A 72,089-nucleotide genomic window follows, 5' to 3' on the forward strand; every position below is an offset into this window, starting at 1 on the left:
ATGAATACGCATGTTTGATTGCCTCTTGGCTATGCTTGTTGTCACCTAATCAGTGTTGGAATATTCAAATGTGGAAAGAGTACTTATGAGAGGGGGGGGAGGGGGGGGGGGGGGGGGGGGGGTGAATCAAAAGTACTAAAATTTGTCCTATAAAACTTTTATGTTGAAATTAATTGCATGCATGTAAATACATTAAGTAAACATGAAACTAACACATGCATCAATAACACATAACACCTGAAATTGGTAACCCAGAAACCCTCCAGGAATAAGAAGGTAAAACTGGGGTGGGGATGATACCCACAAAAATTATTGCAGAAATATTGTTTAACCACTTCTAATTGTTTGCCCTGTTAAAGGTCTGCCCTGTTAAAGACTTTACACTGTGTCAATAGTGACCTGGTTAGAGGATTTACAAACACTTAACATGAAGTGTCACCCTGTTAAAGGATTTAATCACCTATCTCTAGGATCAATGAAATAGTTGTTAAGCTAACCTATCACCATAGGATTTCCATGCTAATACAATGGCTAGAAAGTATTAGGTAAAATGAACCTGATAGTTTACAATCCTTGATTGCTGAATGCTGGCTCTGTTCTGCTTCGTCTGATCTTGATCCTTTTTGATCTGATATCTTTCGCTTCTAAAAATGGTATATCAACCACTCTATATCTTCTCCTCTATATCATCATCTTCATGATCTCCTTCTCTATCATATCTTCTCTATGAGATACTGTCTTCCTTATAAAGACATTCGAGGATTTAGGGTTAGGTCTGGATCTATGATCCATATTCAATCTTCATTTCTACTTAATACTTATCTTTTGGTGATTGGTTGCATGCCTTTATCATTTTTCTTATTGGCTGCATGCAAATTACATAGGAAATATAAAAGATTCGACCTGATCATTAAATCCTTCAAGATTTCCTTATGTCAGCTGTAAAGACTATTTTTATCATAGTTTGTGCGATTCCAAACTCTTATGCTGATATCCTAGATTAGTCGGCTCCTGAAATATTTCTATTGCTCAGCACATACTATTCTACTTAGTTACTCGGCACTTACACAAAACTGTGTTACTCGGCATCTAAACTTTACTCGGCACCTAATCTTCACTCGGCATTTACACTTTACTCGGCACCTACACTTTACTCGGCATTTACACTTTACTCGGTACCTACACTTTACTCAGCACCTAAAGATTACCTGGCATCTATTACACTCGGCACCTATTCTTGATCTTGGTTAAGTGTATTGACACTCAGTTGTCAAATTTATTCTTTAAGCTAACAATCTCCCCCTTTGACATGAGTGGAAAAAACACTTAACCCATGTGACTCAGTAATTAATCCTTCATTCAAACTTTGCTTCCCAAAATTTTCTTTCTCCCCCAAAATTCCAAAATTTTCTTATCTCTGCTATTCAAAATTGGCTATCTCTGCTATCTCCCCCTTTTATTATACTTACTTCCCCTTTTATTATACTTATCATTTCATTCATGTACTCAACTTCTTTCTTTAATTACTTATTCTCCCCCTTTTTTGACACTTATGTCAAGGGTCTTTACAATGAAATGCCATATTTGGCCAAAAATGTGCTATTTACTTCAAGGAGTATCTTCAGAGCTGCATCCCAATTTGCTAATGTGACATCTAATGTCTTATGCTGGATGTCAATCTCTGCTGCTAGGTGTACAAGTCCATCAAATGAAGAAAGATTGGGGTCTTTCCTGAGGACTGTCTCTGCATTTATTTGCTCCTTATGAAGTAATCCCAAATGAGGAATAATTGATGATTGCATTTGTATCAATTTGGCTTTTGTAGTCACATCCTCTGCTGCCAAAATGGCTAGCTCTCTTTGTGTGTGAAGCGATTGGACAAAATGCTTCTCACTCTGAGCTGGATCTATAGGAAGTTGCATACTAGAAGTTTTCAGATTGCTTTCCAAACACAGTATTTTCTGGCTAGTGTCTTGTGTGAATGTTGAAAAATCACACAACTTGTTGTATAGGGAAAAGATGTTTCCTAGTACAATTTTAACTGTTGTAACTTTCTTTGCCAGTTCTTCTTGTGCTAGTGCTATATCACTGGATATTTTACTGTTTACTTTTCCTTGGAACTTCTTTTCTGACCATTCAAGTAATTTTACATTTGTTTCCTGGTCTTCATTAGTCACCTGGTCAACTATATCATAAAGTTGTTCCATGATTGATCTTGACTCATCTGGAGATTGTAAGCAAAAAGCTTCCGTGAATATGTCCTTAATTTCATTCAATGTATGCTTATGCTTGTATTCCTTTCTTAGTGCTTCTTGTCTCCTTCTTTTCTCTTGTGCACTCTGAATTTCATTAATCCTTTCTTCTGTAAGAGTGCTAGATTCATAATATGGGATTTTAATTTCTTCATCAAGCTCAGGAACTCCATAGTGAAGTCTCCTGACTGCTTTTGATGAACTCGAGGCTGGTGTTCTAATTTTTAGCTGTAATCCATCTATGCTCGGCTGCTGAAGAGTTTGTGTTGGAGTCCCAGATTTGGGTAATGCAACCAGTGTTTGTATTGCAGTCTCCTCCTTTTTCTGTGTCTCTTTTTCTTCAGCTTGAGTATCCCCTTTTTGAATGCTAGATGGGGTTGAACTTGGTGGCTGTACAAATTTTTCTTTTGTTTCCCCTGCTGCTGTACTTGGCACTTGGAGTGTATCAGTACTTATACTTGGTGAAGGTGGTGGTGGAAGGAATAGAATACCAGTAGTTTGTGTGATCAAAGGTGGCATTTGTTCTTTTACCCTTGCTTTTGCTTTGACTTCTGGATTCTGTAATTCATCAACACTGACCAATATAGGATTTGAACTTAATTTTGCTACTAAAGATGATTGGTCAAGGATTTCCAAATCCTCTGCAGTTAATGGATTGATGTTTTGAACTAAAATTTCTGTAACATCCTTTATTTTTATGAAATTTGCAGGTGTGATGGTGGCATGAGGAGGACTAGGAGGAGATACCTGTATGTCTTGCATACTTTGATCTTGTGGCTCAGCTGTATCTTTCTCTTCCTCTTTCTCCTCATTGAGTGCCTCTCCTTCCTTTTCTCCTTTACTCTCCTTCTCCACTAGTTTCTTCTCTTTTATTTCTGATGCTCCCTTTTCTTTTATCTTGGCCATTGCTTCTACCTTATATTCTTCATTATATACATCTTCAATCTTCTTGTAAACTATTTTCCACAATCTTGTGGATTTGGTAACTACCTCTTCAATTTTATTTTGTAGAATACTGAATGCTCTATACTTGGGAGTGAATCTGTTATTATGCCTTTTTATGGCATTTATTATTTGATATCTAGTCAAATAAGGCAACAATCTTGCCAATGTTGACTCCCTTATTTTTTTTTCCATTTGTAAACAAAAATGCCATTTATCCTCTATGATTGTATATAGTTCTCTCGGCATAGAGTCATCTAATTCTAGAGGTGTGTGCTTATATTCAGCCATCATAACATACACAGACTCCTCTAATTTATTTTTCTCTCCTTTGGTGAGCTTAGAAAAATTCAGATTCTTTAATCCTTTCAAATCATTATTTCTAATTTCTGTACATAATTTATCAACATCAATCTGGGGTATTTGTCTTACCTCTTGAGATTGACTGTTGTCTTCTGACTTTGTTTCCTCCTCATCTGTTTCAGGCTAGGGAATGAACTTCCTCTTCTTTGACTCAACAACAGTCTTCTTTGAGTCTTTCTTCTTCCCTTTAGCCTCTTCTTTTTCTTTTTGAGTTGTGGCCCTTGTGGTTGGTCTTTTTGGTGCTGGGGCAGCTACTTTCCTCCCCTTGGATTTAGGAGCAAATGGAGTTGTGGTCTTTTTCTTGACTGGTGCTTCCTTGGCTACTTCAACCTCAGCACTTTCCTCTTTGTCTCCTTCTGACCCTTGAGTCTGATCCTAAAGTTTGTCTTCTTCTTCTTCAATGACTTCTTCTTCTCTTTCAATGTCATCTCCTTCTTCTTCTACACCAAACATTCTTTTGATATGTCTTACCATTTTCTCTTTCTTCGTTATTGCTGAAGCAGTCTTCAACTCTGTTATTATCTTTGATTTGACAACATCATAAGTTCCAAAGATTTTTGCATTTTTGTCTACTTCTTCTACAAGTAAGGCTGTTATTGCTGCAGAGGCTTGATCAACATCAAGTTCATATCCTAGTGGCCTAAGCCATCTTATTCTGGGTATAACTGCTTGCACATAAGTATAATCTATATCTACAAGAAAGCAAATATCTTTTTCATATTTCTCAATCATTGAAACTAGAATTCTCATTCTTTTTTTCATGGACTTTTTGAAGTCCTCAAAATAACCAGTCATTTGGGCATCAAAATTTTCACCCATCTGTTCAATGTATCCATTAATTTGTTCAACAATTGTTTTGTCTGGATTCCATTTAACTTTCCCTATAGAAGGAAATTCTTTCATCAGATAGAAAAACATACATATCAAAACTGATCCAAATTTACATTGAGCTCCTTTTCTCTTCCTTATAGCTCCCAGATTTTCATTAATCTGTTGAAACATGAGTTCTTCCAGATCATAAGTGTGATCCCTTTTTATTATCTTGTATGCAACATCAACTGCTATACAAGGTACACTATTTAATCTGCTTGATTGATAGAATTTGTGTGAAATAATTCTTACAGCAAAGTCTAGTAGAGGATCAGTGACTGTGTCAATAGTCATCCCTCTATTGTTCCATTTTGCACCTGTATTTCTCTCAATTACTTCCCTTTTGTCACTTCGCAGGGTTTTTGGCCGATCTAGGGTTGGAATACCAGTAACCCTATGAACGATTTTCTTGGTGAATTTTACTGGCCCTGACTCTAACCAAAAAGCTTCGTTATGTATTCGGCTCAAAACTATCCGTACCCATTCTGTTTTGAAGACAGTCGGAAATGCTAGGGTTTTGGTTAATCCTTTTCTTTCTACAATGGAAAACTCATTTTTTAGTACTTTGTTTTCACATAATTTATCATATGCATTATGAATTTCTAAGTCTCCTATGGCACCAATTTTACAATTGTAGCATCTGCGAATATCTTCTACCATAACAACTTTATCCAGAATAACTAATAATGCACCTGCAAGATCATTCTTGTATACTACTTTAGGTATGGGATTAAATTCAGGTTGTTTTACTTCGTTGCTGACCAACTAAACTTCATGGCTTTCTAAACCCTTGGTGGTTCCTGACCTGGATGCCATTGTTTTCCAAACTAGGGTTTTATAAATCAAACAAGTTTGTGAGACCTACGTAGCTCAGCACTTAAGAGAAATACCTTGAATCGATGAGATCGTTGTTGGAATCTTTCACAAATTTCTTTTGAACTTTTCTTGATCTTCTTCGCTCCTTTTTCGGCTTTTCTTCTTGATCGTGATGCGAAAAACCGATTGAAATCGCGATAATATACCCTGATTTCATCGCATTAAATGCTCAACTGCCAACTCAGCTTCTGAAGAAATTTCAACCTAACTCGACGTCTACTAAATTTCCTTTCTACTCAGCTTCCATTGGAGTTTTTTTAACTCGGCATCAGTTATCAGCTCGGTTGCTGTTGGGAGCTCGGCATCTGTTTTGAGTTTTGACTCGATATCCAAAGGTAGCTCGGCATCAGCATTTAGTTTTCATCTTGACATCTTGTTTCATGTAGATTTATACTTTGAATTGCTTCTTTGTCTTGGGACTGATGTTTGATATAACTTTGTATATCAGTCCCATACACCTCTCATGCTTAGTTTGATGAAGTGTGATCACTTGACCCATTGGGTGAAGTGATCCCTTCACTTGATGTGTTGCACTCATCTCTCTTTTTCCAAGTCTTGTTCATTTTCCCCCTTATCTTTTCAATATCAATCTTTTCTTTGCCTTTATTCTCTTCAGACTTGGGTGCCTTTGATCTTGTAGGACAATTTTTGCTGATATGACCAGTTTTCAGACAACTGAAACATGTGGTTTGGTTCAACCATCTTTTGTAGTTCCCTCTGAAATGTGTTCTTATGTAGTTATGTGGTGTATGTCCATATTCTTGACAATAATGACAACTATACCTGGTATTGTATTCCCAATGATGATGACTTTCTTTTCCTTCTGTTTTTGCTGGTTGATTTGATGTCCACATAGGTTTTGATCTGCATTCAAATGCCCTATGTCCATACTTATTGCAATTATAACAATGTCCATCAAATCTCTGAGTCCTTGTGAAATTGGATCTGCAATCTTGTGTCATATGTCCTTGCATGTTGCACTTGTGACATAAACTCTTACTCTTGGGTGTGTTTGGTTGATTGAATCTTCTGCTCCTGCACACATTAGTAGTATGTCCCTTCTTATTACAATAATGACAAGTGGGTTTAGTATTCTTACCTTTGTCACTTCTTTGTTCAACACTTTTTGATGATTCTCCAACTTCAGTGCTATTGTAACCAAGTCCTGATGTATCATGGGCAGATCTTGGAGTTTTCAGCAACTGTTCAAAATACTTGATGGCTTCACTTGACTTGTTGAGATTTTTTGCTACCTCTTTTTCTCTGTTCAATTCATTCTGCATTTGTTCATTTTGCATCTTCAGAGTAGAGATCTCAATGTCCTTCACATTGAGTTCATGATGAAGGTTCATCATTTGAGCAAGTGTATCCATCTGCATGTTTGAGATCCTTGTCAGTTCAGTACATTTTTCTTCAAGTTTGTTTGCAAGATTCCTTTTGTCATTTTCCATCATGACCTTATCATCAACTGCTCTTTTCTTTTGTTCTGTAATTTCACATATCATTATGGCCTATGATTCATGTTCCATCTTGAGAGATCTAATCTCTTCTACTTGAATTTTGTTTTTCTCCATCAGTTCTGCTATTGCTGCATCAAACTCTTTGGTATCTCCATTGGAAAATATGTTGGTGGTATCAATTTCCTTGTAGTGTATATCATTCTCAGCTATGGCCAGATCTTTCCTTTTTTTTAATGAGTTTCTCAAATTGATTCTAAATTCCTCCAAGCTATGCAAAGCAAGTTCCACATCTATCACCTGATTTTCAATGATCTTTCCAAGTTTGAAAGGTTCCATCTCTAGATCTTTTCCTCCAAGCTGTTAAAATTTTCCTTATGAGAACCTGGTAACGCTCTGATACCAATTGTTGGAATATTCAAATGTGGAAAGAGTACTTATGAGAGGGGGGGCGGGGGGGTGAATCAGAATTACTAAAATTTGTCCTATAAAACTTTTATGTGGAAATAAATTGCATGCATGTAAATACATTAAGTAAACATGAAACTAACACATGCATCAATAACACATAACACTTGAAATTGGTAACCGAGAAACCCTCCAAGAATAAGAAGGTAAAACTGGGGTGGGGATGATACCCACAAAAATTACTGCAGCAATATTGTTTAACCACTTCTGATGGTTTGCCCTGTTAAAGGCCTACCCTGTTAAAGGCTTTACACTGTGTCAATAGTGACCTGGTTAGAGGATTTACAAACACTTAACATGAAGTGTCACCCTGTTAAAGGATTTAATCACCTATCTCTAGGATCAATGAAATAGCTATTAAGCTAACCTATCACCATAGGATTTCCATGCTAATACAATGGCTAGAAAGTATTAGGTAAAATGAACCTGATAGTTTACAATCCTTGATTGTTGAATGCTGGCTCTGTTCTGCTTTGTCTGATCTTGATCCTTTGTGATCTGATATCTTTTGCTTCTGAAAATAGTATATCAACCACTCTACATCTTCTCCTCTATATCATCATCTTCATCATCTCCTTCTCTATCATATCTTCTCTATGAGATATCATCTTCCTTATAAAGACATTCGAGGATTTAGGGTTAGGTCTGGATCTACGATCCATATTCAATCTTCATTTCTGCTTAATACTTATCTTTTGCTGATTGGTTGCATTCCTTTATCATTTTTCTTATTGGCTGCATGCAAATTACATAGGAAATATAAAATATTCGATCTGATCATTAAATCCTTCGAGATTTCCTTATGTCGGCTGTAAAGACTATTTTTATCATAGTTTGTGTCATTCCAAACTCTTATGCTGATATCCTGGATTAGTCAGCTCCTGAAATATTTTTGTTGCTTGGTACATGCTGTTCTACTGAGTTACTTGGCACTTACACAAAACTGTGTTACTTAGCATCTGAACTTTACTCGGCACCTAGTCTTCACTTGGCATTTACACTTTACTTGGCACCTACACTTTACTCAGCATTTACACTTTACTCGGTACCTAAACTTTACTCGACACCTGAAGATTACTCAGCATCTATTGCACTCAACACCTATTCTTGATATTGGTTAAGTGTATTGACACTCAGTTGTCAAATTTATTCTTTAAGCTAACAATCAGAATTCTGTTCCATCCATGGTTCTTGAAATGTGTTGTAGAAATCGTCATGAATTCCTTGATGAAGGTCATGAAGAAACTTCAAGTAAATTGTTGAAATTTGGGATTGATATCCTATGTAATTGTATTTTCAAACTTTGTTGGATTGGCAACAAAGCCTTTTCTTCCTGATTCTTTCCCAACTCAGCCCTTGAATCAGGTTTACCAATAAAATTGGTGTTTGAGTATAATTGCTTGTCATGTGATTTATTTGCAAATTTTAAATTTGGATAGATGAACATCAAAATAGGATGAATATGATGACATTCAATTATGAAATTTTTAGTTTAAGTATGTTAAGAAAGGAAGATCGATATGACTAATATTTCAATACAATTTTGTACCTATTAGAAGATCAAATAAATATTGTATTGTTATGAGCAAACTATTGAACCTATGTTTTAAAACCATTAAGAAAATAAAATAATAATACCCCTTTTTGAAAGATCATTTAAATTTCTTAAAAATTCATACTTAAGAAAATAAAGCTTCAAAACAAATTTCTCTAAGAGCAAAATGCTCTCTGGATTTTGCATTGAAGACAGAATTAAATGGTTTTTTGGAACAAAAAATATTCCCTTTTAATTCCTTGTTTCAAATTTAATTTCAAAATTAATAATTAATAAAATAAATATCAATAACTAAAGTAATATCATGCTAATTCCTAATATCCTAAATATCTACTTGCTACCTAATAAACTTTATGACTTTATGTCTTAACCATCTCTTCCATCCTGGACGTCAGTTTTGAAATGCATTTTTTAAAAGGGTTTAATTTGCAAGTTATGGCAAGTCAGTAATGTACATTGGGGGGTTACGTCACCCTATTCCCTTGTCACATCCCCAATTTCCTTGTCAAAATGGGTGCTCAAATCTTGAAGGGGAAGGAATGGTATAAAGTTTGTGTTATGCATTATGTACCCAACATTAAAGAACTTTTCTTTCTACATGTTGTCTTGTGGGTTGCCTCAAGTCCTGGGTCAGCATACCATGTTCCCTCCCTTGGACAGTGCGGTAGACCTTGGAAAGCATGGGGGGGGGGGGGGGGGGAAGTAGGGTGTAGGGTAGGTGTTTGTAGGGGAGCTTGGGTTAGTAGGTAGGATATGGGGGGCGGTTAATAGAGTTAGGTGATAGTTAGTATGGGTGTTAGGGTTTAGTATAAGTTAATTTAGATTTAAGTTAGTTTAATTAGTATAATTTAGTAAATTGTTTTTGTTTGTTAGTTTAATTTATTTACTTTGTAGTGTATTTTAAATTAGTATGTAGTTGTAGGATTAATTGAATTACTTAATTAGTTTAGGTTATGAAAGTTTGTTTAGCTTTTCTATTGTTGATTTTGTAAGTATAGTTTATATTAGTTTAAAGTATTAAAGTTTTTAAGTTAGTCTAATTTAAGTTAAATTAATTTTTTAATTATTTTATATCAAATTAAGTTAGTTTAGTATCAATTAATATTAAATGTAACATAGTTTAGGTTTTAATTAGTTAGTATTTTTAAATAGATATATAATTTAATATAGTTTAGTAGCAATTATAGTTATAATTTGGCGTTAATTGAATGGTGATTTTATTAGAATTAAAAGGATAAGTTTAATTTTTGTTATAAATTATATATCGTGCTAAATTATAGGTCCTATCATCATTTTACTTGTGGAACTATAGTTCTCTTCTAATATGTTTTAAAATGTATTATTGATTTATAATTAGTTAGTACGTATTAGATTTAGTTAGTTGTTAGTGAATGTAATTTAAATTTTGTAAGATTAGATAGTTGGAGTGTTTAAACTTAATAAATTTTAAATAAATATATTCAGTTTTAATTTTATTTAATCATTTTTCTTAAAAGTGACTTTACAATATCTGTTAGATTGTTAATCAATATTTGTCAAAGAGATTTATAGTTGTTTTTGATTTAGATACCTTTCAATTAATCTAAATCTTGAATACATTTACATTATCATTTAAATAATTGTTTCATATCATTGTAAGCTAATAAAATAAAGTATCTTTTGATTGATATCAATCTTAACGATGTATTCCTCCACTAGAGTCTTAAACTTAAGATGAATTGTAGTGAACCTTTGCTTCTCTTGCAGGAATCTGATTTAAACTTTGAGCACTCTAATTATTATAATTTAAAAAAAAAAAAAAAGATTTGTGTGTGTTTTTGCCCTCATAGTTTGGGCATGACAATTAATGACTAATAAAATAAAATAAATATAAGTGAGGAGTATTATTTAAATTGTTAGTAATTCAAATGATCTAGTTAGTAGATTTGGTCTTGGGATTTGGTTAGTAACGTAGGATAACAATTATGGTTAATGTGTGATGTAAGTAGGGGTTAACTATAGTAAAATGTGATATATGTAAATATGTTACTTCTTTATATGATTAAACTTAATCAATTATATCTAAATTCTTCCACATATAAAAGTATTGAAATTTATTATATACATATATATCCATGATGAAACATATTTTACAATCAATCTACCCCATATTCTACAATCAATGAACTCAATAAATTATAAATAACGTTTAACATGGTAGATATATGTATACATTTAACTTAGAGTTGATGTGCCCCAGCAAGTGGGGGTCTCAATCTTTACTAGAGTATGTAAGGACTGCTCAAGAATATAATACTAAGTATGCCAATCCTTGCATTACCATGTCAAGCAAGGCATGTGAAATAATAATTCTCATTATAATTTATCCTTTGAGGTATTATATCCAATTTGGATAATGGAATTAATACACTGAGATGTACCAAAATAGGGAGGTTGATTAGTATGGATAATCAATTTGGCCCTTAGGTTATTTGAACCTGTTAATAAGATGGTTAGATTTCCTTGTGGTCATGGGTTGTAAGAGTTAATTGATCAATTATTATATTTAAGGTTAAGTAAGTATATATATACAATAGTAATAACTAAAGTAGTTGGTAGCTTGATGATGCTTTTTAGATAGAATATAAATTTATTAATTGAAGATATAAACTAAAGATCTTAATTAAGGGTAATAGTTATAGTCGATAATAGAATCAAAATTTCTCAAATGCATCTGTATATATTCCTTATTTATTTCATTAAATCATAATGGCATGATTTTGAGATAATATTAAAGGATTGGTAAATAGTAATTCATTTCAAATTTGGATTGTGAATAATGATAAACTATTTATAATACCTTGTTGTAAAAACATCTTCACCTAAGCAACTATCAAACCATTATAATCACATCGATGATGAAATTGTGTTCCACAATTACATAGGTAATGACTCAAATTGAGGATAGGATATGAATTTTGATATGATAGCATTACCCAGCTATTATATCATACCTAACAGTTTAGTGGATCATTTAAAAAAGTAAATATTGATACCTAATACTTCTAGTTCACCTTTCAAAAAAAAAATTTGTTGGGTTTTGCCACTTAAAATTAGGGCATGACAGACTTAACTATACTAATTCTTATGTTATTAAAATTTTGAATGGCTAAATACTTGAGTCACTCTACACACACAATTTGCTCGACACCTTCTGTCTAAGTGTCTTAGCACACACTAGCTAATCAACACCTACTAGTGCTCAACACTAATTGTCATATCACTTGGCACATATTTTATGGATAGTTATGCTCGATATTCTCTATGCACTAGGCCTAATTAGTGGCTTAGTCACAATGATGACCAACCAACTATGCTAGATAATGACTAAGCATTTTGCCACTAATTTGTCAAAACCATAATTAGATTAACAATCTCCCCCTTTGATGTGAGTGGAAAAAACACCTTCTCATGGCATATATAATCTTATTTCATTCTTAAGTTAGATAATGTATAATCTTCTAATCTAACTCTATACAAAATTTTAGAATCCCAAAATTTACAAAAAATGTTGTCATTGCCTTGTTATATTACGCCTGTAATACCCCAAAATTGGCTCATTACCATGATAATAATTCTGGTCTATTTCTGATCAATCCTAAGTCCTATTTCACTAGGCAAATTCTTATTTTGCTACTCGCTACTTGACTTAAATGGCAGATGCAGAAAACCCTAATCTGCATTCATCATGCTTATTATTTAATTCCTCTAGTATTTACTCATATTAGTCACATTAAACCTATTGATTAATATTTAATTTGATTATTAAGTACTTATACTTTAATTAAATTAAATTATATCCTAAGGCTAATGTACTATGGAATTAAATTTATTTAATTTAATAAATGTGCCTATTTAATTAATTAAATGAAATTATTTAATTAAATGGAGAATTTACTTCTAATTAATTAAAACAAAGTTATTTAATAAAATGGGAAGTTAATCCTAATTAATTAAATGAAGTTATTTAATTAAATAAGAAATGTTCCTCTAATTAATTAAATAGAATTATTTAATTAAACTAAAAAGGTAATTATGAGAGCATATCTCATTTTATTAAATTAAATATCTCTCCAAAATCTCTCTTTAGTTCAAAAAGGAAATTCCCAATTCACTGCTGATCAAATTAGAAATGACTCAAATCACTTACTCTAACACTAAAGTCTATCTGAGTTGACTGACTCTTACACTCAGATCTGAGCTAGTTAACTCCCTTTGATTTGGGAATCTTCCTCTATGACTGAACTTCATTTTCAATCCTGACCATTGATTGAAATCGATCTCAACTATTGATGGATTTCAGGAAAGTCTATTTAAGAGACCCTCATTTCCTCATTATAGAGGTTGAACTTTCATAGTATTGAATTGTTGTCAAATTGAGCACTCACCTTATTTTCTAAATTTCCACATTGCTATCATTTTTAGATTCTCATGTAGATTAATAATGTATAAATTTAGCTTAATGTCTTTTATTTCTTAGACTAATTGCTTGCACTTCATTTAGAGTAAATTTGCATTCATCTAGCTTAATTGCATTCATCAAACCCTTCATTATTAGAGGGTCTGGTTGCTTACACCTCAAATTTGAGGATATTTAATAAGCAAAAAACCCTTTAGATAGGAGGCAATGGGTCGCACTATCGAGTGTCTTGGGTAAACAATACCATGTTTATCCTAGGATGATTCCTTAGCTAATGACCTTGTTGAAGCATCTGTGAGGTTCAGAGCCCCACAATTCATAGGTACATTTCTGGCATCCACTGTGGGGCCTGAGAAAAACAATTTCTCAGGGTTTCTCTACACTTTTTAATCAAATTTTAAATTCTTTGTCCATACGATTCCATATAGATTCAGGAATCTTGGCGCAAGATTGTTTATTTTTGCATGAGGATCTAGAATCTTTGCATGAAGATTCTCTTTGAGTTGCACAAGAAAGTGCCTAAATGCACAAAATTTTGTGTGGCACCTATTTCTTCGCCCGGGCCATAAAAAAATTTCACGGGTTGAACAAAGATTTTGCGCGAAATCCTATCACAACAATTTCAATTTTTAGCATTATTTTTTGATCTTCAGCTTATCTGATTTTGCTAATGTACTTGTCTTAATCTATTCTTTGATTTCTTGTAGCTTAACTATTGTTTGCAGAACATATTGCCGAAGATTCCTTTTAAAACCCACTTGAAAATAGACTGACGCTTTGCTTGTAGGATGCTGTCAAAGACACGCTTGTCAAAGATCAATATTTTCAAACCCACAAAAATAATGTGCATCTTCCTTTCTTTCTTTCAAAATTAGATTAATCAGGGGCTTGTGAACTTCCTAGGGTGCAAGATGGAAGAATAGGGGAATATGCTCTTCACTTCTTGGAAGTCATGACCAAGAGTGAATCAGAAACCTAGACGCTTTCGAAAGACGACATTCCAAAGAAGGCAAGCAACTTGGTGGTTCTCCAACACTTATTCTCTTCTATGATGAGACAATGATTTCCTTTAAAGGGAATCAAAATCTTTAAGGAAGAATGAGTTTGGATTGATTAAGCCAAGTTGGTAATTAACTTGTTTGGCATGTTTGGGTGAGGAAATAAGGTAGAGGATTATGCTCTTTCCCCTTGAGGGAAATTAGAAACTCAAACCCTTAGATCTAAACCACTAGTCTGTGTCAATCCTTTAGAGGGCCTATCAGAGTGATCCAACCTCCGAGAATGACCCAAGTGAGAACACTCCTTTCATCAGAGATTCCAACTCACTATAATCAAGATGCTTTGTAGAGTGAAAGACTCCAAAGCCAGATTAATTTCTTTCCCTTAATTCTTGATATTGCATATTAAGGGGAAGCTCTATCTGTGCACTAGTCGACGCTAGCCCCTAGCTTGTTAAGCAAGTAATGTGCACTTTCAGATGCTGGTGTGGGTTGTTGGTCTCAACTCCACTTGTGGAGCCACTAGGAATTAATACGAATAGAAGCCAAGTAAAAAACTCTTAGTTAGAAGTTACCTGGTTCACCTTCGAAAGGAGGCATAATCTTTGTGCAAGGAGGGGGAAAAATCTCTCTTGTAGAACTCACCATAGGCATGCTACTAGATGTTTGAAGGTGGTATATGCACTCATCCCCTACCACAAAGGTTCTCATTTAGCATATACTATTGAGTCCTTTGAATATACCAAAAACATGGGCACCCTCTAGGAGGTGACAGGGGTGTGTGAGGTACATGCATGTGCATAAGATGTGGGAAAAAGGTTTTTCCTTCTCTACCAATTTTCTTTCTAGGGATAAAAGTGTATTTATTATCGAGTCTTAAACAAAGTACAAACCATTTTACAACAAACAAAAGTCAAGATTCCTCTATCCTGTCGAGTTGCCTTGTCCTCAACAGGACTATTTTTTATTACTACTTGCTTCCCATTGTCTTTTTTGAACACTTTGTCCAAACATCTTGCAAGGTCAATCTCGCTGTCTGTCCAATTGAAGTTGTCTAAAAAATCTTCGCAATCTGTCCAAAAAGTCCAAAAACCTTGTCAAAATTAGTTTCTATTGTAAAACTAGTTTGCCTTTTCGCACGAAATCATTTGGGTCTTGCACAAAATCATTTTTTCGTCACATAAAATTAAACTTCTATCATGAGTCTTCGCGTGACCCTATGAACTTTCTTGCACAAAATTAAAACACTATCACTGACCTTTGTTTGATCCAAAAACTTCTTCGCACGGCCTATAAAAGTTTCTCGTGTGAGACTTTGTGTCAGCATTACCAATTTGGGTCTATTTTAGCTATTTGTGACCTACACGCTATCTTTTTTTGGGTCCTTTTATCGCTCTCTATCTGCAAACAGTCCTAAAATAGTGACACTTCACTTAACTAAAGACTTGTGTCTTGTACTTTGACTGGTCTCATCTTTTAAGTTACATTTTGTCTTCATTTCTTAATGCTTGTCACACTTTGTGTCGCATTCGTCATATCTCTGGCTATTCTAGCCTCTAAATCAAACCATTTGCACCTTAGTGTACAACATTCTTGGTATTATCTTGTCCTTTTTGAGACTCAGTCTTAGTGTAGTCCTTGTCTAGGTTCTAGCTTCTTGTCCTTGTCTATGACTGTCGCAACCAGAAGTGGCAACATTTTTTATCCTCTTAGACTTAGACATGGTCGTGCCAAGGGTCATAATCATGACAGAGGTCACTTACCTTTCACTATATAGTCTGTATCTATTTCGGCTAGTGAGGCATCTTCACAATCCCTCTCACCTGCCAGGTCACCTCGAACTCAACAAACATTTTTTATAAACCTGCAACAAGTTACGAATCCTTTGTACCAAGAGGATACTGAGATAGGAAGAGGTCCTATATTACCAAACATAATGTCTAATCTTTTTTTTAGAAGATCTTTTGAAACACAACACACTAAAACTAAACACGTTCCTATAATGACTAATTGTGAACCTGGACATGGTAGTTATAGTCGACATCAAGAACCACCAAGGTATAAAAAAGAGAAAGAGAAAGACCATGACACTGATGAGGAACAAGAAGAAGTAGAAATCCTCCTTGAACACATAGAAAAATGTAAAAGAGACAAAAAATTTCAAAAGGTCATGGGAATCCTACTCAATGAAGAGAAAGAAAAATACTTTCTCAAACTTTCCCAAGAGAGAGCTAAACTGCCCTCTCATTTCAATGTGGAAACCATTATCATGCCTGAAGAAGAAACTGAGACTTCTAAACTCCAAAAAAAACTAAAAATTATGCAAGACCAATTGGCTCAAATGATGCATAAGAAAGAGAAACCCACAAAGACATATACATTGGATGCTCTTTGTTCATTTCCATTTGACAAAAGTATAGACATGCCACCTTTCCCACAAGGCATAGAGTTACCCAAATATGATGAGTACTTTGGTAATACTAATCCCCAAGATCACATGCAAGAATTTGGTGTTTTGTCTATGGAGTTTATACATGATCAAACCTACATCATGCATTTATTCCCTAGAAGCTTAGGTGGTCAGGCTTTGGAGTGGTTCTCACATTTACCTCTTGGTATCAAAACATTTAACGAAATTGCCAATCTCTTTGTTCAGCAATATTCTCATAACATTCAACATCCTATCAATATTTGAGATCTATGAAACCTTAAATAGAAAGTTGGTGAGCCTTTTCTCACATTCCTCCAATGGTGGAGACAACTATACACTAAGTATTCTTGCAAAATTTCAGATACAGAGTCCAACTTCAAGGACCATGTACCTTTGAAGACATGATTACATAGGCTATCCATATCAAGGAATTTATGGTCAAGAAAGGTGAACTCACTCTTCATAGAGACATAAAACAAGGTTCCACTTCCAACAGGGATAAAACCAAACATGTCAACAAGAACCAAGAAATTGTACATGATGGAGTTGTTGACAATGTCACACCCAAACCTACTAAAGCTACATTTAATCTCACAGATGGCCTCAAAGCAACCAAAAATGCTAAGAAACCTTCTCCTAACAATAAGACATCTAGAAACAAATAGAGAAACTCTTGGACAATGTGCCCCAAGCGAGAATACATGCCTTTGGGAGAACCCCTAGATGTGGTTTACAAAACATTGCTACAACACAAGCTTATTTCACCAATGGATAACCCTCATCCCTATTATCCACAACCATGTCCACCATGGTGGAATGAGACCTCATTTTGTGAGTATCACCAAAACAAGGGACACAAAACTATCAACTATATAAACTTGTGCCATAAAGACCAAGACATGATTGATGCTGGTGATCTTGTGGTAGATGGACATAACAAAAACTTCTACCACAAGGTGTTCAAAGACCCTTTCCTGGCTTATGAAAAAGGAGAGACTTCAAAGCCAGAGCCCTATAACAAGGTCAACTATACCTATTCCAATGATGACAATCTCATTCATATGGTTGAACCTGTGGATTTTGAATATTACAATGTTATTACTATTAAGGGCAAGCAAGATAACAACAAACCCAAGACACCATTTGTCTTGAGGGACCCTACTTCTAATGCAACAGATAATGCACCTTCACAACACTATGCTAATGCTGTCACTCGTTCTTGCACCAAATTGGTGCTCAAAGGCCCTGTGCCTCCTACTTCAAATCTTGAACAATACAAAGACAAAGCCCTTGCTAGTCCATCTGGTAAAGGTGTAAAACCCACAACAAACTTGACCACAACCAATTATAGTGTTCTTGATCAGCTAAAATGAACTAATGCTCAGATTTCTATCTTTGAGCTACTTAAAATCTTGGCTACTCATAGGTAGATTTTGGATAAAGCCCTTACTAAGGAAAATGTTCCTCAAGATCTTGGTCTTGAGGGATTCCAATCCATGGTAGGTCACTTGACCTTGCCATACCTTATGAATTTCTCCGAGGAGGATGTCAACTCACTGAATCACCCACACAAGTAGCCTCTACACATTGAACTTATGATCCACCAGACACATATTCGTTGGGTACTCATTGATAATGACACTGGACTAAATGTTTTCTCTACTACTCTTCTTAGACAATTGAATTATTCTAAGGACTCTATCGATCCTCGATGAAAGATCACTATCAAAGCGTATGATGAAGTGGAGCAAAAGTCTCTAGGCCTTGTGATTTTACCCATTTGTGTTGATCCTGTAGAGAGGGATGTCACCTGTCAAGTGCTTGACATTCCCTTGGCTTACAACATTTTGTTGGGACAGCCATGGATACATGAGATATGTGCTATACCATCCACATACCACCAATGCATCAAGTTTCTATTTCATGGCTCTAAAGTTACTATCCCTGCCACTACTAGCTACACTGGCAATATACTCAAAGCTGCTGAAACTTTTGTCACTGCTAACCATGAGTCCACTAATTATCACAACAATAAGCTAAAACAAATTAGCAATCATTCAAACTGTAAGAAACTAGCATGGGAGAGTATCACATTGAACTAGTTCTATCATTGACATCTCTCCTAGAGTCTCCTTGACATTATGGGAGACCCTCAGAGGAAAAGAAGTCATTCATGCTAACACCTTACACCAAGTATAATGGCACTTTTGTCAAGGCTATAGTTCCCTTAGAAGATGAAAACGAAAACAAAGCCATCGTTGCATGGCTTTACAAAGAAGAGGCTCCAGTGGACCTAACAGAACAAGCTCGAGAAATTACTCCTAAGAAATATGGGCCTAGTCTTAGGCTTATGAAGCATTTTGGTTACAAGGGAGCTGGCCCTATTAGGTGCAATAACAATGGCCTAATTGATCCTATCAAAGAAAAAGCTCGAAGCAACAATGATACAACTGGCCTAGGGTTTAAGAAAGTACCTTTCCATTTGGGATCAAACAAATTCATCCCCAAACCTGAGAGTTCATTTGAAAATGAGTCACAAGCTGAGTTAGATACTCAGGAGGAAGAATCCAATGATGAGGATTCCTATCCTCATCCTATTCCTTATGATCTCACTAAATTTTTTGCTAAGCCAGATGACTTTGTGCCATGTATTAGCACTGTGGATGATACTAGTGATTCTTCAGAGGACAATACTGAGCAACTCAAATATCATTCAGAAAAGGGAGAATCTAATCAGTCATGCCATGTTGAGTATTTGTGTAAGAACCCAGAGGATGAAGGCGAGTATGTCCCTATCACTATTGGGGAGTTCTATAATCTGTCACCATGTAGCACCAATTCTCATGAAAATGAATTTGACTCTCTTTCAGAAGCTACTATTGATAAAGACATTGATCAAGTACATGTTTATGAAAATCAAATCAAAGTGGGTGAAACATCTAGGATTAGGTCACATGGGTCTGATCCAACTAGTGTCCTAGAATCCTCACTTACTGATGTTCATATTCTAAGGCATTTGAACACACATGTGGATGAAGTTGTTGTAGGTCTTAAATTTCTGGTCCACACACTTAATGACTATACTATGAATGCAATTGAACTAGCCACTACTCTCTCACTCACACATTCCGAGCTTATAGACTAGAACCCCAATGCATCTAACGAAGTCCCCATGTTCCAAAATGACTATGCTCTCACTTGTTACCTAAATGCTATCAAACTTTTAATGTCTTCCACCATTTAATAGAGCGTCAACATGACTAGGGCCGACATCAAATATCTCAGTCATACAATTAAAATGAAAAAATACAAGAGGTCTGATGGTGGAAACCACATTGCGGCAGTGTCAGATCCAAAAAAAGTAAAAAAAAAAATGTATCCAAGGGTGAAAACCTCTCTAAGGTTCCAACGGATGAGATATTTGATGTCCTTCCCAATCACTTTTAGGAGAGATCATCAGTGTTAATAGAGCCGACGTAGCCAATTAACCTGGGCACAGAAGAACATCCTCATATGATACATCTGGCACAGTCACTGTCACCTGAAGAAAAGGAATAATTCATTGCCTTTTTCAAAGAAAAGAAAATAAATTTTTCTTGGACATACTCTAACATGTCAAGATTGAATCCTGATCTTATCATGCATCATTTGTCCATAGCACTAGGCATCAGACTAGTTAAACAAAAGCTTCAAAAAATGCACCCTCACATTGCATTGCTCATCAAAGAAGAATTGGAGAAAATCCTAAAGGCTAATTTCATATGAGCAATTGATTATGTTGAATGGATATCCAATACTGTTCCAGTTTCCAAGTATGATAAATCTATCAGGGTTTGTACAGACTTTTGTGATCTTAACTTGGCATGTCCTAAAGATGACTTTCTGCTCCCTAATATTGATATGATCATGGACATGATGGCTAGCTATGAGATGTACTCACTTATGGATGGTTTTTCTAGATACAATCAGATAAAAACTGAGCCAAAAGATTAGGAGAAAATGGCTTTCACATGTGCATGGGGAACTTTTTGTTGGAATGTGATGCCATTTGGTTTGAAGAATGTTGGTGCTACCTATTAGCAGGCTGTTACTACAATTTTCCATGACATGATGCATAGAACCATGGAGGACTACATCGATGATACCTTGGTCAAAAGTGCTAAACGCAATACTCATTTGCAAGATTTGGGACCCATCCTAGATCATATGGAAAAATTTAGTCTTTGACTCAATCTTCAGAAATGTGCATTTGGTATCACATAAGGGAAGTTGTTGGGATACATTTTTTCTAAAAAAAGGAATTGAAGTGGATCTGGAGAAAGTACAAGTGATAATGGACATGCCACCACCTTAGAACATCAATAAGATGAGAGGGCTATAGGGAAGGCTTCAATCTATTTGCAAGTTTATTTCACAATTGGCAGATAGATCACAACCCTTCACAAAGACCTTACACAAGGGTGTGAAATTCAATTGGAGCTAGTATTGTGAGCAAAGCTTAACACAAATCAAACAATATCTTATCAATCCTCCAATTCTTATGCCTCCTATTCATGGGAAGCCTTTTCTTTTATACATTTCAGCCACTGAAACATCTCTAGGCATTCAATTGGCTCAGGAAGATAATGACATCAAAGAAAGAGCTATTTATTACATGAGCCAAACATTGGTCTCTTATGAGAAAAACTACAACATTATTGAGAAAGCTTGCTTGGCAGTTGTCGTTGCTTCCCAGAAGTTGAGACACTACATGCTTGCTCAAACTACATGACTTGTGGCTAAAATAGATCCACTAAAGTACTTGCTTAGTAAGGCAGCTCTCACAGGAAGATTGGCTAAATGGGTCATGATACTCAATGAGTTTGACATCCAATATGTTGAATGCAAGGCTATAAAGGGATAGGCAATTGCAGACTAGCTGGCCGAGGCAACCATATGAAGTCTTCTACCAATTAACATTGATTTTCCAGATGAGTCAATTGTGACACTCACGCACCATACATGGGTTATGTTCTTCGATGGGTCCTTCATGAAATAGGGATCAGGTGTTGGATTACTCTTTATTACACCACAAAGATACTCATTTCCCAAAGCGTACAAGATTCTATTTTCTTGTACAAATAACATTGATAAATATGAGGCTTTGATCAATGGCATGAAAGTTGCAGCTGAATGGAGAGTGGATTAGTTAGACATATTTGGTGACTCTCAGCTTGTTATCAACCAAGTAAATGATGTGTATCAAACAAAGGATGAGAAAATAATTCCTTACAAGCGCATGGTTGATTGCTTGAAGAAGTATTTTGCACATATCACCTTCCAGCAAGTTCCACAAGTAGATAACAAAGTGGCTAATGCCATGGCCACTCTGGCCTCCTTGCTACAAATGCCAGAAAATCATCTTCGACATGAGTTCTTGGTGGAAGTGTTACACTACCTAGCCTATGACACCCCTGATTCTAGGATGATCTATTCTATTATAGGACAATAATCATCTTGCTACCATCACATCTATTCCTACCTTCATAATCAAACCATTCTGGAAGGTCTGACCCAGAATGAGAAATGTTACCTAATTTGTAATGCTTCACATTATGTCATTATTGCTGATGATCTATATAGGAGAGGTCTTGACGAAACACTCCTTAGGTGTTTAGAACCTGACGAGTCCAAACATGCACTAATTGATGTTCATGAGGGCATTTTTGGATCTCATTCCAATGGCTTAACACTAGCTCGCAAACTCCTTCATGCTAGTTACTACTGGCCTAAAATGGAGCAAGAAGCTATTAAGTATGCTAGGTCCTACAAGCAGTTTCAGCTACATGGGAATCACATTCACACTCTAGCCAGAGAGTTGATTCCCTCTACTACAAAATGGTCATTTCAACAATGGGTCTTCAACTTGGTGGGGCAAATTCACCCAACCTCTTCTAATGGACATAAGTTCATCATCACAACTATAGATTATTTCATGAAATGGGTAGAGGCAGTCCCTCTCATAGTTGCTGATGGAAAAATTGTAGTACTTTTTATCACAAACTACATCATCTATAGATATGGTGTACCATCCTCAATCATTATTGAAAATGGAGGATAGTTCAAGAATAAAGACCTTAAAGAACTATGTAAGAAATTCAAAATCACACAACATTGGTCTTCCATTTATTACCTCAAAATTCTCCATAACACAGTCAAAAAATCAAGGAGAGACTGGCATCTCTAGATCAATCTAGCTTTGTGGGCATATAGGACAAGCATCAGGACTCCAATTGGCACAACTCCCTTTGCATTGGTGTATGGGGCAGATGTTGTGCTTCCAATAGAGGTCAAGATTCCTACCTTGAGAATCTCTATGAAAGGCCTTGTCACTGATGATGACTATAGGATAGCTTAGATTCAAGAGCTTGTGTTACTGGATGAATGACAACAAGTGGCTTGTGATCATCTGCAACCATATCAACACATAATGGTATGAAGCTACAATCGAAGGGTCAGGCCATGTGACTTCTAGCTGGGTGATCTTGTCCGGAGAGAGAACCTCAAGAATCAACAACAGTGAGTACAAAAAGGAAAGTTTGAACCAAACTAGCTCAATCCATACATCATTACTATAGTATATGGATCTAGCACCTATTAGCTTTCCACAATCGAAGGAGAAGTGCTTAAAGAGTCTGTCAATGCTCTCCACCTGAAGTGGTTTTATAGTTGATTTAATCTTAGCAAGCTCTTTGTACATTTCTATATGTTATGAAGAAATCCTAAAAATCTAAAAAAGTCCTAAAAAAATTGTTACCCTAGTGAAAACTTAGCAATAGGCACCTTGGTAACACCAAAAAAAGTGAAAAATCAAAAATACAAAAAAAAGAGAAAAAAGAGGAAAATACAAAAAAATTGAAACACAAAGAAAAGTGCCATTGGTGAAAACCTAGCAATAAGCATCATGGTAGCAAAAAAAAAGGAAAATCTTTCCAAGAAGGTGAAAACTTGGTAAACATGTGCCTCTTGTTCCCAATGCTCCATCTTGTAGTGCATCTTCTGGCTTTTTGTATAGTTGCTTTCGCTTTCCTACTTTTCTTGCTTTTTTCTCATGTATCCATGGATTGAGTCTCATCACAGCTCGAGGGCATTTCCCCTTAGTGTCACTATTTTTGAGATTCTCCTCATAGAATCTCCTTCATGATAGTCACTAGTGGTCCTCACTGTGTCTGCCTACTATTGCTAGTGTCACTCTTTTTGAGATTCCCCTCATACAATCTCTTTTGTGATAGTCACCAGTTGTCCTCACTGTTTCTACCTACTATCGCCAGTGACACTCTTTTTAAGATTCTCCTCATAGAATCTCTTTTGCAATAGTCCCCAGTTGTTTCAATTGTGTCTACCTACTATTGCTAAGGTCATATCTCCAGATTGCTTTATGGAATATCTCTCTTGCATCAATCACCAGTCATCTTGGTTGTGTCTGTCTACTGTCACTCATTCCTTCTTAGGTTCTTCATTGTGAAGATTCCTCTTTGACCTCAGTCACCAGTCATTCTGACTGCGTCTGCCTACTGTCATCACCCTACTAAAGAGATTTCTTTTAGACATGTTCTAGACACTGACACTTGACATCAATCCCAAAACATTGAACTCAAAAATGATATAATTATTTGGATATGCTAAGCATTTTCTTTGTTTTCTTTTTTTTCTTTATCATATCTCCTCGAGTAACTCAATGATGTCATCTTTGACTAGAGAAGCAATGACTGGGGACATGATCTTTTTCTTTTCTTTTTATTTGCAGTTTAGTTCCAATAAGTTGATCTATTCCTATAAATGGGTGTCCACTATAAGAGCCTCCATCTCGTATTGGATGGCTATGTGTACCTCGAATCCTTTTATATGAATACACCAATAACACTGGTTCTTCTCCTTGTTTGTTGGAGTGAACTCTTCATGCTACAGTAAATACTGATACTCTCCTTGCTAAGTGAACATACTAGTCAATGCGAGTATATCTAGCACACTTCTATCTCAGGTTACGAATGCAAGGGTCATTACGGACAGAATGAATACTAAATACTTATAATAAGAAGGATCTCCCATGTGTTTGGTATGCCTATCATGCAAGCAACATTTAGGTCATCATAGCATTTATGCTCTGATGCTTATGTTAACTTGCTACATTAAAAGGGACAAATATTCTGGTCATTCTAGCTTCTTGTGCCTCGGATGCTTACATTTAATCCTGAAAAACTAATAACATATATTATATTCATATTTCCATGATTGCAATGTCAATGGGAGCTGTATGACTTATGAGCTTTGTTCCATATCCGGTGATGATTAAATATTGAGGCTTGGTAACCAGACCTAGGGTTGCATTTAACATAGTCTTGCATTACATACTTCACTTGCATAAGCACACAATTCAATAATCATTTTTTTCCTACCCTTTGTGATGAAGGATTGGGGGCATTTGCACATGTTAGATTTCTTCATGGTTGTACAAGCGTTTGGTTCATCGATTCACTATGTGAGATGTCAATCCATACATATGCATTCTATCCAAGTACAACATACATCTTATATACATCAAAGTAAAACAAAAATAGATAATGACATGTACATAGGGATACTCGGCTCAAGATCTCGTATATATATCAAAATAATGGATCAGTACAAAAAAATCGGTGCTACTCGAACACAATCGATAAAAAATGATACATGTGGTGTTGGCACACCAGTCGATACATAGCCAGAGATCAAAATCATAGTCAGGCATAGAGCATCTAACTTTGTCCTATACCCTTGCCTCTAGGAGGAGCAGGAGCAATAGGTGGCAGAGGCAATGATGGCATATTTAGTCTGACAGTAGGTCGTGTGCCTCTAGACTCTTGGGCATACTAAGAAAAGTTCTGAACTTGAAGTGTCTTATTAGGTACTACACTCGTATAGATAGCATAATAGTACTCTACTTGACCTGAGTGGAAGTGGACCTCATCCTATGCCAACTCTAATCTCCAGTCCACAGTTTTCATGTGCTCTCTCCATCAGTTTGTCTCCTATTGTATCTCCCCTAGTTACACATCCTAGACTACCACTATAATTTATAGGTCCCCCAATTGCTGGGAGGCTTGACAAATCTACTCTTGGTACTGTCGTATTGTGTCTTGCACCCCAACTGCAGGCTGATCTAGCATGTCCACATCAAGCATCTCAGGTGCCTACTACTATGGTGGGGCCTGCTACTATGGTGGTGCTTACAGCTGTGGTGGCACCTGCTACTATAGAACCTCCTACTGAGGGGCCTACTCCTTAGTCCTCTATCTCTACCACTAACTATGTCCTATCCCACTGCCCCTAGCACCTGGGTCTGATCCCATATGACATAGGGGAATTTGCATATACTGAATCCGATGCTAGACTCGTGACTACTACTGTGGCTGACTTGCCCGTTGTGGATATACCTGCTATTGCTGGGGCACCTGCCTCTATCCCTGCCCTACCATCCTCAGTGGATCTATAAAATGTGGGAATAGATGGCTGATCAAATATGCCTAATATGCAGGCGCCATCCCTGCATCTACTACCTCTGGCAGATAGTCCCACTAAACTGTAGCTAGGCTCCGAATATCTATCATGGATCACCCTGGATCCATCCATGGTGGCCATCCCCACTCAACGTCCTTTTGCAACCTAGCATAGACCCAATACTTAGCAAAAATGTCCTATGGTTGGCCATATTGCTGCCATACTCATGATATCACAAATATCTCAATAACTAATGTAGTCCTACCTGCCAAAGGTTGAGAACTAAACATCCATGGTAGTTCTCTAGGGGCATCATCCCAGTCCTCTATCTCTCTCCAAGGTCACCATACAACGGAGACTAGGTCATCAAGATGTGTATGTCATTCTCTAGAATCCTCAAAAATTAGCTTGCATACGAGAAGATGCTTCCAGGCCCAGATCTGCAACACATATACTCCTATACCATGGTCTTCTTCTCATTGAAGATGACCTTGTGTATCTTATGGAAAAGGTGAGCCAACATGCATTGAACCCACCCAAAGATCTCAGGTGCCTCCAACATCCTGTGAAGCAATGCACCCCACCCACACTCCAAACCATGCTATCTCCTGTTAGGACATAAGAAACAACTCAGAAATATAGCCAACATGGATGTCAGCCTGTGTGTCGGTCCATAGGTGTGCATCAGTTCATCCCAGCTGATACCCCTGCCTCTCGGTAGCTCTCTCCCAAACACAATAGACAGTGCCTCTATCCCTGCTTGGGACACTGTATCATAGATGACCCAAGCACTATGAAATGGGATCCTTAGAATACTCCATATATCCTCTGAGGTGATCATCATCTCACCCATTCACAAATGAAATGTGTTCATCTCTGAATGGAAATGCTCTACCAATGTAGTGAGAAGGCCATGATTCACCATCATTGTTGGAATTTGGCACAAAGAAGATAAACCCAATCAGGCAATGTGTGCCTAATCAGCTTCATCAAGACTCCGCAATAGCTCCCCATATGATTGGTAATGAGACTTGAATGTGATGTCACCAAAAACCTCCTGCACACACAACAACAAACAATAAGAGAAACAATCAATATCAAGTCAAAACAATGCATCAAAACAAATTAAAATGCAATTTTTGAGTGCAAAAATAAAACTTTTAAATATAACTGTCCTGAGATTTTGCACGAAATTTGTGAAATCTCGCGTGAAGCTCTCCTATTTTTGCACAAAAACATTATTTCTTCATGCAAAGAATCATGTCATCGTGCGAGAAAAGATCTATCCACATGAGAAAAGAGTTGTTTGCATGAGAAATGAATCACATCGTGCAAAGAATCTCAATCTTTGCGTGAAACCTAATGCTTCCCATGTGAAGATCCTCCTTGAATCTCATGAAGAAAGAAGATCTTCGCATGAAAAGAGATAGGTCTTGCACGAAGACCAATTAGACAATCCTAAAACATGCTAAAATGTGCAATAAATGACATCAAAATACATTAAAACAAAAGTACGAAGGAAGGGACTCGATGACTCACCAATGGTTCGTAGTCTACTTGTTAGCTGTGACATCTGGAGCACTCAAATCAATGATATCTCACATTCAATAGAAGACAAAAAGCACAAATGAATTGAAAATGACCCCTTGGGCCCTTATATAGCTATTGACCAAATTTTTCAAAGTGCTCAAATTTGCGCAAAAATCACACCCCTAGCTAATTTGACCATTCTAAATCCATTTTCAGGATTGAATTCAAAATCTAACACATGTAAGAGCCTCAAAAATACATTTTAAGATTTTGGAGACTGATGCGATCGAATGCTTGTGTAGCCCAAATCTTTCTGATACTTTTGGATTCTTGGAATCCTTTCAACTCTACATTCTTCATATTTTAACACTTCATTTTGGAAAAAGTCAACTCAAGTCAACTATGGTTAAATGTGATCAACTTTTGGTCAAACTTGGTATTTGGACCTCACAACTCTAACTTTTCTTTAGATCATTCTAATCTCTTCTCTTTTCTTCAGATCAACATTTTGCTACATCTCATATTTCTTATATATCTATTGATATACTGCTTCACATCATATTTCTGGCATGTCATCTTTCAATTTCACTCTCGAGGGGGTAGGATGATTACATCATTGAATCTTTATTGCTCGAGGCATCTTGTTCCCATCTTATGTCCTCGTCACTTGGGGCATGTCATCACTTAGGGCATCTTGTTCCCTTCTATATGGTATCTTTGCCATCTATCTTTTCTTCAGTAACTCTTCTCAGAGTTCAATGGACAAGTATTGGGAAAGTCTAAACCCTGACTCCTAAGGATCAAGCCTCATTCTAGGGATGATTCTATGACTTATAATTTGATCTTGCTATCTGCTATCAATCTTAGGTATCTAGGTGTTCTATTTGGATCCTTGAAGGTTATGCTTTGTTCTAGAGATAGTCTTCTAAATGCTATCAATTTTAGTTATCTAGGTGTTCTATCTAGATCCTTGAAGGTTAAGCTTCATTCTAGAGATAATCTTCTAAATTATTTCAATCTTAGGTATCTAGGTGTTCTATCTGGATCCTTGAAGGTTATGCTCTGTTCTAGAGATAGTCTTCTAAATGCTATCAATTTTAGGTATCTAGGTGTTCTATCTAGATCCTTGAAGGTTAAGCTCTATTCTAGAGATAATCTTCTGAATGCTTTCAATATCAGGTATCTAGGTGTTCTATCTAGATTCTTGAAGGTTAAGCTTTGTTCTAGAGATAATCTTCTAAATGTTTTTAATTTCAGGTATCTAGGTGTTCTATCTGGATCCTTGAAGGTTAAGCTTCATTTTGGAGATAATATTCTAAATGCTTTCAATCTCAAGTATCTAAGTGTTCTATTTGGATCCTTGAAGGTTAAGCTCCATTCTAGAGATAATCTTTTAACTTCTTTCAATCTCGAGTATCTAGGTGTTCTATCTGGATCCTTAAAGGTTAAACTTCATTCTGAAGAAACCTTTTAAATGCTTATCAATTTTAGGTATCTAGATGTTTTGTCTAGATCCTTAAAGATTACAATCCATTCTAGAGATAGTCTTTTAAATGCTATCAATCTTAGGTATCTAAGTGCTCTACTTGGATTCCTTAGGATTAAGCTATGTTCTACAGATGGCCCTTAAAAGTTTATCAATTGGTCTCCATGTCATCAACTTCAGAACCAATCTCATCTTTGCATCATGCTTTCCAATTTTTCTTTGAATTGAACGTGTTTCTCACACATTCATTGAAAGAGGGGGAAAACGTAATATCCCAAAATTGGCTCATTGACATGATACCAATTCTGGTCTATTTCTAATCAATCCTAAGTCCTATTTCACTAGGAAAATTCTTATTCTGCTACTCGCTACTTGACTTAAATGTCAGATGTAGAAAACCCTAATCTGCATTCATCATGCTTATTATTTAATTCCTCTAGTATTTACTCATATTAGTCAGATTAAACCTATTGATTAATATTTAATTTAATTATTAAGTACTTATACTTTAATTAAATTAAATTATATCCTAAGGCTAATGTACTATGGAATTTAATTTATTTAATTTAATAAATATGCCTATTTTAATTAATTAAACAAAATTATTTAATTAAATGGAGAACTTACTTCTAATTAATTAAAACAAAGTTATTTAATTAAATGGGAAGTTATTCCTAATTAATTAAATGAAGTTATTTAATTAAATAAGAAAAGTGCCTCTAATTAATTAAATAGAATTATTTAATTAAATGAAAAAGGTAATTATGAGAGCATATCTCATTTTATTAAATTGAATATCTCTCCAAAATCTCTCTTCAGTTCAAAAAGGAAATTTCCAATTCACTTTTGATCAAATTAGAAATGACTCAGATCACTTACTTTGACACTAAAGTCTATCTAAGTTGATTGACTCTTACGCTCAGATTTGAGCCAGTTAACTCCCTTTGATTTGGGAATCTTCCTCTATGACTGAACTTCATTTTCAATCCTGATCGTTGATTGAAATTGATCTCAACCATTGATGGATTCCAGGAAAGTCTATTTAAGAGACCCTCATTTCCTCATTACAGAGGTTGAATTTTCATAGTATTGAATTGCTGTCGAATTGAGCACTCACCTTATTTTCTAAATTTCCACATTGCTATCATTTTTAGATTCTCATCTAGCTTAATAATGCATACATTTAGCTTAATGTCTCTTATTTCATAGATTAATTGCTTGCACTTCATTTAGAGTAAATTTACATCCATCTAGCTTAATTGCATTCATCAAACCCTTCATTCTTAGAGGGTCTGGTTGCTTACACCTTGAATCTGAGGATATTTAATAAGCAAAAAACTCTTTAGATAGGAGGCAATGGGTCACACTGTCTGGTGTCTTGGGTAAACAATACCATGTTTACCCTAGGATGATTCCATAGGTAATGACCATGTTGAAGTGTTTGTGAGGTTCAGAGGCCCACAATTCATAGGTACAACTCCCACAGAGTAAATATGTCATTCTTGTTCTATAACACCCTTTGAGTAGATATCTTCCTTGACAAAATTCCACAAAATTTACAAAATTCTCAAAATCCTCAAAATCCCCCCTTTTGACAATTATGTCTTTGAGGGTGGTATGCTAAAAGTGTATTTGTCCAAAAATGGTTTGTGTACTTGCATTATGATTCCTAAGGAGGAATCCCAATTGTCACTAGCTACATCTAATGATTGATTCTAAATTTCTAGATTTGTTTCCATTGCAACTAAACCTTCTTGTGTTGAAAGATGGTAATTTATCTTTGGCAACAAGATGTAAAAGATGGAATATCACCTACTTGATATGTTGATGGTGTGCCTTCAACATGACATGATGGAGTGTGTACATTGTTGGATGTAGAAATTAGCATCTCTTCAACATGAGATGATGATATAACTTCAAGATTGGAAGATGGTGTACCTTAACAATTCAGTTGTCTTCTTGAGCATAAGAGTCTCATTCGTTCTATTTGTCTTTCAAATTCTTCCTCTTTGTTTCATTGTATCAGTGGTTCATGTTCCTCTTCAAAAGACAATTCTTTATTATTGCATTGCAATTTTGTTTGTTCATGTAGTAGTTTCATTTTATCTCTTTTAGTTGCCGAATCTCTCTCCCTCTCTTCTGTTGTTTTAGTTTTTAGTTTCTTCCATGGTATGATGATGATTTCTATATGTCAAATTATTCAAACATTTGAATTACTTACAATTTGTAAATTAAAAATCATTCAAATACATATACAACTTACAATTATTTCAATGAATATGCAATATATGTTAAACAACTTCTCAAATTATAATGAAACTTGCCTCTATAGTAACAAAGAATATTTAATAAGCAGTGCACTAATATTTTCTATAGAAAGAATGTTCAAAAGCCTTCAAATAGTGTATCCAATGAATAGATTTGGTGCTTTCTAGCTTCCAATAGTATGAAAGAATGTTCAAAAAGCCTTCAAATAGTCTATCCAATGATTGAATTTAATGTTTGCTAACTTCCAACATCATGAAACTTGTGTTTTCTATCAAAATAACAAAACATAGAATAGACAAAAAATAGAATATGGCTTAGTAGGGACCCAAACTTTCATTATAACCATTTTTTGATGTTTTCATATAGTGCATACACCCATCCCCTACTCTCTCTTACTCTCTCTCTCTCTCTCTCTCTCTCTCTCTCTCTCTCTCTCTCTCTCACCCCCATCTCCTACTCTACCCCCATCCTCTACTCTCTCACTGTCTACGCTCTCTCCTTCACTTTCTATTGAAATTTAGGCTTACAAAGTGCATGTGCACTATATAACATAGACACTATGTAAGCCTAAATTTATAAATTCTTTAACTAGCGCATTCATACTATTAAAAGCTTTGGATTCTACCAAGACTAAGGCTTGGATTTTCCTTGGGGATCCAACGAAAAGGTTGATGCAAAGCATATTACAAATAAACTAACTAGTGGGATAAATTATGATCCCTTCCAAATATATGAAATAATTTTGTTATAAAGAGGCATCTCATGAGGAAAAACACAACATGTTTTAATACAAAAACTTTGACCTTTCTCCATTTAAATATCCTAATCACTATATCTGATTCCATTACTCATAAATTTTAATCCTTAATGGTTTTTTCCAAACCCTTTTGGGGAATTATTTGAAATTAGGAATACTAAAAAATATCCTAAAATTGTATTCATTGAATAAACTAATTACAAGTTAAGGTCTTTGTATCAAGACCCATTTCCTCTATCATAAACTAGAAACAAAACTGGTAATCCTTCCTAGGGCATCAAATAACTTACTTAAAATGACTCCAAATGAGACCAATTATTTTTTAAATTATCCATATATGAGTATAGTTTCCAAATATGTAAGATATTTATTTTTCCCATTCATAAATTAGTGTATAAGATCAAATCTTTGTCTGCAACACCATTGAAGGTATTTAAAAATCAATTTTCACTCAAATCTTCATAACTTTCACAAATCTAAATGAAAATGATTCAAACCAATTGGAAATTAAAGGTAGTTCATATATATTTCCAATGAATTTTATTAGAGGTCATGAGTCTCCAAAATGTGTCTGTACCATGCTTTGTAAAATGACTATATTAAGGGAATCTCAAATTTGCAAATACCCACTTTCACCAAAATGCTCATAACTTATTCATTTATTCATAAAATTGAATCAAACCAAAAGTATGAGAAGGATGGTTCATCATTATATCTATTCATTACTATATTACATGGCTTCTAGGCTGTACATGCCCATACAATTCCTTAAAAAAACCCTAAAACTAAAAAATCCAATCAAAACCACAACAATAGAATGCACCAAAAATGTATCAAAGTATTTCCTCTTTTCTAAATTGATTTGGTTCGACCATAAAATATTATTTATACCATTTTTATAGTTATAAACCATCATAACTACCCCAAAGACCAACCATATACCTTATTACATCATTTTTGTATAGTTAGCAACTTTTCCAATGTTACATTTTATAACTTTTTATGCAACTTTTTTACATTTTTGACAAAATGACTTCATAGCCTATACAACTTGACCCAGATACAATATAAATGACTCAAATGGATTTAAATATATCAAAAAGTTAAATCTAAGATTCCTTATTTGATATATTTAAATCCATGAGTCATTTATATTGTATTTGGGTCAAGTTGTAAAGGCTATGAAGCCTCTTTTTTCAAAAATGTAAAAAAGTTGCATAAAAAGTTATAAAATGCAACATTGAGAAAGTTGCTAACAATAAAAAAATGATGTAATAAGGTATATGATTGGTCTTGGCGCTAGTTATGAAGATTTATGACTGTAAAATGAGTATAAATTACATTGCATGGTCGAACCAAATCAATTTGGAGAAGAGGAAATACTTTGATACATTTTTGGTGCATTCTATTGTTGTAGTTTTGATTGGTTTTTTTCTTAGTTTTAGGGTTGGTTTTAGGACATTTACAAGATGGAAACCATGTAATATAGTAATGGATAGATAGAATGATGAATCATCCTTCTCATGATTTTGGTTTGGCTCAATTTAAAGAAGAAATGAATAAGTTATGAGCATTTTGGTGAAAGAGGGTATTTGCAGATTTGAGATTCCCTGAATATAGTCATGTTGAAACATTTGGTATAGACACATTTTGGAGACTTGTGACCTATACTAATATTAATTGGAAATATATGTGAACTATTTTTTATTTCAAATTGGTTTGAATCATTTTCATTTATATTTATGAAAGTTATGAAGATTTGAGTGAAAACTAGTTTTTTAATACCTTCAATGGTGTTGTAAACAAAAATTTGATCTTATAAACTGATTTATGAATGAGAAAAAATAAATGGATTACATATTTGGAAACTATACTCATATATGGATAATTTAAAATTTGTTTGGTCTCATTTGGAGTTGTTTTAAGCATGTTATTTGATACCCTAGGAAGGATTACCATTTTTGTTTCTGGTTTATGATAGAGGAAATGGGTCTCCATACAAAGAAAATAAATTTTAATTGGTTTATCAGATGGGTATAATTTTTGTATATTTTTTATTATTCCTAATTTTCAACAATCCCTCCAAAGGGTTTGGAAAGAAACATTAAGGATTAAAAGTTATGAGTAATGGAATCAGATATAGTGATTAGGATATGTAAATGGAGAAAGGTTGATGTTTTTGTATTAAAACGTGTTGTGTTTTGCCTCATGAGATGCCTCTATATAATAAAATTATTTCATATATTTGGAATTATCCCACTAATTAGTTGATTTTTAAGATGCTCTACATCAAAGATTTGGAGTCTCTAAACTAGTTTGAGATGTGGTTTGCAGTAAACATACAAAAAAAGATCGATTTTTCTTGCACGCTCTCCTTCAAGTTTCCTTGTGGTTCAACATCGATAAATCAGGTTACATGACATTGTAGATCATTGTGTTAGCTATATAACCATATAATTTATTTCAAATTTTTAGTATTTCAATCCTTTCAACTATAATTTCTTTTAAATGCACATACCCATTTTCTAAAAAAGACCAATGTGTACTAATTGGGGTGTTGATTTTAGCTCATTCATCAAATTTCCCAACAACTTAGTTTTTTAGAAACTAGACTCCATTCTAGACACTTTGAGCAAAAATAGTTTTTATTTTATATTAGTTTTCAATCATTTCTAGTCAAAGCACACAAATATTTCATATTTTTGGAATTTGTCTAATTACAAAATTAATAAAAATAAAAATACACATTATAAAATTACTCAAAAAATATGGGCAAAACTACACAACATTAGGTAACTTTTTACCAGAGTGATTAAATTTTTTTGAAAAATATGTTAAAACTTTAGGGGTCCACACATTGCTCTATGTTATATTTTTCTTAAAAAATAGTATGACTTTTTTTGGACCCCTATTTTGAGGACCTAAAACTAAGCCATTTTTCTTTAGATAGTAATTTAGAAACTAGATTCAAACTACTACTACTTTTTTTGTCAAATCTTAATTCTTTTAGCATAATTATTTTCAAATTATTGTCAAATTTCATAAATTGTTGATTTTAGAAAAAGAAATTGCCACTTATACCCCCCTTTTGGGACCACAACTTGGTACACTTACCCTCTAGTCAATTAGTTCTACATCCTATCCTTCACTTAAAAATCTTCTCCATCAAAAATGTTTTTTCTCCTTTGCATATAATACTTCTCTTCACTCTATCATATCTCTCCCTTAGAGTTTACCCTTTAATTAAGTATTTGGAAAATGGTTTAGGTAATAATCAATAACTCTAGTTGATTGTTATTCCCACCTAATGTTTCCCTTTTTTTGATTGGTTTCATGTATTAATAGGGATGTGTGATATGAGTTGATCCTTATCTCTGAATATCAAAAATTAATGTTCATGTTGGCCAAAAATGGTTTACATAGGAGTTTGTTGATGCAGGGAAGGGGTGAAAAACTAGGGCCAAAGGCTCACCCAGCTATCCAAACCACCTTACAATAGTTAATACAATGAAAGAAAACACAAAGCACACAAACCAAAGGAGGAAGAAGAGTGAAATACTTTTATTGATTCATCAAAATATCCTCATACATGCCCAATTGTAAGGCCTTTTGGGTTACAACCAAATACAATTACATTCATATTCAAGATCCAACAACAAATTTGTACTTTCTAGTTCTACTTTGCAATCCTCTTCAAAAACCACCTAACTCTAAGCCTAAAAACTCTATATATACTTGCCAAAATGGCTTATAGATCATTCTAGAGCATTACATAAGAGGAAAGTAAACTGAACAATGGTTTGGGCACATCCCAAGAAAAGATCTTAAAATAAATATTGTGATTGAAATAAATCTTGCAATTTGGCTTACAAAAATCATGTCCAAATGCTGACACTCAAAATAAATAGGAAATCTCAGCACATGAAGGGTCACTTGGCATACACTAGGTAACTCAACAAATGAAGAGTCACTTGGCATACATTAGGTGACTTGGCACATGAAGAAACACTTGGTCAACACTAGATTGCTATAGTAACTTGGCACCAAGTGCCATGGTAACCTAACACCAACTAAGTGCTATAGTAACTTGGCACCAACTAAGTGCTACAATAACTTAGCACCAACTAAGTACTACAGTAACTTGGCATCAACATATAGAATGAAAAAAAATGACCAGGATAACAAGGCAACCCAAAATGCTCCTACATCAAACAACTAAGGTTAAAAGAAATGATTCTCCTAAATCATTGAGATGTCACAATTTGAGCTAAATTTAACTCAGATTGAGCAATCCATGAAGCATCTTCACTAGGCCTATTATTCTACTTCACCAAATATTCATAGTAATCTTTTCCTGTTGTGCTCTTACCAACTCTATGATCTAATATCTGTTCAACTTCTTTAACCTACTTCTTAGGATAATCTTTTGATACAACAACTTCATCATCTAACTCATGATACTTATATAAATTAGAAATATTCAATATAGGATATATATCCATGTCATTAGGTAACTCAACTTCATAAGCATTACCACTATCAAAATTCTTCAAGATCTTACAAGATCCAAATTTCTTGATCTTTAGCTTATTTTATGTTCCAATAGGAAATCTTCCTTTCTATAAATGAACCATCACCTCATCACCAACTCCAAAACCATGATGTCTTCTAGAATTATCAACATTCTCCTTGGGCATATGCACCGAGTTGTGGTGCCAAAAAGGTGACAAGGAAATTTTATTTTCCTATTTTAAAGAGTGCATACGCGCTATAGCGCGTAGTCACTTTAAAAAAAATAAAAAGTATATATGATGGGCTTCAAACTTGCAGCCCATCATTTTCATTAGCATTTTCTTCTACTCCTACAGCGAGCAGTGCGTACGCGAGTTGAAAACTCAACATTTGCACCACCATTTGCCAAAATGCCTCCTTGTCGATGAAATCCAAGAGCACAAGCGCACCCATGATGACGCCGTAAGTGATATGAACCTAACTTTGCATTGTTTGATATATTTTTCATATTGTTTTGTAATTTTTTTATATTCTTTTGTAGGGTTCTTACAAATTTCATTTAGATTTGTTTATTTATTTGAATTTCAATGAATTTTTTATCAGGAAATGTTCATAATCAACTAGAAAATCCAAAAGAACATCAAAACCCTCAAGAACCCCAAAACTAAAACCCTCCTCAAGAAGAAGAACAAATTCCACAACCCAAACCAATTACAAGACCTCCACCAGGCACACAAGAAAATATAAGAAATGAAATAGAGAGAGAGGCAAAAACTCAATTAGAAGAAATCATTGCTTGGTTGAAAGAATCTAGACAAACCAATCCAATGAGGGCTCAATTGGCATAATCCCTTGAATCCATTAACACTCAGATAGCCTTAGTTAGTGGTCAATTAGATATTTGGCGGGCTAAGAGTGATGAACAAAAAAGATTTTATGCAAATAAATTGTCATATGAAGATGTTAGAAAAAAGGAAATACCAAAAGGTAGTATATGTGCATTATTTAGAAAACTCGATGAGCAAAATACTGTTAGAGAGGGTACTAAATGATTCCCCATCCATTGGTGCATACATGATGCTATTAAAAATAATTTTTGGGATAGATGGTGGATGGTTTTTGATGCCCCTCCTTGCAAAAATCACGAGGTCCCCATGTATTTTTTGAAGAAATTATATTGTGAGTTTGTCCTTGGGGAGATCCTCAATTATTTTGATATGTTAGACTCCTAGGGTAGAGGTGGGGGGTCATCATTTGAGAGGCCCAGAGCACGTCATGACCCTAATGTAGTTAGGGCACCCGTGGTCCATCCACAGCATGAGCATATGATTATTCCTTCAGTTGTGAAGGAACATGTAGAGGCCAGCACTCTAGGGACCATTAATACTTTGACGCAGACCCTCATCCATTCCATGAGCCCATTAGTTGAGGGAGAGCCTTCTATACATCGTGGTCACATGTGCACTTCATGCTGATCCCTATGCACATTTGGCACTCATGTCGAAGATGGTGCAAATGATGGGCTTGTCACCGATCAGTTCCTAAATGAGACATTTGGCATTGAAAAATAGGTAAATTACTAATTTGATCACATTTCATACGTATAGTGAATGATTAATTAATTAGGATTTATTGACATTGTTCAAAATTTAGGGTCAAAGTGTTCCTGGGCCTAGCAGCGATCCTCCAGGCCCATTTTTTGTCCCTTTGACGAGTCCTGAGGTATGTATCAATTTAATCATTTTAATTAATACATATATTTATTACGTAATCATATTAAGGATTGACCAAAAAAATATGCATGTGCATCAGTTCTCCACACGACCCTCAACCTTTACCATAGACGCAGAGCAGAGACATCATACGAGCTTCACACAGGTACAACTATTTCATGTTAATTTAATTCATTTAATTATATTTATTCCATGTTTCATGTTAGATATAACGTGTATTGTATGACATGCAGCTCATGATGTCAGACACACCTCCTCATCTGCGACAGTCTGTTGATAGTGGAGTGGCCGCAGCTGTGGCTAGCTCACAGCCACTGACGGAGGTATGAAAGAATTTTCTTCGTTTTAGTTGTTGTTTATAATAGTTAATCTCAAAATTTCTAATGTTATTTATAAGTGATTATATTTATTGAATTTTTGTAGGGTCTTGTCACGCTTGATCATCCACGAGCATTTGAGGTGGACTTACAAAGTGACTATTTGTTGGCGGTAAGAAAATAATTGATTTTGTGAGTACATATATTTGATTTCAATGTATAATAAATATTGATTCATATCTACTTTCTTTGTATCAGTTGGACCTGGAGAAGAGCCTCAACAAGAGGTCAAGTGAGCATGTCAGGAGGGCCCCATCATCTCCACTGTCTCCCTCCACACGACGACAGAGGACGTCAAGAGACTTGTTTCCTTCCCCTCGTGGGAAGGAAAAGATGTAGTTGAGATATTTGATACATATATATAGAGACTTGTTTCCTTCCCCATGTATATATATATAGGCATCTGAGAGACATATTCGATACACATTTGATGTACATATGACATTCTATATTTGATGTATGACATTATTGGTTAATATATGATATGTTTGTTCATATATGACATTATTGGTTATCATAATATATTATGTGTTTGTTAATGTATATGACATTATTGGTTATCATTTTATATTATATGTTTGTTCATGTATGACGTTAAATTAGATATGTTCGTGTATGACATTAAATTAGATATGTGCATGTATGAAATTAAATTCAATTGCTAGAGAGTTGCCATTATGTCTACCAACTAGTAGATGTTCTTTTTTGCTTTATTAGTATTTTTCAAAAACTGCAAAGAAGTTGTTTCTGGTGAATAGTTGTAAACAATTGTGATCATCGACTTCATATACTCATGGCTTTGGCTGCGAACACTTGTAACTTTGGCTATAAGCATCCATTGCTTTGGCTATGTGCACTAGTGGCTTTGGTTGTGAGCATTTATGGCTTTGGTTGTAGGCACAATATAGCCTTGGCTGTAGGTTGTCTTTCTTGCTGCATATTGAAGTTACCTTCAAGAATATCATTAGTCTAAGATCATTACAATTAAAATAGTATGACATAATACCTTGGAAATAATAGTCTTTAACCCATTATTTTATTTGTTAAAACATCATGTAGTATCTACTGTAGTCCTTCTACTCAAATATGTTTTCAAAAATACTTAGTATGGCAAAGAAATGTCTATGGAAAGCTTGTCAAATAGGATATTGAAGAACTAAATGTGGATAGTCATTAGTACCCATCAATAAGAACATGGACATCTTTCTCAAGCAAGCCATATGACATTAGCAAGTAATTTATAAATTTCCTTTGCAAATAACTAGAAGATGCTATGAATCTTAATACAGAGTTAATCACGAACTCATTATTCCATCCAAGAAGCATATATCACCCTAAGCCAATTAACCAACAGGATAAAAATTAATTCAATTTCAACAAAATTTTGAGTATAACAAGCATCTTAGGGATTCTTACAAGAATTAACACGATGTTCACAAGAGCATTACAAGTTCTTGTAATGCTATTTCACATATTGTAATCATATTCAGTTTTGAATGGCCATTTGTGTTACAAGCATAAATGTTCTTTAAGGTCTTTTAATTCTAGACATGAATTTTATTATGAAGCTTTTTTATGACAACCCATTCAATGCATATATTGTTGTTCCACATTATGCTAATTTGACTTTCATTGGTTGATTTGGGTCTAGACATGACGTTATTCACTACCTTTTTTATATATTATTTTTTTGTAGTGAGGTTCTGGCCTGAATGAATGTATTAATCATTGAAGTTGTGAACCTTAGTCGAGATCCTTACAAATATATTTTGAAATTGGACCTCAAATAGTTTTCTCAGTCACCCCCTGTACATAGATACTAAAATTGTAGTTAATTACAAAATTAATACTGAATTAACACAAGTTTAATTGAGAAGTATTATGTACCTCAATAGGCTAGATTATTATTGACTGGGAAGCTTTATCTTAGAGCAGTTGGTTTCCTAAATCTTTAGCGCAATGATAGTCTTATGGAATGTGGAATTAGGTCTGCTAGCTAAGGAACGTTCTTTAAAAGGTAGAGGAAACTCACATGTTTCCAATCAATATAAATGTTTAAATCGCTTCTCTAATTTTTTCTATTTATGATCTTCCTAAAACTTAACTTTCTAAATGCATTGATGGGGAAATAAAGATCTTCTAGGAACTAAAGGCTAATCATGTTTAATACTTACAATTCTTTGTTTTTATCTAATAATTTAAAAAAGATTGTACAAGTGTTTTCAAAGAGCAACACTTGTCACTAACATCATAAGAAGGAATATCCAAGGAGTCTTACCACTGATCCCCCACCACCAAATTCAAGAGAAAAAAAAATTCCACTACTAAAGAGATAGTAACAATGATCATCCCTAGCCTCTTCCTTATCACAAAATGATTACCATCAAAATTTGCATTTCCAATTGCGTCATGTGCATTGAAGCGATAGTAACATTTTCACTCTCTTACCTAATGTCTCCCATTTCTGAAACTCCTGGAGAAGGGCAAGGCCATCTTCTCAGTACTTCAAAATACAACAAGTTCCATTTTTTCACATATTGATAATCGTTGACTTAAAGTATAGTCGAAGTATTGACAGCCCGTAGATATGCCCCATCAAAGATTGCAGCCCTGTGGCATTTAGTGACCCTTAGGGACATTCTGGTTCAGCATGCCTGAGAATGTTCAAGCACTAAAGGGGATAGGAAGAGGTTGGGGATAGGGTTTACCCGACCACTTGGAGCTAATGGAGTAGACAGTTTGATCCCACAACGAAAGATGAGAGAGATTTGGCAGTTGGCAACTTTGTACTGGCCAACACTACAAGTTTCAGCATCACCCGAGATGGCATTGTAGAATGAAAATAGAATGTGATCTCCAATAAGTGAGAGAGGTTATTGTAGGTCTCTACAACACAGTTCTGCAAAAATTGGAATCTCATCCATATCTCGCACGAGCTCCGAGATATGCCCCGTCAAAGATCGCAACCCTGTGGCATTTAGTGACCCTTAGGGACATTCTGGTTCGGTGTGCCTGAGAACGTTTGAGCACTGAAGGGGACAATACAAGGTTGGGGATAGGTTTTACTTGACCACCCGAAGCTAATGGAGTAGACAATTTGATCCCACAACGAAAGATGAGAGAGATTTGGCAGTTGGCAACTTTGTACTGGCCAACACTGCAAGTTTCACCATCACCTGAGATGGCATTGTAGAATGAAAATAGAATGTGATCTCTAAAAAGTGAGAGAGGTTATTGTAGGTCTCTGAAACATGGTCTTGTAGGAACTAGAATCGCATCCATACCTTGTACGAGCTTCGACATATGCCCCATCAAAGATCACAGCGCTATGGAATTTAGTGACCCTTAGGGACATTCTGGTTCAGCATGCCTGGGAATGTTCGAACACTGAAGGGGATAGGAAGAGGTTGGGGATAGAGTTTACACGGCCACCTGGAGCTAATGGAGCAGACAGCTTGATCCCACAATGAAATATGAGAGAGATTTGGCAGTTGGCAACTTTGTACTAGCCGACATTGCAAGTTTCAGCATCACCCAAGATGGCGTTGTAAAATGAAAACAGAATGTGGTCTCCAAAAACCAAGAAATATTATTGTAGGTCTCTGCAACATGGTCCTGTAGGAACTAGAATCGCATCCATACCTCCCACGAGCTCTGAGATATACCCCATCAAAGATCACAACCCTATGGCATTTAGTGACCCTTGGGGACATTTCAGATTGGCGTGCCTGAGAATGTTTGAGCACTGAAGGCGATAGGACAAGGTTTGGGATAGGGTTTACCTAGCCACCTAGAGCTAACGGAGTAGACAGTTTGATCCCACAATGAAAGGTGAGAGAGAGATTTGGCAGTTGGCAACTGTGTACTGGCCCACATTGCAAGTTTTAGCATCACCTGAGATGGCATTGTAAAACAAAAATGGAGTGGGATCTCCAAAAAGTGAGAGAGGTTATTGTAGGTATCTACAACACGGTCCTGTAGGAACTAGAATCACATCCATACCTTGCACGAGCTCCGAGATATACCCCGCCAAAGATCACAGCCCTATGGCATTTAGTGACCCTTGGGGACATTCTGGATTGGCATGCTTGAGAATGTTCGAGCACTGAAGGGGATAGGACAAGGTTGGGGATAGGGTTTACCCGACCACGCAGAGCTAATGGAGCAGACAGTTTGATCCCACAAAGAAAGGTGAGAGAGATTTGGCAGTTGGCAACTTTGTACTGGCCAACACTACAAGTTTCAGCATCACCCAAGATGGCGTTGTAAAATGAAAATGAAATGTGATCTCCAAAAAGAGAGAGAGGTTATTGTAGGTATCTGCAACATAGTCCTATAGGAACTGGAATCACATCCATACCTTGCACAAGCTTCAAGATATGCCCCATCAAAGATCATAGCCCTATGGCATTTAGTGATCCTTAGGGACATTCTGGTTCAATGTGCCTGAGAACGTTCGAGAATTGAAGGGGATAGGAAGAGGTTGGGGATAGGGTTTACCCGACCACTCAGAGCTAATGGAGCAGACAGTTTGATCCCACGAGGAAAGGTGAGAGAGATTTGGCAGTTGGCAACTTTGTACTGGCCAACACTACAAGTTTCAGCATCACCCAAGATGGCGTTGTAAAATGAAAATGGAATGTGATCTCCAAAAAGTGAGAGAGGTTATTGTAGGTCTTTGTAACATGGTCCTATAAGAACTAGAATTGTATCCATACCTCACACGAGCTTCGAGATATACCCCATCAAAGATCGCAGCCCTATGGCATTTAGGGACCCTTAGGGACATTCTGGTTCAGTGTGCCTGAGAACGTTCGAGCACTGAAGGGGACATGAAGAGGTTGGGGATAGGGTTTACCCAGCCACTCGGAGCTAATGAAGTAGATAGTTTGATCCCACGAGGAAAGGTGAGAGAGATTTGGCAGTTAGCAACTTTGTACTGGCCAACACTACAAGTTTCAGCATCACCCAAGATGGCATTGTAAAATGAAAACGGAATGTGATCTCCAAAAAGTGAGAGAGGTTATTGTAGGTCTCTATAACACGATCCTATAGGAACTAGAATCGTATACATACCTCGCACGAGCTTTGAGATATGCCCCATCAAAGATCGCAGCCCTATGGCATTTAGTGACCCTTAGGGACATTCTGGTTCAGTGTGCCTAAGAACGTTTGAGCATGGAAGGGGATAGGAAGAGGTTGGGGACAGGGTTTACCCGGCCACCTAGAGCTAATGGAGCAGACAGTTTGATTCCACGACGAAAGATGAGAGAGATTTGGCAGTTGGCAACTTTGTACTGGCCCACACTACAAGTTTCAGCATAACCCGAGATGGCATTGTAGAATGAAAATAGAATGTGAAATCCAAAAATCAAGAGAGGTTATTGTAGGTCTATGCAACACGGTCCTTTAGGAAATAGAATCACATCCATACCTCGCACGAGCTCTGAGATATGCCCCGTCAAAGATCGCAGCCCTATGGCATTTAGTGACCCTTGGGGACATTCCAGATTGGCGTGCCTGAGAACATTTGAGCACTGAAGGGGATAGGATGAGGTTGGGGATAGGGTTTACCTGACCACCCGGAGCTAACGGAGTAGATAGTTCGAGCCCACGATGAAAGGTGAGAGAGATTTGGTGGTTGGCAACTTTGTACTGGCCCACACTGCAAGTTTCAGCATCACCCGAGATGGCGTTGTAAAAAAAAAAATGGAGTGTGATCTCCAAAAAGTGAGAGAGGTTATTGTAGGTCTCCACAACATGGTCCTGTAGGAACTAGAATTTCATCCATACCTTGCACGAGCTCCGAGAGATGCCCCATTAAAGATCGCAGTCCTATGGCATTTAGTGACCCTTGGGTAACCAAATACTTGTGGGGATGAAAATGTTTCCCTTTTAATTCCATCCCCACCACATGTTGACCCCAAGGACGTCATCTAATTCTTTGCAAATGGTGGCAACCATGATGAAATAAATAGTTAACAATTTTTTGATACCCAGGCCCAAAATGACTATGATGGAGATGTTGATTTTATATGTTACATGCCACTAGACAGAAAACAACATAGTGGTTTACCCAGTAGATTCCTATAGCTACCAAAGAAAAGGATACAAAATTCTAAGGAACAAGAGAGACTAAGAAGTTATTTGAGGCTAATGCTCTTTACATGAAGGAGAATATTAGGGATAGGAAATATGGGAGAGAGGAAAAGATTGCAAGAAATGAGATCTTAGATGCTATAGAGAGGGGAAAATGAGTTGTGGAGATGGTTGCACGAAAGGAATAGAAGAGGAAAGAAAGAGAGGGTAATCTAAATGTTTGAAAGAGATATAGACCAAATATTGGAGGTGCACCTTCAACAACTATAGAAATTATATTTACAACACTAGTGGAAGGAGATGTAATTGCACTAGCCCTAGAATCAATTAGTATGCCCAACATACCTCTTCTCCCATAGCATAAATCACATTCTGATATGTTCAATGCTCTAATCCCTAGATTAGGAAATATTCTTACTTAATAAGTGTAACCCCAAGCATTGTCACCATAGTTGGCAACAAATGGTGAGAGTCCCAATCAACTAGTGAAAGAAATGACTAAGTTGATGGAGCTGAATCCTACATTACACACATCTCTTAGTAGTGGACAGGAGGATGTTGGGATTGGGAGCATAGCACCTATTCCCTTTACCAGTTTTATGGACAATTGATGGGAACTCAAGTAGATGGGAGAAATTCCAATTTTTTTGAAGCAATAAAGTTTTGTGATGTATTTAGAATATCTAAGATAGACTTATTTTTTATGTGAACTAAACCATTCTTACATTACTATTTAAATGTATTTGTATTGTTATAATAGTTTGATTGTTGGTCATGGTGTAAAATATGTAAAGTTTAGAAATATAAATAGTTCATCATAGAGATATTATATAATTAACTTATTTTAAATAATAGAAATAATCATAACAAATAGATAGAAATAAAAAATAATAATTTTATACAAAAAGTTTTAATTTATTTTAAATAATTAAATAATAGAAACATCATAGAATTAATAATTCAGTATAATCATAACAAATAGACACTAAACAATCCCAAATTCAAACATACGAAGGTCCAACTAGAATAATAACTTTAAATAACCAAATACCAAAGCCAAACAAAGGAAATGGGACTTTTACCTTAAATGAATAAATTACATGAAGAAGGGTGGCCGACTGTTTGGAAATCTACTTATTTTTCTTCTCTCCCTCCTGTGAAAGAAAAATATCGTCACAATAAGAAAATATGAAAAATATTGTTCTAGCTTTAAAAAAATTGAAGACATCAAAACATAAAATCTAGATTCTAAACAAATCAAAACATAAAATCTATGATTTAAACTAAATCTCATCACTTATGCATCATAACAATATGGTCCACCTTAGTCATGTGGACAGTCTTGGGGAAGAGGTTGCAACAATGTATTTGGATCCAGTTGATCCCTCTTTCTCTCTCTCCCTCTCTCTGTATTCAATCTAATGAGCTAACTAGATCTGCTCAAAATTTTAATGTCTCAAGTATTGCCTCGTGGTCTAACTTGCGAACTCTCCAAAGATTCTTATTATGTGGTTTTCCACCATATTTTATCAAGTGGACATTTGATGCGAAAACAAGATTTGAATAATGAAGAATCTTCCTCTTTGTTTGCCAATCCTCGAATAACCACAAGTTAGGGTTCTTCATAGAATATCATCTAAGCCACGTGCCGGTTACAACCACCGTACCAACATGGTACTCTAAACCTTCACCATCTATAATCGACTGATCCAATTTTTGTTTGGCTTCAACACAATGACACAAATAATAATATATCACTTCTTCATTGTCTTTAGGTGCAATAACAACAAAAACATGGCCTGCAGTGACAAATGTACAAAATGCGATCATTAATTCAGAAAATACTTGCGTAAAAGTTATAAAGTTACATATTGAAATTACAAAGATATATAAATATATATATTACCAAGTTGCACTAGATCAGACAAGAGGTCAAAGTCAATAGACAATTCCATCTGTACCATTTCCAGTGCTTGTGGGGGACGATAGGTGTCAATTGGATCCAAAACCCGTATATCCCATTTGTCCACCCATTTAGTTGACTCACAGTCATCCCAATTTTCCTCTGCACATGATGGACAATAGCATGCCATTTTTTGTGTGTGGATACTCCATGAACCTGCATTAGAGCTTCTAAAAGAGTGCAACTCACTGGATCATGTTAGTGTGCAACAATCCTGATATGGTACAATCTTAGTATTATCTATCAGCCAAAAAAATCTATGAACCTAGACTCACCTTCCTTACCTGGACCCATTGTAGCATTACACCACTGGATGATGGATTTTGCATCTGTCAATATTGCTCCATCTTTGTACTTTAGTTCTTCACAAGCTAAGGCTCTTTTGATGCATGCACCTACACCATCGTGCTCTCCCTTTCCATGACCAGCCTCTGTGAAATTCCACATGTATTGAATTCTACACAACTTGTGCATCCTGCTCAACCAATAGAACATCCATGCATTCTTGAATTGAGATGCACAATTGTTTGACCAAATAATGTGTTGATGATATGTGATGCCCATGTTAGCCAAATCTCCATAAAATAGTTGAAAACAACCATGTACGAACTCTGTAGAATGTGATCGATCATCACTGATGTAAAAATGGTACTCCCTCAAAATCTTCCTGTCATCCTCTGTACTTGTAGGTGAATGCATGAATGTTATGTGAACAAATATGGAAACCTGTTGAAAAGTATAATACTTTGATTGCACCTCATTTTGTGGTTGTAGTGTGTAGTTCTCTGCGAAATCTACAACCGAAACAATGGTATCCAGTGGAAACGTATCCTTGCACAACTTGAATTGCAAATCCAGCCATCGAGCTCTATGGGTATGCCTTGCATACTTGTAAATAATATTTTCACGAAAAATCTTCATGAACTCATACACTGGAATCTTTTCAATGACTAAATCACATCTTTTACCATGTTTTCCATCTTTTAGAGCATATGTCACTGTCTTAAATTTTCCATAATCTACTATTTCATTTCCAATTGCATGTGTACTATCCATAAGTTGACAAGTTGATAAAAGTTGCAAAGAACCACAAAATAAGCATGTACCATCCAAGCATGATGTCTTGTAAAATTGTTGGCTGTCCCTTATTTCACATAAAATGTTGGATATGAATTCCCTTGAAGATCTTGGTGGCTCATTTATGTCACAATCCTGCAAAACAAACTGAGAATGCAAAATTATGCATATATGCCTAAAAACATCAAAATGGTTAGAAAATTCAATATGTATCCTACAACAACAAGTTGTGCGTGTGTGATTTATCTTCACATAAAAAAGTTTACCCATCTCAAAAACTCTTTGACTTATTCAAATTTGAGGATACATACCAATAAATTTTGCAAAAAATTGTGTCTGAGTTGTGTCCAAAATATGTTTCGCATGTGGCTCGCGATTTTGGCTACCAATCCTCCTTCTTACAACATCTCTTTGATTAGGGGAAACACGTGTGTTATTTTTCCAGAAATCTTCGATCAATGATTTCAAGGCTTCACTAATTTCTTTATCCTTTCGCGGTAGTCTACCGCTAAATGTCCATAACTCATTTTTTGTTGGATCTTCCAATCTCTCATGCCTTAGCATGGCTCTCCTTAGAGTACTTCTACCATTTTTTAATGTTTTTCTTGTCTTTCTCATGAGTCGAGCTTTTTTCATTTGGCTACTTACTATTGTCGATGTAAGTACTCGTCTTGCAATATTACTATATTTGGTGCATGATTTAGAACCCACTTTGTCATAAGCATTCATTAGATTCTTTACAATGTTTTTTTCATTTGAATCATCCATCGTTCTTAGCCCAAGAATCTTCATGATAGGCCTAAATTTTAAATTCCTCATTATTCTAACAAATAATTGGCATTGACCTGTAATATTTAATACATCAAAAAAAATCTCCACATACGATTAACTTTTCTTTGACAAGTACGCTTGCTAATCTTGTCAGGCATTGATTTCAAAATGTTACTATCAATATCAATCAAATATTTTGGTCTTCTAAAACAAATTCTAGAAGGTGTTATAATCTCTTCAATTCTCTCAACATTTTGAACATCAACATAAGGTTGAGTGTATTGCATACCTTGAACCAAAGATGATGTACCTTGGCAATAAGATGCAAAAGATGGAATATCACCTACTTGATGTGTTGATGTTGTGCCTTCAACATGACATGATGGAGTGTGTCTATCGTCGGATCTACAAATTAGTGTCTCTTCAACATGAGAGGATGATATGACTTCAACATTGGAAGATGGTGTAGCGGACGATATGACTCCAACATTAGAAGATGGTGTAGCTTCACAATTCAATTGTCTTCTTGAGTGTAACAGTCTCATTCGTTCTCTTTGTCTTTCCAATTCTTCCTCTTTGTTTCTTGGTACCGGTGGTTCTTGATCCTCTTCAAAAGTCAATTCTTCATTATTGCTTTACAATTTTCTTTGCTCACGTAGTAATTTCATTTTATCTCTTTTAATTGCCAAATCTCTCTCCCTATCTTCTCCCTATCTTCATTTGTTTGATTTCTTCCTTGGCATGATGATGATTTCTACATGTCAAATTATTCAAACATTTGAATTACTTAAAATGTGTAAATTACAGATTATTCAAATACATATAAAAATTATAATTATTTGAATGAATACACAATATATATATATATATAAAATGACTTGTCAAATTTCTAACCATTTTGAAATAACATTTCATTGAAACATACAAATTTCAATGAATTCACTATATATTAAACAACATGTCAAATTATAATCAAATTTGTATCTATATATCAACAAAAAATATTTAAAATAGATTGCACTAACCTTTTCTATACAAGGAATATTCAAAAAGTCTTCAAATCGTGTATCCAATGATTGAATTTGGTGTTTGCTAGCTTCCAAAAGTGTTTGCCACCTTGAAATAGTGTTTGTTAGCTTGAAATAGTGTTTGCCACCTTGAAAGAATTTTTATTGTGTTGAAACCCGTGATTTCTGTCGAGATAACAGAGTGCAGAACAGAAAAAAAGTAGAGAATGAATCAAATGGGCCCCAAAGTTGCTTTTTGACCATTTTTAGGTAATTTCACATAGTGCGTACGTGCTATAGCGCATACGCACTATATGAGAACACATCACTCTCCACCCTCCCTACTCTCTCTCTCTCTCCCTACTCTCTCTATCTTCCTACTCTCTCTCCCCTCTCCCATCCCCTACACACTCTCTCTCTCCCCTCTCCCATCCTTTACTCTCTCTCGCTCTCCCTCTCCCACTGCCTACTCTCTCTCCTCTCCCATCCCCTACTCTTTAGATCTCTCACACACACTCCCATCCTCCCTCTCCCACTTCTTACTCTCTCTCTCTTCCACCTCCTACTCTCTCTCACACTCTCTCCCATCCCCTACTCTCTCTTACACACACCCCCATCCACCCCTCTCTCGCATCCACTACTCTCTCTCTCTCTCGGGCTACTCTCTCTCTCCCCTCTCCCATCCCCTAAACTCTCTATTTTGTAGATACACACTCCCATCCCCCTCTCCCATCCCTTACTCTCTAGATTGCTCACATGCACTCCTATCCCTCTCTCTCCTCCTCTCCCACTCCCTCTCTCACCACTTACTATCTCTCTCTCTCTCTCAAGTTCTCTCTCCCTCTCTACTCTCTCTCTCTCTCTCCCATCCCCTACTCTTACTCTCTCTCTCTCTCCAATCCCCAACTCTCTCACACACTCTCTCCCATCTCCTACTCTCTCTGACACTCTCTCTCATCCTTTCACTCTGTCTCTCTCATCTCGTACTCTCTCTCTCTGCCACCTCCTACTCTCTCTCACACTCTTTCCCATCCTTTCACTTTGTCTCTCCCATCTTGAACTCTCTCTTTGCCACCCCCTACTCTCTCTCACACTCTCATACTCTCTCTTATCCCCTACTCTCTCTCTTTCACACACACACACACACACACACTCACTCACTCACACTTCCATCCCCCCTCTCTCTTCTCTCCCATCCCCTACTCTCTAGATTTGTCACACACACTCCCCTCGCTCTCTCTCCTCCTCTCCCACTCCCTCTCCCAGGTCACCTACTATTTCTCTCTCTCAAGTTCTCTCTCTTGCTCTCTACTCTCTCCCTCTCCCATCCCCTACTCTTACTCTCTCTCTCTCTCCCATTCCCAACTCTCTCTCACACTCTCTCCCATCCCCTACTCTCTCTCACACTCTCTCCCATCCTTTCACTCTGTCTCTCCCATCCTGTACTCTCTCTCTCTTTGTCACCCCCTACTCTCTCTCTCACTCTCTCCCATCCTTTCACTCTATCTCTCCCATCCTTTCACTCTGTCTCTCCCATCCCATACTCTCTCTCTCTGACACCCCCTACTCTCTCTCACACTCTCACACTCTCTCCCATCCCCTACTCTCTCTCTTTCACAGACACACACTCTCTTATCCCCCCACTCTCTTCTCTCCCATCCCCTACTCTCTACATTTATCACGCACACTCCCATCCCCCCTATCTCTCTCCCTCTCCCTCTCCTACTGCCTACTAGATCTCTCTCTCTCAAGTTCTCTCTCTCCCTCTCTACTCTCTCTCTCTCCCATCCCATCCCTTACTCTCACTCTCTCTCTCTCCCATCCCCTACTCTCTCTCACACTCCCATCCCCTAATCTCACTCTCTCTCTCCCATCCCGTACGAGCTCTCTTTGCCACCACCTACTCTCTCTCACACTCTCACACTCTCTCCCATTCCCTACTCTATCTCTCTTACACACATTCCAATTCCCCCTCTCTCTCTCTCCCTCTCCCACTCCCTCTCCCACTACCTACTTTCTCTCCCCCATCGCCTACTCTCTCTCCCCCCTCTCCCATTCCCTACTCTCTCTCTTTCATAGACATACACTCCCATCCCCCCCTCTCTCTCTCCTCTCCCATCCCCTACTCTCTAGATTTGTCACACACACTCCCATCCCCCCTCTCTCCCTCTCCCACTCCCTCTTGCACCACCTACTATCTCTCTCTCTCTCTCAAGTACTCTCTTTCCCTCTTTACTTTCTCTCTCCCATCCCCTACTCTCACTCTCTCTCTTCCATCCCCTACTCTCTCTCACACTCTCTCCCATCCCCTACTCTCTCTCTCTCTCTCTCTCACCCCTATCCTGTACAAGCTCTCTCTACCACCCCCTACTCTCTCTCAAACTCTCACACTCTCTCCCATCCCATACTCTATCTCTCTTATACACATTCCCATTCCCCCCCTCTCTCTCTCACACACACTCCCTCTCCCATTTCCTACTCTCTCCCATCCCCAACTCTATCTCTCTTACACACTTCCATTCCCCCTCTCTCTCTCCCTCCCACTCCCTCTCCCATTGCTTACTCTCTCTCTCTCTCTCTCTCTCTCTCTCTCTCTCTCTCTCTCTCTCTCTCTCTCTCTCTCCCTCTCTCCCTCTCTCTCCCATCCCCTACTCTCACTCTCTCTCTTTGCCACCCCTACTCTCTCTCACACTCTCACACTCTCTCCCATCCCCTACTTTCTCTCTTACACACACTTCCATCCCCCCTCTCTCTCCCTCTCCCACTCCGTCTGCCATTGCCTAATCTCTTTCTCTTCCATCCACCCTCTCTCTCCCTCTCCCACTCCCTCTGCCATTTCCTACTCTCTTTCTATCCCATCCCCTACTCTCTCTATCTCTCTCTCCCCTCTCTCATTCCCTACTCTCTCTCTTTCACACACACCCATCCCCCCTCTCTCCTCTCCCATCCTCTACTTTTTCTCTCACTCACTCTCCCTCTCCCACTGCCTACTCTCTCTCTCTCTCTCTCTCTCTCTCTCTCTCTCTCTCTCTCTCTCCCTCTCTTCCTCTCTACTCTCTCTTTGCTACCCCCTACCCTCTCTCACATTTTCACACTCTCTCTCTTTCTCTCTTACACACATTTCCATCCCCTCTCTCTCTCTCCCTCTCCCACTCCCTCTCCCATTTCCTACTCTCTCTTCCATCCCCTACTCTCTCTTCCATCCCCTACTCTCTCTCAAGCTACTCTATCTTCCCCCTCTCCCATTCCCGACTCTCTCTCTTTCACACACATGCACTCCCATCCTCCTCTCTCTTGCTCTTCCTCTCCCACTCCGTCTCCCACCACCTACTCTTTCTCTCCCCCATCCCCTACTCTCAATCTCTCTCTCCCAACTTGTACTCTCTCTCACACTTCCTCTCTCTCCCATCCCCTACCTTCAATCTCTCTCCCCCATCCTGTACTCTCTCTTTGCCACCTCTACTCTCTCTCTCACACTTCCTCTCTCTTGTATTTTGTACTCTCTTTGCCACCCCTACTCTCTCACATTTCCTCTATCTCCCATCCTATACTCTCTCTGCCACCCCTACTCTTTCTCACTTCCTCTCTCCCCTCTCCCATCCCCTACTTTCTCTCTATCTCTCTCACACACACAAATAGCCATTCCCTCGCCCCACCCCCACTAGTTCTCTCTTGGTTTTGGTTTGCAATTTAGGTCTCAATAGTGCGTACGCACTATAGCATGTGTGCACTACCTCGAATTCACTAGCGTTTTAATAGTGTGTGCGTGCTATAGGGCTCACGCGCTATAGGGCACACATGCTATTCAAAGCTTTGCATTAAAACCAAGCCTAAGGCTTGGTTTTGCCTTGGAGATCCAACCTAAAGGTTTGGAGTTTATAAACAGGTCTGAGACGTGTTTTCTAGCAAACATACAAAAAATGATTGATTTTTCTTGTGTGCTCCCCTTCAAGATTCCTTGTGGTTGGGTATCGATAAGATCAGGTTACATAACATTATAGGTCTCTGTGTTAGCTATCTAACCATATAATTTATTTTTAATTTGAACTATTTTAAGTCTTTCATCTATAATTTCTTTTGAATGTATGTTTATTTTTTGTCAGAAACCACCATGAACTAATTGGGCTATAGATTTTACCTCATTCATTGAATTTTGTAACAACTTCATTTTTTAGAAACTAGACTCCATTCTACACACTTTGAAAAAAAGAAGTTTTGATTTTAGATTAGTTTTCAATCATTTCTAGGGGGAGCACACAGATATTTCATGTTTTTGGGATGGGTCTAATTTAAATATTCATTAAAAAAAAATACACATTATAAAATTACACAAAAAATTTGGGATAAACTACATAGTGTTAGGTAACTTTTAACTGGAGCGATTAAAGAATTTCTAAAAAAAAGTTAAAATTTTAGGGGGGCCACACTTTGTACTATGTTATGTTTTTTTGGAATAAACAGTACCACTTTATGTGGCCCCCTTTTTTGAGGACCTAAAACTAAACCATTTTGAAAAAAAATTAGTAGTTTAGAAACTAGATCCAAAGGACTACGACTTTTGTTTTTGTCATAGCTTAAAATTTTAAGCGTAACTATCTTCAAATTCTTGTTGAAGTCTAGAATTTGTTGATTTCAGGAAAAAGGTGTCCACTTATACCCCCCTTTCGGCACCACAACTTGGTGCACTTACCCCCTTATAATTTTGATTACTTTGTTCTAACCTCAACTTCACTTCCTTATCCAAAGACTCCATAAAATCAGCAAATTCTTCTCCTAGAGTGCTTCTCTTTTCTTCACCAGCAACATATCTCAAATCTTATATACCTCTAGGCTACATTCCAGTAGCAATCTCAAAAGGTGTTTTCCCTATACTCATATTCATAGAATTTTTATATGAAAACTCAACTTGTTCCAATACTACTTTTCAATTACTCGACTTATCTCCAATTAAACATCTCAGCAAATTACCCAAGCTTCTATTCACAACCTCTATTTGTCCATCTTTCTATCGATGGAATGTAGAACTAAACTTCAACTCAGTACCCATCTTCTTCCACAAAGTCTTTCAAAAAAACCAAAAATTTTACTATCTCTATCAGAAATAATACTTCTTGGTAATCCATGCAATCTCACAATCTCTTTAAAGAAAAGTTCAACAACATGCTCTACATCTGATGTCTTCTTACATGGTATGAAATGAGCCATCTTAGAAAATCTATCCACTACAACAAATATGGAATCATACCCCTTCATTGTCTTAGGTAATCCAAGAACAAAATCCATACTGATGTCACTCCAAGGTTTCTCAGGAACAGTAATAGATGTATACAAACTAGTATTTTGACTCACTCCTTTTACAATTTGACAAACTTGACAACTCTTTACAAATTTTTGAGCATGCTTATACATTTGTCACCAATAATACTTCTCTTTCAATGATCTCCATGTTTTATCATATCCAAAATGTCTAGCCAATCCACTACTATACTTTTCCTTAGTCAAATTCAACCTCATAGAACTTCTAGGAATACACAACTAAATGCCTTTGAAAAAAATACCTTCTTGAATGAAATACTCATCATACTTACTTATGTGATCTATTATATATGGTTCTCTACACTCTCCTCATACCTTAGAAAAATTAGTATTAACATCATACAACTCCATCATTTCATCAAAACCAAGAACTTCAACCTTCATTTATGTCAACAAAGAACATCTTCCACTGAATGCATCAGCAACTACATTAGTAACTCCACTCTTATTCTTAATAACAAATGTGAAACTCTACAAGTACTCAACCCACTTCATATGTCTCTGATTCAATTTATGTTGACTTTTCAAGTATTGTAAAGCTTTATGATCAGTATACAATACAAACTTGTTATGAATCAAATAATGTCTCCACTTCTTCAATGCTTGAATAATAGCATAAAATTCTTGATCATACATAGAATACTTCCTTTTGGCATCATTCAAGTTTTCACTAAAGAAAGCAATGAGTTTACCATCTTGACTTAATACAACTCCTATTGCATTACCACTTGCATCACATTCAACTTGAAATACTTTGTTGAAATCAAGCAAAGCCAATACTGGTAATCAAGCAACCTTTTGTTTCAAAGTCTCAAAACTCTTTTCAGCTCCATGTGTCCACTTGAATTCCTTTTTATCTCCCCTCATTGTCTCAGTCATAGCATTAGAAACAACAATGAAATTCTTTACAATTTTTTTTTAAAACTAGCCAAACCATGAAATGATCTTACCTCACCCACATTCTCAAGTGTAGTCCATTCCAAAATAGCTTTAACCTTCTCAAGATTCATCTTCAATCCATCTACTAAAATCACAAATCCAAAATACACAATCTCCTCTTGCATAAAAGTACACTTTTTTAGATTAATCAAAAACTTTTCCTCTTTCAACCTCTATATTACGTGTTTGATGTGCTCAAGATGTTCTTCCTTAGTCTTATTGAATATCAAAATATCACCTAAATAAACAATTACAAACTTACCCAAAAATCTTTTGAAAACTTCATTCATCAACCTCATGAAAGTACTAGGTGCATTAGTCAAACCAAAAGGCATAACCAACCATTCATACAAATCATCTTTTGTCTTGATAGTAGTCTTCCATTCATCAGCTTCTCTAATTCTAATCAGATGATAGCCACTCTTCAAATCAATCTTGGTAAAATACTTTGCTCCACTCAAACAATCCATTATGTCATCCATCCTCGACATAAGAAACCTATATTTCACTGTTATCTTGTTAATAGCTCTAGAATCAGTACACATTCTTCATTCTCCATTCTTTTTAGGTGTTAATATAGTAGATATATCATAGGGACTCAAACTTTCTTTGATCAAACCTTTCTGCAACAACTCATGCAATTGTTTGTTAAGTTCTTCATTCTCTATAGGTGTCAATCTATATGGTGCTTTGTTTGGAAAACTGGCTCCAGGAATTAGATCCATACAATGACTTATGCTTCTTACTAGACATAAACCATAAGGAATATTATTAGCAACAATATCCTTATATTCATTCAACAATTCTACAATTTTTGTCGGTACTCAACTATCACTATCTATTGTCACTTGGTCATTACCAACTTCTGCTACTTGGTCATTACTAACAACACTCAATCCTCTAGGAACTATGGAAAAATAGACTCTATTCTTCTTCATTTCCTTTTCAAATTCATTTCCATTAACCATGCAAACTTTTATTATTGTACAATTGACCTCATCTGGACTTTCAATCAAAGGCAACAATGTTTGCTTCTTCCCATTTACCCAAAGAATATATTGATTCAATCTTTCATCATGCATAGCATATCTATCATATTGCCAAGGTTTACCCAAAAAATATATGACAACAATCCATGGGCATAATATCACACAAAACTTCATCAAAGTAATGTCCAATTTTGAACTTCACAAGGCATTGTTCACTTAATAATATCTTATGCTCATCTTTGATCAATGAAACATGATAGTGTTTAAGATGCTTCGGCCTCTGCAATTGCAACTTTGTACCTAGCTCTTCTAATGCCAAATTTGTAGAACCTCCATTATTAATGATCACTTTGTAGCATTTTCTAGCCATCTTACATCTTGTCTTGAAAAGACTTCTCCTTAAAATAGGTTCCTCATCACTTCCCTTATTACATAAGGTTCTTCTCACCATCAAATTTTCTCCAACCTCAAGTCCACTTGGTGAACCCTCATCATCTCCTTGAATCAAATAATTTTTGTTACCTTGCTCACTTTCAAAGGATCTAAATTCAAAAGATCTATGTCCCTCTTACCACATCTAAAACAATTACCATGAAATCCACCTCTAGAATAAGGATTACCTCTTCCTAGGAAAGAATTAGTACCTCCTTGATAAGAATTACCACTTTTCCATTCGGTCTTTCCCTTTTCATCATTCTTCCATTAAAATTTTCCTTTATCCTGCATAAAACTTTTAGATCTACCACCTTCACAACAAGATCTACCTCTACCTCTTTGTCATTTTTCATGCTTTTTGGCCAAGATTTCCTCAGCTTTCAAGGCCAATTGATATGCTTCTTCAAAAATTTCCAACTTCACAAAACTTATTTCATCTTGAATTCCAAATCTCAATCCATTTATGTACCTTTCAATTTTCTCAACATCATCATCCATGTGTCTAGATCTTATGTCCAATCTATAGAATTCCTTAGTATACTCTTTCAAAATCATGTCCTTTTGTTTCAAATTTTGCATCTTTCTCAACAAGCTAACTTGGTAATGAACAGGAAGGAATTTGTTCTTTACCTTGTTCACCATATTTGGCCAAGTTCTAATATTATCTTTTCCTCTCCTTCACCTATCGGTTTTCAAATATTCCCACCATAGTGATGCATGACCTTTCAACCTAGTAAACTGCAATCTTCACCTTTCTATTATTAGGAGTGTTTTCATACTTAAAGAACTTATCCATATCTAAGACCCAATCCAACATAGCATTGGTATCCAATTTTCCATCATAAGAAATAAATTCTATAGTAGGCTTTGAATTTTCCCTAGACAACACTTGCAACAATCTTTCCTCATCTTGATCTTCTTCAGGTTTTGGATTATGGTTTAGTGTTGTTACTTCATCAGCACTTACATCATCAAGATGTGCTCTTCTCCTCTGGGTTGTCTCCACAACATCTAATCTGGCTACAATTTGTCTCAATTGATCCAATATAGCATTATCAACATTATTTCCTCTACCACAAACCATCTTTACAAATTAGGTTCATGCAAGATCGTAACCCTCTACAAGTTATAGGTCAAATCTATAGATTTGCCACCCTATAACCAAATCCAAATAAGGGTTCTACATGATCCAATCTCCACAAGGATGAACCTCAAGTTCTGATACCACTTGATGCATGGAAGGGGTAATAAACTAAGACCAAAGGCTCACCGAGCTATCCAAAGCACCCTACAAGAGTTAACACAATGGAAGCAAACAAAAAACACAACCAAAGGAATAAAAAGAGTGAAATATTTTTATTCATTCATCAAAATATCTTCATACATGCCTAGCTGTAAAGCCTTCTAGGTTATGGCCAAATACAATTACATTCACATTCAAGATCCAACAACAAATTCCCACTTTAGAGTTTTTCTCTATAATCCTCTTCAAAAAATACTTAATTCTAAGCCTAAACACTCTATATATACTTGCCAAAATGGCTTAAAGATAATTTTAGAACATTACATAAGAGGAAGGCTGACCTAACAGTAGTCTAGACACATCCCAAGAAAAGATTTTAACATAATATCATGATCAAAATAAATCCTACAAGTCAACTTGCAAAAATCATGTCCAAATACTCATAGTTGACATAAATAGGAAAACTCAGCATAGGAAGGGTCACTCGGTATAATTGGGTAACTCAGCACATGAAGAGTCACTTGGCATAAATTGGGTAACTCAGTAGATGATGGAACATTTGATCAACACTAGATTGCTATAGTAACTCGGTACCAAGTGCCACAACAACTCAGCACCAACTAAGTGTTATAGTAACTTAGCACCAACTAAGTGCTATAGTAACTTGACACCAACTAAGTGTTATAGTAACTCAGTACCAACTAAGTGCTATAGTAACTTGGCACCAACTAAGTGCTATAGTAACTTGGCATCAACATGTAGAATGAACAAAAATAAGCAGGATAACAAGGCAACCTAGGATGCTCCTACATCATTTGTGCCATTAAAAACATCTATGGCATTGGTTGGTTACTCGACATCAAGAGGCTTATGACGCTTAGGCTTTATTGTGTTCTTTCTACTATTATTTGGCTTCTGAATGGCTTGGCACCTAAATCACTCAACACACATGGTTTCCTCAGCACCTTCTATTTTCTCAAAACCTGAGTCACTTGGTACAGACTAACTTCTCGACACCTACTAGTGTTTAGCACTAAGTATCATATCACTTGGCATATATTGTATGGACACTTACGCTTGGCATGCTCTATGCACCTAGGCTAAGTTGTGGCTTAGTCACAATGATGACCAAAATACTATGATAGATAATGACTAATAGTTTTTTCACTACTTTGTCAAAAACATAACGAGATTAACAATCTCTCACTTTGATCAATATAGCTAGTCATAACTAATTAAAGAGATTAGATTTCCACAATCCATTTCATAATATATTTGTTTCTGGATTTGATTGTGTAGATATTTTTTCCATCGATGTTTCAAATCACACTACGTGATCCATCATCAGGATGAAAAGAGAGCAAGAGATGCAAAACAAAAATGATGGATCATGTAGTGTGATTCAAAAGATCAATGGTAAAAATCTCTCCACAATCAAATCTAGAAATAAATATATTACTTAGAATTAAATCAAAATTCTCTCCTATTTGATCACTAAATTCACATATCTATTAATTAATAGACCAAATGGTCTTCCATACTACTTTGCCAAATGTAGAAAATCTTTTTTTGCAACATAGAAGAATATGCAAACAATAAGTGAGTCAAAATTACATGAAGAATTATTTGTCTTCTTGGTAGCTTCTAGGTTTTCTGATAATTATTGAAGTTGTAACTTGGCTAGGTCATACATATGATCTTCCTTGAAAATCTTGTAACTGAGGTCAATGGAAATGCATGGTAAACTATTAAGTTGACTCAACTGGTAGAATCTATGTGCTATATGTGCATTGCAAATGTAATAATAGGGTCTATAACTGTATCAATCGATATTACTCTCTTGTTCCAAACTTCTCAAGTATTCTTTTCAATTGCTTTCTTGGAATCATGCCTTAAGGTCCTTGGTTTGTTCAAGGCAAGATAAAAATAATTCATTTTGTGATCTTGATGGGACCATTCTCCAACCATAGTTGATTATTGTGAATTATGCTCAACACAATCTTGATCCACTCTATTTTGAATACTTGGAGAAAATCTAGGGCATACATTAACCATTTTTGTTCTCTTCCTTCAAGATTTTGTTCTCACACAAATTCTCGTAAATTTCCATCATTTCTAGGTCACCAACCTCACCAAACTTGCATGTGTAACAAAATATTACCTCTTAAATCATTAAAACATTGGTTGGGATTGTTGATAAAGCTCTTGATAAATCACCCTTGTATGTGATCTCATGAATTGCATGAAATAGAGGTTGTCTAACATCATTTAAGATCAATTGAACATTAGTAACCTCTTTACCCTGTTTCGTTACTCCTGCAGATGAACTTGTTGCCATTTTCACTTGCTATGGTTTGCAAAATGCAAAAAAATGTAGCTCAACACAAGTGAAGTACCTTTTGATTCCATGAAAATAATACCATGTAGTAGTTGAATCTTGTTTGTGATTGCTAGAAACCCTTTCACAATTCACCTTGTTTCTCTTGGATCTTCTAGTAAATAAAAATGACTCAAAAAATTGAATAAATAGACTTGAAAACCTTGTAATTAGTTCTTAGTGCATATAAGGTTGTAAGTTGGGTTGCTATAGAATTTTTGATACACTCGGTCAATATAGCTAACTTGACAGCCACTGCAATTCTTCATTACTTGTCATTTATTGTAGTTCTTCAATACTTGACAACAACACAAAAAATACCATAATGATATATTATCTCTTTCTTCTAATTGTGAGTGCTAATTATGGTTCTCTAAATCCATATACACTTCAACCTAATCATTATATGTCAGAAACATTCCAAAATGAACATGGGATTGTCCATTTAGTATGTTTCCATAAGGATATCGGTTGCCTTCTAACTAGATTGAGTTTTACTATTCTTTCTCAGAATTGAGAGATTAGTAACTAGAAAAAACTAGTATGAAGAATTTGGAAGAATGAAAATGCAATCTAATCTATTTTTTTATGTTTTTGAATGGAAAGATATAGATTAATATAAATTAATTTTGAATTAATCTAAAAGAATTGAAAAGTAAGTTAAGCTGAATGAATGCATTTTAGTCTAAATGATGATAATATGAAAGAGAAGGAAATTCAAATGCAAGACACTTGAGTAATCAAGTTAGCATCAATTTGATACTCTTCATGTGCATCCTCTAAAATGAGAGATCTAATATTTCTGCTATAGAACATTGGACCTAATCAACAGTCAAGATTGAACTGTATGTATGATCCTAATTGAAGGTAAGATTGATTCCTCCAATTTTGATGGGCTTGAATGATATGAAATAGGAGATAACATGGATCTATTCAAATATGTGCTCATAATTATTTTTCTATTAAATTAAGTAATTAATTTTGATAATTATGATGAGAATATCACATTTAATCAATATTATTAATTCCTTTTCATATGAAATGAAATAGGAAAGGATATTAGTCTATTGAAACATATCATCATAATAGAGTGTTCTAGTCAAATAAATAATTAGTTTCAACACTTATATATAATTAAATCAATGTATTTTAATTTCTTATTTATGTGTATTAGTTAAAGGGGTAGATTTAATTAATTTAAAGTACTTAGGACTTATAATTGAGTTAATTCAAATAAGAGATTAATTTAACTGATTCCATTAGTATTTAGGAATTAAATAAAGTAAGTGATTAACATAGATTAATGTTTTTCTACATTTGACACTTAGATCAAGTAGAGATGATCAGAATTAGAAATGCCTAGTACAATAGGACTTAAGTAAGATTGATAAACTAAACTTGGCTTAGAATAACATGTGCCAATGTAGGGTTATTACATTTTTCCCTCTTTGATTAAATGTATGAGGAACATGTTGATTCAAAGAAATCAGAAGTCTAAAATAGAGACCAAGAGATGAGATTGGTTTTGAGATTGATGACATAGAGACCAATTGGTGAAATTTTTAAGGTTATCTCCATAATGAAGCTTAACCTTCCAAAATCCAAATAGAACACCTAGATATTGGTCTTATAGAACAAAGACTATCAAAATTAAAAGAATTGTTTTGCAAACAAGATTTAATACTTAGGAGTTAGGGTTATAATGCCCCAATATCTATCCATTAGAAGATGTCAAAATCAATCACAATTGGTAGGATTATCCATAGAATGAGTCTTAATCATCAGGACTTAGAGTTAGAATGCCCCAACACTTAGCTATTAAATTGTGATTGAAAGAAAAGCTTAGAATTATCTCCAAAATAGGGCTTAATCCTCTAGAGTTGACATAGAACATCTGAATACTAGTCCATAAAAATCTTACAAGACCTAATCACGAGTCATAGAATTAGCCCTAGAAAAAGACATAATCCTTAGGAGTCTAACTAGAACACTTAGATACCTACCCATTAAACTATGAGATAAAATATGAAAGGATATTGATCCATTCAAACATGTCACCATAATAGAATATTTTAATTAATTAAATAATTAGTTTCATAACTTTATTATGTGTGTATATATATATATATATATATATATATATAATTAAATTAATGTATTTTAATTCCTTCTTTATGTGTATTAGCTAAAGGGGTAGATTTAATTTAATTAAAGTACTAGGACATTTAATCAAATTAATTCAAATAAAAGGTTCACTTAGCCAATTTAAGTTTATGTTTAGGAATTAAATAAGGTTTATGATTAATATTGATTAAGGGTTTTATGTATTTGACACTTAGGTCGATTAAAGATAAGTGGTTAGAAATGAATAGTACAATAGGACTTTATGATTAAGAGATTGATGTTTGTAAGATTGATGCACTAAAATTGGTTCATTAGGCCAATGTACCAATTTAGGGGTATTACATTTGTCCCTATTTGAATTAATGTGCAAGAAACACATTGATTCAAAGAAATAAAAAGTCTAAAGAAAAGAACAAAAACTAAGATTGGCTCCAAGACTCATGATATAGAAACCAATTGATGAGATTTTTAAGGTTATCTCTATAATGAAGCTTAACCTTCCAAAGTCTAGATAGAACACTTAGATACAAGTCTAATAGAATAAAGATTATTGAAATTCATAGAATGTTGCTAGAATGAGACTCAAATCTCATGAGTCAAAGTTAGAATGCCCCAATACCTATCCATTAGAAGATGACAAGATTAATCATAATTTATAAGATTATCCCTAGAATGAGGTTTAATCCCTAGTAGTCAAGGTTAGCTTGCCTTGATACCTATCCCTTAAATAGTGATTAAAATAAAAGCTTAGTATTATCTCTAGAATGGACATTAATCCTCTAGAGTCTAGATAGAACACCTAAATATTGGTCCATAAAAAGATAACAAGACCTAATCATGAGTCATAGAATTATCCCCATAATGAGGCTTAATCTTTAGGAGTCTAAGTAGAACACTTAGATACCTAGCCATCGAAATATGACAAGAAATGTTATAAGATTGATTTTTTTGGATAGAATATGATGCTAGATTGGCAAAAAAAAGATGCCCCAAGTGATGAGATGCCCCTTGAGATAGGAAATTATGTTCAAATTTGATGCCATATTTGAAAGATTCAATGATGTAATCATCATCCTGCCCCCTTGGGAGTAAAGTCAAAAGATGACACAATAGAATTAAGATGATGCAAATCATTTTGAATGTCTTGTTGACCAAAATTGACTAAGGTTGACATTTTATGAAAAGTTTGGAAAAAGTTGGATCAATGGGCAAATCGAATATATTCTTTGATTCCTAGAGTATCAATACGATGAATTGCACAAGTGTTTAATCACATCGGTCCCAAAAAATTTATGTCCAATTTTGAGAAATTTAGGTGTGTCAAATTTTTATTTTGATCCCAAAAATGAGTTTAGGGCTATCTAGTTAGACAAAGGGGTGATTTATTGATGACTTTTATAGTTAAGATGAAATGTGATACATGGAATAAATCACCAACCTCTCAATTTGAAGGATACATTTAAAGAACTAACTGGAGTCATGCACTAATGCAATTTGATATGAAATGTACTCCTATGCTAGATGAAATCCCTAGGATTGGTTACTAAACCCATAAGATAGTTATCATCATAGAGATTATAGTTAAAACCAAAAATATCATACAATTCACACTAATAGTGCAATCATGAGAATATGAATATGACATGTGTCTTAGTTTTGTCAGAATTAGAGGTAAGAATTAAGGCACAAGAAGCCAAAATGGCTAAAAGATTTGTTCCTCTTAATGTAGCAACTGAGCATAAGCATCAGAGCATAAATGCTAGGATGACCAAAATGTTTCTTGTGTGAAAATACACAAGACACATGAGATATCCTTCTCACATTCAATAATTAGTAACTATTCTTTTTGAAATGACCCTTTTATTTGTAACATGAGACATAAGTATGTTGAGTATACTCCTAGTGACTCATATTTTCACTTATCAAGACAAGTATCTTTGTTATATTATAGCATAGACATTTTATTCAAGTAGTCTAGGATAGGACCCAACCTCACTAAAATGTTCATATAAAATGAGATGAGGTACACATGGCCATACAACATGAGATAGAGGCACTTGCAGTAGACACCCCTTTTATATGTTTGCTTCAGATCATTGGAACTAAACCATCAAGCAAAAAAAAAGGGTCATGCCCCTAATCCTCTCTTCTCTAGTCAAAATAGACATCCTCAAATTTCTTAAATGGAAATGATAAAGAGAAAGAAAAATAAACAAAGAAAAACTTTGCGTAGCTCAAATAGTTTCAATGTTTCCATTTTAGTGACATTATTTGAAATATATGTATAAGAAATCTCTTTAGTATGAGGATGAAAATAAATAGACTCAGTTAGAAAAATTGGTTACTAAAATTAGAGAGAAATCATGAGTGAGAAGAACCTTGCTATGAAACTAAGATACAATAGATAGAAATAGCTAGAATAGCTGCTAACAACATGAAAGAGATCTTCTTTAAGAGGAATCTCAATAGTAAAGAAAGAAATAGTAGATAGACATAGCTAGAACAAATGGTGATTGATGTGTAAGAGATATTAATCTAAAGGAGTATCAATAGTAAAGAAAGTGATAGTGGAAAGATACATCTAGAACAACTAATGGTTGATTCTTAAGTGATCTCCTTCTAAACCATAGGGTGTTGCCCCTAAGACTATGAGTAGACTCAATCCATGTATGCATGAGAAAAAGAAATGAAATAAAGTAGAAAAGAAACTATATAAAAGCTAGAAGATGCACTATAAGATGTAGCATTTGAAGCAAGAGGTGCATGTTTACTAGGTTTTAACCTTCTTGGTAGAGATTATATTTTTTCAACCATGATGCATGTTTGCTAGGTTTTTATCAATGACACTTTTCGTATATTTTTAGTATTTTTTGATTTTTTTTTTTTGAATTTTACCAAGATGCCTATTGCTAGGTTTTCACCAAGATAATATATTTTTAGGACTTTTAAGTATGTACAAAGAGATTCGAAAGCATGTTAGTTGTAGAACAGTTTCAAATGAAGGGTATTGATTGGTTCTTTGAGAGAGTCCCCTTCATTTGTTGAGAGTTGATAAGAACTAGATCCAAACACTATATTAACTATGTATGGACCAAGCTAGTTAGGTTCAAATTTCCATATTTGTATTTATGATTCTTAGGGTTTTCCCTTAGGATGAGGCCACCCACTTATAAGTTATGTGGTTTGACTTTTTTGTTATAGCTTCTAGGCATTTGCTTTTGACAAGTTTGTAGATGATCAAAAACCTCTTGTTGGCATTCATCTAGGAATTTTAGCTCTTGTAGCCAAGATATTCTATATATAATAATCATTAGTGATGAGGAATTTTAGAGAGATTCACAAAGAAGGAATCTTTACCTCAATAGGAAGTACAACACCTATGCCATATACCAAAGCAAAGGGCATTGTTCGCATAGGAGTTCACATACTTGTTTTTATAAGCCCATAGAGTCGGATTAATCTGAAGATGCTAGTTCCTTCTAGATTTTTTGATTGTGTGATGTAAGATCTTAAGGATAACCTTATTGGATGTTTTTCCTTGTCTATTACCCTCGAGATAATAGATGGAGTACCAAATTTGCTTGATTTTAAAATTTTGAACTTAGTTCCTTGAGATCCTTGTTTTGAAATTCTACCCTATTATTAGTAATGATAGAGGATGGTACAAAATACATGTAGATGATGTATTTAAGAATGAATAGAGCTATATTTTCTCCATTACCCTTAGAAAGAGAAACTTTTTCTACCCACTTGGTGAAGTATTATATAGCTTTAATAATGAACTTGTGTCCATCTGAAGAAAATAGACGAATCTGACACACTGGATCAAAGGCTCATTGTTGAAATGGCAAAAGTGTGATGAGGGGAATTAGCTCCTTGGTTAGAGCATGAATCAAATTACCATGGAGTTGGAATATTTAATTACCTCTTTCTCCATATCTAGCCAATAGTAACCAACTCAAATAAGCTTATGAGCTAGTGTCAAGCCATTAGAGTGAGATCTATAAATGCCTTCATTTACATTGATTAATGCATATTTTGACTCATCAGGTTCTAGAAACATAATGAGTGTACCATTGAGATCTCTCCTAAATAATTCATTGGCAATGATGAAATACCATGATGCACTAGGGATTTTGTGATATTTTTCATTCTGAGTTAGATTATTTTGAACTATTTTGTTGCAAATGTAAGAATAGATATGACAGTAGCAAGATGAATCATGTCCTATTCCAAAATAGATCATCCAAGATTTAGATGAAGTATAAGTAGGGTAGAGTAATGTCTCCATTAGGAATTCATGTCAAAATCATTTTTTGGCATTTGTAGCATTGAAGAGAGAGTAGTCATTGCATCAACCACCTTGTTATTTTCTTGATGAATTTGTTGACAAGCGACATGTAAAAAATAGTTTTTTAAATCATTGACCATTATTTTATAAGGTGTCAACTTCTCATCCTTTTTCTTAAAAAACATCATTGACCTATTTGATTACTAGTTGTGAATCACCAAAGATATTCAATTCATCCACCCTCCATTCAACTACAATTAGTATGATATTGATTAAGGCTTCATATTCTACAATATTCTACAATCTTGTATGCCTTAACAAAAAAATATATTTCAGTGGTGCTATAAATAAGAGTCCAACATTAGATCCTTGTTGTGTTAAGGAGCTATCAAAGAACATAACCTATGTTTGATATGTTATCAATAGAAAGATCCATCAGGTAACTCAATCTATAGTGGTAGAAGATTTTGCATTGGTCTTTCTACTAATTGATCAACACTTTCCTATCCTTTGATAGCCTTTCTTTTGACATTGTCAATATCAAACTCACTTAGTATCATGACCTATTTAGCTAATCTTCCTATCAGAGTTTCTTTGCTAAGAAAATACTTCAATGGATCAATTTTTGCAACCAATTGCATAGTGTGAGAAAGCATGTAGTGTCTCAACTTTTGGTAAGCAAAAATGAATGCCAAGCAAGATTTTTCAATAACGCTATAGTTCATCTCATAAGAGATTAATGTATGACTAAGATAATAGATAGCTTGTTCCTTGTTGTCATTATCTTCTTGAGCTACCAAAATGGAAAGGGATGACTTTTTTCACATAAATATACAAAATAAGAGGCATCAGGATTAGTGGATTGGCAAGATGTTGTTTTATCTGCATTAGGCTCTAGTCACAATGTTTTTTCTAGTCATATTTGACACCTTTATGTAAAGTCTTAGTAAAAGGTTGTGACTTATCTACAAATTGTGAGATGAATCTATGAATGGATTGAAGTCTTCATTGTAACTCCCTCATTTGACTAATGTTACGATGTGGAGGAATTTCCATTATTGTTTGAACCTTTTCTAGGTCCACCTCATTTCCTTTTGTAGAGAAAATAGAGCCAAGTAACTTTCCTCATGTGAGCCCAAATGAAAATTTCTTAGGGTTTAACCAAAGACTGAATTTCTCCATATAATCGAGAATTGGCCCCAAATCTTGAAGATGAGTGTGATAGTATGTACTCTTGATGAAGGTGTCATCAACATAGTCATCCATAATTTTATTCATCATGCCACAAAATTTTGTTGTCACTACTCTTTGATATGTGGCTCTAACACTTTTTAGAAAAAATGGCATTGCATTCCAATAGAAGGTACCCCATGCACAAGTTAAAGCCATTTTCTCCTAATCTTCCACTGTAATTTTAATTTTATTGTAGCCAAAACAATCATCCATTAGTGAGTATATTTCATATCTTACTATCATATCCACTTTTCATATCATTATTGAGTAGTGGATAGTTATACTCCAAACATGCTTTGTTTAGATCTTGAAAATTTGTACAAATTTTGATAGACTTGTCATGTTTTGAGACTAGAACAATGTTTGAGATCCATTCAGCATAGTCAATAGCATAAATGAAACAAGCTTTTATGAACTTTTCTAGTTCATACTTAAAATGTAGTACCACATGAGGATGCATCTTCCTAAGCATTTTTTTTGACAATTTTCACTCTTGGTGCAATAGAAAAACAATGCATTAGGAGATTAGGATCTAAGCGTTGCATATATAAGTAGGTCCATGCAAAGTTAGTCTTCTTTTCTTGGAAGAAAGCAACAAATTCCTCTTTTTTCTTTATAGATAAGGATTGTCCTAGGTGTATTATATAAGGATGTTATGTAGTTTCTAATTTGATTAATTGTGTTGGCTCTATTAACACTAATGATATCTCTTGAAAATAACTTGGAAGCACATTAAATATCTCATCCTTAGGAGCTTGAAAGATGTTTTCACCTTTGGATACATCTTTTTTTTTTACTATTTTTGGTTCTAATACTACCACAATGTGGTTTTCACCATCAAAACATCTATTTATTTTTCTCTTAATTGTATGACTAATATATTTTATATTATCTCTAGTCATATTAGCACTATGTTCATTGGTGGAAGATGTTACTAGTTCAACAATGTGTAGATAGGAGGTGAGAGCATAGTCACTCTAGAATATAGAGACTTTACTAGATGTAGCATTGGAATTCCAATCTAGTAACTCATGATAAGTGAGTGAGAGAGAAGTGGTAGGTTCAATGGAATTCATACTATATTCATCAAATATATGAAAAATTCATTCAACATGTAAAGAGATTTCATCCATAGGTATGTTTGAATTCCTTTGAGTTCTAATGACATTAATCAAAGACTCATTTAAACTAGTCGGATGAGACTCGTCTAACCAAACCCTAGATTTCTCCCTTATTTCAAGCTGATTTTCATATGTATGTACTTGATCTTCATCCTTGTTTGAAGTTTCCTCTGAGAGAGAATATAATTTGTACTCTCAAGAATTTTTTCTACATGGAGTTAGATTATAGAATTCCAAACAACTATGGGGACCCATTCACCACTTTCATTGTCATCTTGATTTTTATAAAGTCATTCAATGACTATAATATGATTGAAGTCACCCTATTCTTATTGAATTTGGGGAGTATCAATTTTATTGTTAGAGAAATCATTTTCAGCATCAACAATACTAACACATGGTACACCATCATCTAGTTCTACAAAGAAGTTAGAAAGATCTAGCAGAATGGGATAAGGAAGGTTATCCTTGCCATCAAAACTTTAAAATTTATTATCTAATTCAGTTTTTGACTCATGTTCAAAAGAAATTTTAGGTTCTAGCACAAATTTATTGATCCCAAGATGAAAGGGAACCTTCTTGAATCCTAAACTTGTTGTATCTCAAGGCCTTCTAGATATTTCTTGTATCAGATCAATCAAGTCATCATTATTACATCTAATAGGTCCATTTCCTTTGTAGCCAATGAATTTTATTAATTACAGACCTAGATCATATTTTTTTGGAGTTATCTCATGAGACTAGTCTATTAGATCAATTGACACTTCTTTATAAAACCATGCAGCAATGGCTCTCTTTTCTTCTTCCTCTTCTAGAGGTATAATAGCTTTGACAAAGACATCACTAAATTATTGACAATTGGCTAATAGTGATATTTAATTATTATCATTAATGGAAACACATGATTTACATGATGATAGGAAACCTCAAAAATAAAGATACTTATTGTTTGGTAATTAGAAAATTGTATAAGTATAGAATTTGGTTCATAGTAGTGCATTGTTTTGTTCATAACATGTTGAGGACATCATATTATGACAAAAATAGTTACATGGAGATAGTATACATGTTAGTTATAATGTGTATAATCTCAAAAGTTTGTATAGATTTTATGAAATAGAGCTAATCATGTTTTGATGAAGTAGGACAGTGAAATTGAAGGAAAGAAAATTACTTTTCCAATTAGGGCTGATATCCTAGATGTTTACTTTAACTTGGAAAAGTGAATTGTGGTCTTAGCTTATCCAATAGTAATTTTTGTAAAATAATTTTATGCAAAGGACTTCTTGCAATAAGAAGGGTGTAATCTTTTTGTATTACTATTATCTTGTAAGATTGCAAAGTCAACAAACTTATGTGAAAGTGATATATGTGAAGCTATGAATGAACTATCTGGTGATCTAAGATTGAGCTGAAGATCAGAGATCAAACAAGGAAGGAAAATAATAGTAAATTACTTGTTTGAGTAGTGTGCTCTTCTTGTAGTTGAAATTTCATGTTTGGGTAGTGGGCTCTATTGGTCATGTTTTTACCTCATGTTTTCCTAAGTATGCCATTCTGTGAATGTTCCTAGTATTTTAATGAGTTTTTAGGGTTTGGTTCCTTTTACAATTAATAACCATAGGAAAAACCCTAATTAAATATAATTGTACCCTAAGAAAGCACTTTAATTAATTTTCCTTTACCTTATAGTCGAGCGAGAAAATATTTTTCAAAAATATATACCTTTTTCAGGAACCTTTTAAAGAGACTTTTGTTCTATTCCATAATCTTTAGAAAAATTTCCATCAGATCTTTTTAAGATCTATGATAGTCATGCTATCATTATAAAGATTTGTATGAGCTTTATTGGATGTGACATGTTACCAAGGAAGTACTACACATGGGACCTAGTTAGTATATGCATAGTTGCAAGGTAATTCATCTAAATCGTCAAATATTTTTTGGATCAATGGTGGTCACTATGTCGCCACTGAGAATTGCAAGGTTTTTAATAGTCATGACATTGGCGACCTCCCACAAAAGAGAAACATGGCAAGACTAAACTTAAAGATGTGCACTATAGTTTTGGTTTGTAATTAATAAGCCTTGATAGCATGATGAATTGTCAAAAATGTTAGGAGTAATAAAATATATATCATAAGGGAACATGTTGTTATTTCATGACTTCAAATTTCTTCCAAATCTATAGTGGTCATTGTGTCATCACCAAAAAATTTAAGAACTTTTTCGATCATGACATAGCAACCCCCCA

The 72,089-nt window shown here is 35.3% G+C and overlaps 1 protein-coding gene across 1 annotated transcript; it reads left to right on the forward strand.

The window, feature by feature from the left end:
* Positions 1–26,689: 26,689 nt before the first annotated feature.
* LOC149547658 (uncharacterized) lies at positions 26,690–39,213 on the forward strand. The gene is made up of 4 exons (XM_089794163.1): positions 26,690–26,698; positions 38,707–38,796; positions 38,897–38,962; positions 39,049–39,213. Exons 1-4 carry the CDS (start codon positions 26,690–26,692, stop codon positions 39,187–39,189), a joined length of 306 nt encoding a protein of 101 aa, XP_089650289.1. The 3' UTR covers positions 39,190–39,213.
* The last annotated feature ends 32,876 nt before the right edge of the window (positions 39,214–72,089 follow it).

The sequence above is a fragment of the Cupressus sempervirens genome, chromosome 7 (genome assembly GCF_028749045.1).
Source record: "Cupressus sempervirens isolate cs-2001-9-10 chromosome 7, ASM2874904v1, whole genome shotgun sequence".
Taxonomy (NCBI): domain Eukaryota; kingdom Viridiplantae; phylum Streptophyta; class Pinopsida; order Cupressales; family Cupressaceae; genus Cupressus; species Cupressus sempervirens.

Coding starts and splice junctions, on each gene's coding strand:
- LOC149547658 (XM_089794163.1), top strand. Junction 38,797..38,896: donor GCTCACAGCCACTGACGGAG/GTATGAAAGAAT, acceptor GAATTTTTGTAG/GGTCTTGTCACGCTTGATCA. Junction 38,963..39,048: donor AAAGTGACTATTTGTTGGCG/GTAAGAAAATAA, acceptor TCTTTGTATCAG/TTGGACCTGGAGAAGAGCCT.